The following is a 71,310-nucleotide window of genomic DNA, read 5'->3' as shown; positions in this document are numbered from 1 at the left end:
ACACCCCTTTCCTTTCGGATCTTCACTTCTGACTATACCCAACTGTTCCACCTGGATTCTCCTCTCCTTGATGCCCCTGTCTCAACAGTACTGAAACGTAAGTTCTTATTTTTCTTCTTTCACCTGCTTCATCTTATCCTGCCAGGAGGCCCACATCAGTGCAGGGACTGTCAGGGGTAGGGGTGGAGGGGGGATGCGTTACTCTCATCTTCCAAAGGGCGGCTGGAGGAACAGCAAGGGGGCTCAGAAGTTAAAAAGAGCTTGCACCAAAGCCTGAGTTTGATCTCAGTACCCACGTGGTGTTAGGAGAGAATCGGTTCCTATCAGCGTCCTCTACACGTGCTCTCTCTCTCTCTCTCTCTCTCTCTCTCTCTCTCTCTCTCACACACACACACACACACACACACACACACACGCACACTATTGGGGGCTGGAAAGGTGGCTCAGTTGTGAGAGCACTTCCAGAACACTTGGGCTCCATTCCTGGCACCCACATGCCAACTCACAGCTGTCTGTAACTCCAGTTCTAGGGGACCCGACTCTTCTTGTTCCCTGTGCACCAGGTATACATATGGTGCATAGACAAATGCAGGCAAACACTCATACACATGAAATGAAATCCATAACTAAGATGTAAGGATACTTATACTTTAAAATGCCCTGACTATCCCTTCAGTCCTTCACCACCATCATCAGATTCTGCGTTGACCTCCAGGTCTCTTAGGCTAGTCCTCCTCAGCTCTGCTCTAAGACCCTGGGCTCTGCTCTGTCCTGGGCTCTGAGCTCATTTGGTCCCCATCTCCCACCATCTAATGTTGTGATTTATTTCTCCCTCCTGTGGTCTCCTCTCTCATGGACCCTGGACTCACCAATACCTCCCATCTCCTGGATGGACCACAGGGATCCTTGGTAAGCACCTCATTCTTTGTGGACCCTGGACTTGGGTAACAAGCTTCTTTCTATCACCAGAGTGTGTGGGAAGATGGGAACCTGAGATGTGTCGCCAGTGGGCTCAGGACTCCCTGGAAATTTAGGACCTGACTTAAGTCACCAAAACATACACTGGGAGTAGCTGTGCACACCTATAATCCTAGTGTTAGGGAAGCACCTACTGGTGGATGTCTGGGGCTCAGTGACCTGGCAACATAGTCTACTTTGTGAGCTCAAGAGCAATGAGAGGTGCTCTGTCTCTAAAAACAAGATAGCTAGTCCCTGAAAAATGACAACTGGGGTTGACCTCCGGCCTGCCCACGTGGCAGAAATACACCACACGTACACACACACACACACACACACACACACACACACACACACACACACACACACTCTAGCAGGATGCTTCATTGGAAAAAAGGGTCTTGTTGCTAAGCCTGGTGACCTAAGTTTGATCCCCAGGTCCTACATGGTGGAAAGAGAGAACTGACTCCTGCCAGTTGTCCTCTGACCTCTAAATGCTTGCTGTAATATGCTTGTGCCCATAGTCACATGGGTAAACACATATACATACACATGATGATGATGATGGTGGTGGTAATGATACAAGATGGGGCAGTACTGGGCAGAATGATACACACCTTTGACTGCAGAGGCCAAGGAAGGGGGAGCTTTGTAAGTCTGAGGACAGCCTGGGCTACATAGCAAGTTCTAGGTCAGCCAGAACCTCAATGAGACCCAAATAGAATGTGTTAAAGAATGTAGGCTTGACATACCTTCCCTGTGAGAAACTGCTATACCTCTTAGAATTTAATAAGGAATTTAATAATCTAACGGGCCTGAGTAGTTCTGGCTAATGCTGAGAAGGGAACCAGCTCTGAACAGAACATCCATCCTGTCTTCTATAGTTCCAGGTTACATTTTGGGCAATTAAACATGTTTTACAGAGACAGAAAAGCCAAGTGTTGACTGATTGGACAGATGCGGGGAGTTACAGAATAAACTGTTGTCATTTTTGCCCTGAGATGGACTAGAGCTGCTTTGCCATGCACCCAAGATCTGTCACCCAAGGCCATCCTGTCTCAGCCTGGCAAAATCACCTCTGCATAAGAGAATCAGAGAGCTCCTTTAGCTAATTTCTTCTTTGTGTGCTTAATGTTTCATTAGAAAGTTTAGTAGATCCTTTGTAACATCAATTTACTATTCCCAGTTTCTCCTATATCAAAGGAAGGGAAGAGGGAGGAAGGGAGGGGAAGGGGAAGGAGGGAGGGAGGGAGGGAGGGAGGGAGGGAGGGAGGGAGGAGACAGGCATGCAGGCAAGTGGGCCAGAATTCTGCAGGGCTCGTTAGGAGACAGGGGTTTGGGGTGAGCCTGTGAGCCCTATTGACCTGGGTTCTGTCTGGCTACCTTGGTGATTCTGTTTGCATTTCTTTATTACCTTAGGTCTGCTGAGCCTCCAAGTCCTGAATGGTGAGTTGGTGGCTTCATCATTTTTGGTTTTCGATATACATAGCTTTTTGGGTTGGAAGAGATGTCACCGAACCCCACATGCCTGAACTCCACCATCGTTGGCAGCACGACCACATGACATCACATACTCGAGCAACAGACACTACTTCAGGTTCCATTTGCTGTGCTGAGTCATCTTCTGGGCGTTGAGATAGAAGGGGGAATGGGACCAAATGTGTCCCAGGGGCAGCTGGCAAGCTGAGTGAGGTGGTAGAGACCTGCAGTGCCAGCACTCTGGAGGTGGACACAGAAGGATCAGAAGTTATGAATTCAAGGCCAGCCTGAACTACTTGAGATCATGTCACAAACAAACAAACAGCTGGAGAAAAGGCTCAGTGAGAAAATACACTTCTTGCCAAGGCAGATGATCTGAGTTCAATCCCTGGGCTGCAGGAGATAATGGACTGTTATTAGTTGTGTTCTGACCTCCACATGTGTACTCTGGCACACAAATTCATACCACACACACACACACACACACACACACACACACACCACATACACCACACACACCACATACACCACACACACACCCCCCCACACACACACCACGCACACACCACACACACACATATACACACCACACATACACACACCACACACACATACACACCACACACACACACACCACACACACCACACATACACACACCACACACACATACACACCACACACACACCACACACACACACACCACACACACACACCACACACACACACACCACACACACATACACACACACCATACACACATACACACCACACACACACATGCACACACCACACACACATACACACCATACACACACACATATATACACACCATACACACACACATACACACCACACATACACACACCACACACACACACCACACACACACATACACCATACACACACATTCCTAATATCACACACATATACATATATATACACAAATATATATAACCACCATCACTACACATACACAAACATACCGCACACCACACACAGACCCCACATTCCACACCCCCACACATGCATTCCACACACATATACCAAAGAGATAAATGCCATTTTAAAAACAAAACAAGACAAACACACAGCTGGTATTCTGATGAGAGGAGAATGAAGTGGTCAAGAGGCAGGATCAGAGTCTGAAGAACACTGTTTGGTGTCCGATGGAGCGAGGAGAGCAGAGGACACAAGAGCCCAATGTGGAGGAGGCTGATGCATTTTTAGAGGATGCTGGAGGGAATTGGGCTATTACAGTCCATGGGAACTGACATCTAAGCAAAGGCTAGAAGGAACAGAGGAGATCAGCACACGTGCATACTGTATGCATATGCGTGCATGTTCGTTTATCTGTGGGTAGGGCACTTCACACAGAGGAATAGCCGAGTGGCACTAGAGAACCTAAGTCAAGTGACCAAGTGACATTAAGGAGGTGAAAGTTCCCCCTTCACCAAAGGGAACAGAAGCACCATTTGCAGTTGGATTTCCATCCAGTCCCTAATTTTCCTTTATTTGTCTTCCCTTTCCCTCTCTCTCCTTCTTTCTCCTGTTCTTCCCCTCCTCTACTGTCTCCATGTTCTTCCTCCTTAGAAGAAACAAGTAACTGCCAAGAAGAAGGTGGGTGGGGCTGTGTGCTTGATCCCTCCTGTGGTGCGGGCAGGCGGTTAGCACCTCCCCTTTGAGTGAGGTACAATTTAGTATCAGAGAAAAGGTCACACAGATGTGTCAGCGCACCTGAGGCTTCTGGGAGCATCCATGGCCCCCAGCGACCCTCTCCCTTCTGCTCAGCTCCTCTGAGTCAAGGTGCCTGGTGCACTAAGGTAAGAAGTGGCACCCTGCTTCCGCCGACCTCCAGACCCCATCCTCTCCCCTGGAAATGCAGAAAACCACAGAAACCAGCCTCCCGGTGATGGTGGATCAATTGTGTTAAAGGATCTTGGATTCGGCAGAGCACTTACCTAGTAAGAACCTTGTGACGTGCTTCACCAGTACCCTAGGGCCACACCCAATGGGAGCGGTGGCTTACACCTGTAGCCCTAGCACTCAGGAAGATCAGAAGTTCAAGGGCGAGATAGGCAGCTTTTGAAGGTCCAAGGCCTGTTTTGATTTTGTGAGACCCCTTTTCAAAACACAAAACAGAAAAATAACATCAGAAAATGTAGGTAAGACTTGTCAGATGTCGTTATCAGAGGCCAGCATGGACAGAGGCAGGGGAATCTCAGGTTACAGCTGGATTGGACGGAGTAGCCAGTTTAGGAAAGTGAGACTCTGTCTCAAAAACAAGACAAGACAAAACAAAAACGAACAACAATAACAATAAACCAGTGGGAACGGAGCACTTAGAGCAGTGGTTCTTGACCTTCCTAATGCTGGGACCCTTTAATCAGTTCCTCGTGTTGTGAAGACCCCCAGCCATAAAATTGGTTTTTTTTAAGATTTATTCATTTATTATATATAAGTACACTGTAGCTGTCTTCAGACACACCAGAAGAGGGCATCAGATCTCTTTACAGATGGTTGTGAGCCACCATGTGGTTGCTGGGAATTGAACTCAGGACCTCTGGAAGAGCAGTCGGGGCTCTTAACCACTGAGCCATCTCTCCAGCCCCATAAAATTGTTTTCATTGCTACTTCATAGCTGTAATTTTGCTACTGTGATGAATTGTAATGTAAATATCTGTGTTTTCCAAGGGTCAGTCGACCCTGATGTCATGACTCACAGGTTGAAAGCTGCTGATTTAGGAGGAAAGGAAAAAAGATCAAGGCTAGCCTAGGCTACATAGGCAGTTGGAGGCCATTGGGCTCCAAAAGACCCTGTCTCAAAAACAAAAACAAACAACCCTAGAGCTATTAGTAATGACCCTGCGAGCTATAGTTTATAACAAGCATTACAATTCTAGAACTAACAATATGCAGCTGCCATTAAGAGTTGAGTTCCTGGGTTGACCAGAAGGCTGAGAAGGTGAAGGTGCTTGCCTCCAAGCCCAAAGGCCTGAATTTGATCCCCAGTGAAGGAGGAGAACCAACTCGGGATTTGTATGTTTAAAAGAACCACCAAGCAACATGCTTAAGGAGGTTTTGAGAATCCCACAGACACCCAATATAAAGGAAACTGGGACCCACAAGATGGTTCTGTGGTTAAAAGCGTTTTTGGAATGGCCCATTCACAACCCACGTAAAGGTTGGGGGACAAACCTGACTCCACAACGTTGCCTTGTGACCACCACAGGTGTGGCATGCACACGCCTGTGCAGACACTGTGCACACCCACACAATGATAATAAAATACATTGTGTTAGTCACTTTCCTTTTTTTTTTTTTTTCCGGAGCTGGGGACCGAACCCGGGGCCTTGCGCTTCCTAGGCAAGCGCTCTACCACTGAGCTAAATCCCCAACCCCATTAGTCACTTTCCTATTGGTGTGATGAGACGTCATGACCAAGGCAACTTATAAAAGAAAGTGTGTAATTGGTTGGTTTCCTTACAGCTTCAGAGGATGAATCCATGACCATTATGGTGGGGAGCACAGTGGCAGGCAGGCATGACACAAGATATAGCAGAGATTTACATCTGGTCTACAGGCACATGGCAGAGAGACAGACAGAGACACAGAGAGACAGACACACAGAGAGAGACAGAGCATGGAGAGCTCACTGGGAATGCTGTGGGCTTTTTAAACCTTAAAGCCCACCCCCAGTGACATATCTTCTCCAACAAGGCCACACCTCCCACCCTTTCCAAACATCCTAGGAACTGCTTCGAACATATGAGCCTATAGAGGCCGTTCTCATTCAAACCACCACATATGTCTTTAGAAAAGGAAGAATATTAAAATTGGGGGTGCAGGCAAGATGCTTTAGCAGGTAAAAGCAAGATGCCTTGCCCGTGTGGAATTCACGTTAGCTAGCCTAGCCAAATTGGTGAGCTCCAGGTTCAGTGAGAGACCCTGTCTGAGAAAAAAAAAAAAGGAAAAAAAAAAGAAAAGAATAAATGAAGTGTAATGAAAGAATAAGATGGGATGGACTGATGAAGGAACTGCCACGCATGTGTGTGTGTGTGTGTACATGCGTGCACACAACACATACGTGTGTGTACAATGCACACAGAGAGCAGTAGAACGATTAGTAAGATGGGCTTGAAGGTGCATGCCTGTGATCCCAGGCCTTGGGAACTGAGGCAGGAGGATCAAGAGGTCATCCCTAGCAACATTAAGTTTGAAGCCAGCCTGAGGTACATGGGATCTCGTTTCAAAAACCCAAACCAAGTCAGTCAAAAGGACAAAAAGAAAGGAAAATTAGTGTGGTTCCCTCAGAACTACCGGTGGTTTGCTGAGAGGGTTGTCATCTACCCCCACCCACACCTCCCACTCCCCCATCTCACCACCCCCATCCCCGAAACCCCCACCCCCGCAAACCAGGTTAGACTTGGTGCAAAAGAGCAGCAAACGGTCTGCCTGGAAGTTGAGAGATTACCAAGATGGGAGAGAATGGCCATGACCTCGAATATAAACAAAGCTTCCAACCCAGGAGACAACTAGGGGCACAAGTTTGGAGTGGCAAAGGGGGAGGGGGTTTCTGGGTATTATTAATCATTGTCAGCATTTGCCTTTAGTGAAGCCTCCTCCCGCCACCACCACTGCCAGGACACTTGTGAGGAGCAGTGGATGGAACTTTCTGAGGTGTGCCTACATGGTGATGACGTTCTTGTTCGTGTCCTACAATAAAGGAGACTGGGTGAGGAGGCAGCCTTTCTATCTAGGGAGGGTGAAAGATTGATGAGAGGGAGGGACGGGGTAGGAAGGGAGAAATGGAGGAAGCATCATGGGAGAAGGGAGTCTGCACAGAGCTGTCAGAAGGGGGAGGTAGGACGGGAGAGCGAGCGTGTGTGTGTGTGTGTGTGTGTGTGTGTGTGTGTGTGTTTCGGTGTGCAGTTATGTCGGTGTCATCTGACAGCTTTCGGAAGTCAGGCTTCTCCTAGTGTTCTAGAATCAATATGCCTTCCCAGTGAAAAACTACCCCTGCACACTTGGAGATTAAAGTGGAAATTTGAATAATTGCACATATATGGTTCTAGCTAATGCCCAAAGAGGAGCTGGCCATGGATAAGAGATTTTAGCAATTTATATACACCCTGGGTGTATGCATTTTACATTGTACCAGCCCCAGAGTATGCTTTGAACAATTTAAACGGAGAGTGGAGGAGAGGCCCCGAGGAGAGGCCACTTGGGCAGATAAGAGCTGTACACGGGGCAAGATATTGCCAGAATTATGTCTTATGTATACTAGTGTTGATTTCTTCAAATGGTGGTTACCCAGGGTGATTCTACCTGTCTGGCAGAATTATGGTTTTACTGACAGGAGCACAGAGGCCTTAAGGCAGACCAGGATTCAATAATGTCTGTAACCTTGTGCTGTCCCCTGAGCTGGCTCTTAGAACCATAGTCTTTGATGTGGGGCTGCTGTTTCTAAAGTCTGAGTTGTCTCCTTTTGTCATGGGAAAGAAGCCTAAAGGACAGACAGTCCTGGCGAATAAACATCAGCAGGAACTTTCTCAACAGCCCTAAACTTTAATACCTTCCTCAGGAGCCCAGTGAGAATCACACAACTTACCTCAGCCATAAAGGAAGCAGCGCTCCTTCGGCTAAATTCTCTGTGTAACTTAAAAGTTCCTAAGCAAGCTTGTGAGTACATCCGATATAGCATTAGTTTCACTGCTCCAATTTACTGCCGTTGGAATTCAATCTCAGAGACTGAGTTCTTACTGGGCTTGGCCAGTAAGTAACAGAAACACCTCCACAGCCTGGAGGAGAGCCAGGCCATTCCCCACGGAGAGCTCTGTTTCCTGTTTCCTGTGAAGGACACTTTGTATCCTTCCTCACCCTGCCCCCTCCATAGTCAGGAAAGTCTTAAGGACCAAGTCTTCACCTCTTTGCCTGCTGAGCCGCCTCTTCGGCTCATGTTGGGTTTTTGAGACAAGAGTCTCTAACGTAGGCTAGGATGACCTTGGATGACCAGGATGAAGCTCCTTCAGCTTCGTCTCCTAAGTGCTGGCGTTATGGGGGTGAACTGCCACATCTAGCTTAGGGGGTGCTTTGGATCAACCCAGGGCTTCATGCATGCTGAACAAGCACTGTACCCACTCAGCCACATGCCCATCCCATCTGGCTGGGAAATCAGGCCTCTTGTGGAGGGCACCAAGTGTGGAATGAATTTGGAGCAGGACACAAGAAGAAGAAGAGAGACGGTCAGGCCAGGGGCTGTAGACACAAGGGAAATCCTGCTAGATCTGCTAGACCTGTGGTGGTTCTCACCCTTCCTAATGCTGTGACCCTCTAATGTAGTTCTTCATGCTGTGGTAACACCCCACCACCACCACCACCACCACCACAAAATTATCTTTTTTTTTTCTTTTTCTTTTTTTAATTAACTTGAGTATTTCTTATATACATTTCGAATGTTATTCCCTTTCCCGGTTTCCGGGCAAACATCCCCCTCCCCCCTCCCCTTCCTTATGGGTGTTCCCCTCCCAACCCTCCCCCCATTGCCGCCCTCCCCCCATAGACTAGTTCACTGGGGGTTCAGTCTTAGCAGGACCCAGGGCTTCCCCTTCCACTGGTGCTCTTACTAGGATATTCATTGCTACATATGGGGTCAGAGTCCAGGGTCAGTTCATGTATAGTCTTTAGGTAGTGGCTTAGTCCCTGGAAGCTCTGGTTGTTTGGCATTGTTGTACTTTTGGGGTCTCGAGCCCCTTCAAGCTCTTCCAGTTCTTTCTCTGATTCCTTCAACAGGGGACCTATTCTCAGTTCAGTGGTTTGCTGCTGGCATTCGCCTCTGTATTTGCTGTATTCTGGCTGTGTCTCTCAGGAGCGATCTACATCCGGCTCCTGTCGGTCTGCACTTCTTTCAAAATTATCTTCCTTGCTACTTCATAACTAATTTTGCTACTGTTAGGAATTATAATATAAACATCTGTGTTTTCTGACAGTCTTAGGTGGCCCCTGTGAAAGGGATCCTCAGCAACCAAAGGGGTCTGACCCACAGGTTGAGAAATGCTAACTCTTAGCTGCTCATGGATTGGAGTTGAGGGCTGAGGGAGACAGGGACACTCGGGAGGTAAATCCCAGATGTTGTTTGATTTTTATGTTTTATTTTTCTCTGTTTCACACCCATGCCTTCACCGTTCTCTTCTCCAGTGTTACTGCCACTATTGTAACCCGGACCTGGATTTGAGGTATGGCCGGGAAGGGCATTTTCACCTTTTGCCAGTGAGTCGGGGAGATTAGTTTTAAACCTCTTGTTTGCTTGCTTGCTTGTTTTTGTTTTTTTGAGACAGGGTTCCTCTAGCTCTTACATTTTGTTATTATTATTTGGGTGTGTGTGCTATGTGTCTGTGTGCTTGTGCCACGGCATACAAACGATTAGGGGTCAGCTTACTGGAATCAGTTTTTTCTTCTACCATACATGTTCCAAGAACAGAACTTAGTCTTCAGTCTTGGCAGCAAAGTAGCTTTACCTGTTGTCACTGGATTCAGGAGCTTGGTTTTTAAATAACTGATTTAAGTTAGGCCCTGGTTCTTCCTCCCAGTCCCATGCTCCCAGAAATAAGACCCAGACCCAAAATACATTTACACACACCTTGGCCATGTAACCTCTTCTCTGACCGGATATAACTTAAAATATCCCACTTATTCTAGCCTACATCCTGCCATGTGCCTGGCTACCTGTGCTAATCTCCTCACATCTTCCCGGCAAACCTTTTGCTTGGTTCTATCCGAGAATCCTTTCTCTCTCCCGGATGTCCCACCTTCTAATTCCTGCCTAAGCCATAGGCCATAACTGACAGGTGATGCATCCATACAATACACAAGATATTCTCTCTACAACCTAATGTCCAAGGCAGGGTTTGTAGGCTCAAAGTCAGAGTCACAGAATTGCATAGGAAATCCCTGTTCATTCTCCTTTACTGTGGGAGACGTGTGTTCCCTTCCCCAGCACAATATATAAAATAAAATATAATTCTAAGTGGGCTCATATCATCATCATCATCATCATCATCATCATCATCATCATCATCATCATCAGCTAGGGAGGTAGTTCAGAAGTCAAAAACGTACTACTTTTGCAGAGGACCCAAATTAAATTATCAACACCCATATTATAGGACTTGCACAATTTGTAACTCTAGCTACAGGAGACCAGGTACCCTTTTCTGGCCTGTAAGGGCACCTTCCAAAAGCACCTGCATTCACATGAACATACCTACACACAGACACACACATGTACACACACACACATACATGCACACACACATGAATAATTAAAAATAAATCAGGGGCCGGAGAGATGGCCCAGGAGGTGCAACAAGCACTTGCTGCTCTTGCAGGGGACTCAGGTTTGGTCCCAAGCCCCAGGCACTCACAGCATTGCTCACCACCCTCAGTTCCAGGAGATCTGACCTCCCTTCTGGCCTCCAAGGACACTGCATGCATGTGGTGTATAAACACACATGTGGACAAATACATACGTAAGATAAAAGTAAACATTTAAAAATGTCTTTAAAACTATGGGTGGTGGTGGTGGTGGTGCATGCCTGAGGCCAGCCTGGGCACCAACCCCTGCTGTACCCATCAGGGTATCCAGGCTCATTGCCGATGGAGCTGGACTGGAGGAAGGGAATCTTAGCTGGGGCGGGAGGTGGGTACAATACAGAATCTCAACTGGCGGTGAGTGCATGAGAAACAGCCTTAGGGAGGCAGCTTCAGTGAGAGAGCTCATTTAATGGGGGTGGTGGTGTATCTAAACCTTTGGGGAGTGGGTAGACGTTTTGGGTGAGTGTCCATCACTGGCTGGGGACAAGGTGCTGGGAATGCCTTATTTGCATAAAAAGGAATTTCAGGTGCTTGCTGGACTTACCTTAAGGGTGGAGGAAGTTTAACCTCTAACCTGGCTGCCAGGTTACATGACCACTTCAAGGGTGGCAGAGGTAGGGTCCGCACAGGCTATGTGAGCTAGGACGTGCAGGCTACTCCTGAGACTGGCTACTGCTGCATCTCAAGACGAGATTTCTTGGGTCTGGACACACCTTGACCTCATTCTTGCTCCAGGCCTGCTCCCCTGGTTGCAAGGCTCCCCATCCCCATGAATCCTCGTGAGGTCTGAGGCAAGCAACAGCAGCAGCTGGAATGGTCTGGGGGAGGAAGAACAAAGTGGGTGGACCATGGTTCTGAGGAGCCAAGTCCCAGCTGGAGGTGAGAAGTACGATCTCGGAAGCCTCGAGTAGAGTCCTGTGGGGTTGTTGGGGGGCTATGAGGCAAGGAGTCTGAGAATATATGAATATGTAAGTAAGTGTCCAACTGTGACTTCCCCCCTTTCTCCTCTTCCATAGAGACGACCCCTGCTGTTCTTTCCAGTGAAGCCACTGTGTTTCACGCAACCCACACAAGCCCTCTGTTCTCCCGAGCACTTCACATCCCGAGGAAGCTCTTCTTCATACCCTGGCCTGTCAACTGGCAGAGTGACGAGTGTGTCGAGAGGCCCAGCAGGAAGCCTGTCTGAGGACTGTGCAGTGTGACAGTAGCCAGCAGAAGAGCTGAGTGAGCCTTCCCAGGGGTTTCCCCAACGCCTTCCCTTCTGGGCCATTTTCAACCTTTCTTTATTGTACACTACTTAATAGCTAAATGTTTGTTTCTTACATTCACAAAACAGCCAATAACACAGGGTGGAGGGGTGCTGAGAATCATCTCTAATTTTCAAATAAAACTTGTTATATTTTGATTCAGTGTGTATTCAATGAGTACCATGTGATTCTCTGTGTGTTGAGGGCATCATCGGTTTAGCAGTGAGTATCTTTAACAACTAAGCCCTCTTGCTGGTCCTCCAATAAAAACCCAAGAGCAGAAAGCCCTGTCTGTCTCCGTTTGCTTTCAGATGTTGGCCAAATCTGAGTGTGCTTTAAAACTCCCTGACACGGTGGGCTTCCTTACTCTCTTTCTGAAGCCTCTTTCTCCTCTACTGCAGCAGGGTAGCTCTTGTCTTTCCCTTCTTCGCCCTCTGACCTCACCTGTCCTGGTGTTTTCTTTTTGAACTGAAATAAATGGTCCCAAAGCTTCTGCCGGTGTCACTTCTTTGCTCTTGAGCGTCCATTTGTGACCCTCCTTAACTTATGTTATTAATGAGAATAAGGGCTCCAAGATGAACCCTGAGTTCTCCAGTATCACATGATGGCTCTGCTGAGACTCCCCATGATGTCTGGTAACACCTTTTCCTGCTCCCCCTCCTCTTTTTGTTTTTTCAAGACAGGGTTTCTCTGTGTATCCTTGGCTGTCCTGGACTCACTGTGTAGAACAGGCTAGCCTTGAACTCACAGCGATCTATCTGCCTCTGCCTCCTTAGTGGTGTGATAGGAGGCAAGCAACACCACTGCTCTGCCTATTCCCTGTCTTTTAATATTTTCATTGGCAGAGAAAATGGACCCATATTCCTGCACCCCTAAACAGTGGATACGCAGAATCAGGAGTTGAGAGCCATTTTTGACTGCATAGTGAGTTTCAAGCCAACATGGAATACATGAAAATTTGTCTCGAAAACAAGAGGATGGCTCAGCAGTTAAGACCACCGGCTCCTCTTGCAAAAGACCCAAGTTCAGTTTCCATCATCCACATGACAGCTCCCAACTGTCAGTAACTCTAGTTACAGGGGGTCTGCCGCCCTCTTCTGGTCTCTGTTGGTACTGCATACATATGGCATACTTAAAATCTGGAAGGCAAATCACACATATAAAATAAAAACATCTTAAAAAAATAAAGTAAGGTTCAAGGCTACATACAGGTTCTATGCACTATTGTATCCTTGGCAACCACACTAATTTGGCTCCTAATAAGTTATAATTCAGACCAGAGGAGCAAGGATGCTCATTAGAGCGGGTAGTGACCCAATTTGCCTCAAGAGTCTGATTTCCCGTCAAATTTGAAGGGGAAAAAAACCCTGAGTGCTCCACATTGCTGCACTCTGCTCACCTGCCGTAAAGCGGGCAGCCAGACACAACATGAGGGGTTGCACATTCATATCGTTGCACAAATGCTCCCCGGTCCTACAACCCCCACCCCATACCTCCTCTTCTCCAATCCATGTTACACCTTGCCGGTGCTCTTATGAAGGTCATGAGAATCCTGGTGGGAATCAGCCTTTTTAGTTGACCTTGAAACCCTGGCTTGGGAAAAACAGCAGGTTAAATGCAGAGCCTGATGTCCTCATATCTGCCACTAGGCGGCAGTCTCATGATTTCCGTCTCCAGACCGCCACAGAACACAAAACTACAATTCCCATAAACTTTCACGCCCTACCTTGTCTTCTCCCTCTTTTCTAACAAGATCCTAACACCCCAAGAATATCTGCAAAGCGTTTTCAGTCTCTCAAACCATTCCTTGGTTCAGGCGTTTCTGCTAACAAACTCCGTTTTACTGACAAGAGCACCTCCTGCCTCTCTGCTTCTTTGACATTACAGCACCCAGAAGTGGCTGCGCCACCTCCAGACTGCCAAGCTGGGTTGCCTTGGAGACAGAGAAACGCTAGACTGCTGGTTGGGTGTTAGGGTTAGGGGAGAAAGACTGTGCGTCTTGAGAAAGCAGGATTCCGATTGGTGGAGAGGCCTATTTAGTCGCTTCTTTTTTTTCTTTTTCTTTTCTTCTCTCTCTCTCTCTCTCTCTCTCTCTCTCTCTCTCTCTCTCTCTCTCTCTCTCTGTCTCCTCTCTCCCCCTCTCCCTCCGTCCCTTCGTCCCTTCACTTCTTCATTTTAATTCTTTTTAAAATATTAATATACAAATTCTAAGTTTCTTTATGGCCTTTTTCATACAATTTCTTTTTATGGTTTGCTCCTTGCTCCGCGGCTGGTCTTCTCCCTAAACCCCTTCCCCGGTCTTGTATCCTTCCATCTCCAGTAGACAAAAGGACACATTTCAGGGTGGCATAAGTGTATTGAGGCATGCCCTCTCCTCATTTCCTCTGGATCGGCTGGACAGTTGCGAGTATGACAGGAGAGGCTAGTCTGAGCATGCAAGCTGTGTTAGGCACATTCCTGAGGTCTCAAGAGGTCTCCTGGGTGTTAAGTTTCAAACCCTGGACAAAGGTGCCTACTTAAGATATTAAAGGGGACCTGGCCACCAGGTTCTCCCATCATCTCTCAATCTGTACCTATCTCAGAGCAGGCATACTCTGCTGTCTGCCCTAAACTTCTCCAGCCCATGGGTTGGACTACCCTTTCCCCAGCTCTTCTTCCCTATCCAATCATTTTTGTTACCTAGTCCTTTCACCTACTCTCTTTAGCCTCCAGCTCTTGGGTGAGCCCTCTTCTCTCCCCTCCTCCCTCTCCTCATATGGCTTAGGGTGGTACTCACTTTGGACTCTCTCAGACATCCTTGCCTCTGACTATGTCTCCCTTTTATCTACAATAAACCTTCCCCTATATCATACCTAGGAACAGTCATGTTCTTTCCTTTTATTTATTTATTTTTTCGTTCACTGGAAAGTGAATGCAACATTTAGTCTCCTCCTTTCTGGTCTCCAAGATAATGAATGCTCCACCTCTTTTGCTGGTAACATCGTAGTTTCTCCTGGATGGAAACTTTGAAAGGGTTGTGAGAATTTGAGCCGCACTTCTTTTTTGGGGATTCCCACCCTATTCTTGGGTTGGGGCCCTTTTACTCTCTCTTGGTTTCCCCTTTAAAGAAATGATGTGTAGAATTTAAATTTTGTGCTTCCTATTTCTGGGGCCTCAGGTAAGGCCCACATGCTTGAAACCTCAGTTTTACCATTGGTGGGATGAAATTGCAGTATTTGCTCAGTAGTGCTGTTGGGAGAGCTATGGAATCTTAAGAACGGTGTTTCCTCACACAATGACCATTCAGATGCCACGGTTGACATTCATCACTGTCTTGACTAAATAAGTCATTTCCCTTTCTCTAGGCACTTGTTATGTTCTGGTTGGATATACTGAATTATGCTGCTGGCAGCATTTCACTGTGGATACACCAATGACTTCTTGCTAAGGGATGCCACAACAGGGTCTGGTGTCGAAATTATCCTGATTGCCGTGTGACCCGAGTCATTCCTTGTCTTTCACTGAGCCTAGAGTTCCCTCAAGTATCACCCCCAGCCCTTTTCTCCTTGGTGAGATGTGAGTTGGTTCTGGAAGTGGCTTGAATGGAGTTATAATCTGATATAGTAGAACCAGAAAACATTAGGGTTGCTCAAGAGGTTTAGGGCTGGCCTTACCCCTTTAAGTGGGATTTCTCCTGAGATTCCTAGAAAATTTCAGGTTTACAGCTTGGTAGGAAGTAAAGCATTATTAATAAGCAGTGATGAATGTGCTCTGGAGTCTTCAATCAGACTCCAAGGTAGAACGCTCCTCTTCTTTCTCACGTGGCCATCATTTCTCCATGGACTTCTGAACAGCCACTGAAGAAAATCTGTCCTCTTTCAGGGTCAAAAGGTTTCCAGACAGGCAACCAGAGGGAAAACGCCCTTCCTTCAGGTTCTGGGCGTGGACATCCATAGTCCCTGACCAAAGCCGGAAAGGTTGGCGGTACAAGCTCGCGGTTGCGCACGGCGTGAGGCGCGTGGAAGCCAAGTGAGCCCAAGGTGTGGAGCGCTAGAAGAAGCACCCGGGAATAGAGGAATGCTGTGTGGATGTTGACGAGCTTGTTGGTACCCCTTAGAAAATCGCTTAGCGTAGGAGCGCACACACGCGTCCGCAGAAGAGCCCGCCCCTCTGCGCCCTCTATGCAAATTATTAAGGGCGTGGCTTCGCGCTGTCTCTGGGGCCCGGCGAGAGCAGCGTCCAGTTGTGCGTCGGGAGGCGTGGCTCCACGCTCCCGGGGAAGCCCTGGGGGCGGGGCCGTACTGGCCTACGTCTTGATCGAGGGGCGGGGCGAGGGGGGAGAGGCCCTGAAGGGATCCCTGCGGGTCGGGCAGGCGAGTGCGCAGGCGCGGGGGCTCTGTTGCTGGCAGTTCTGTGGCAGCTGTGAGACGGAGGACGCTGTAGGGAGATAGGTGAGAGGTCTGGTGACCGCGAGCCTTCGGTGGAAATACTGAATGGCGTGTGTGTCTGTGTGCGTGTTTGTGCGTGTGTTTGTGTGTGAGAGAGAGAGAGAGAAAGAGAGACCTGTTTGCTTGGGTCGTTCTGGTGATCTGAGTTGATTTGTGTGCACGCCTGAAGCTTCGTGTACGCTCAGCGTGTCTTGTCCGGTGGACACAGTATGAGAATCCTTCAGGCGACTCCACGTGTGTGTATGTGGCAGAGAGAAATGGAGGGAGAGACAGACACACACACACGGAGACTGACTAGGCCTGTCAAGAAACAGGTGCGAATACTACCAACTGCGTGATATGACCTGTATAAAGGAAGGCACCACAGGAAGGGGCCGCTAGTGGTTGTAGGAACAGAGTTCTGAGCATCTCGGTTGTACTTGTGTGTGAGTGTGACAGAATGATGGAGGTGGAGGGGGGCACTCGGCCCGTGGGGCCCAGGAACAGGTGACTGTACAGGAACTGATTAGTGGCGTAGTGGGAAAAGGAAGCCACCGCATGCTGGAGGGGGCCGAGGGTGTGGGCAAACAATTCTGAGCATCTCTTTTGTTCCTAGCTGTGCGGGTGTGAGAGTGTTTGCGTGTGTGTTTGTGTGTGTGTGTGTGTGTGTGTGTGTGTGTGTGTGTGTGTGAGAGAGAGAGAGAGAGAGAGAGAGAGAGAGAGAGGCTGAAGTCTAGAGATACTGTGAGCCACCAGATGACAGTGGCTTTGTGAGTGTGTGCCAGTGTGTGATTGATTGTGCCTCATCTCATTTGTTACCATGGCAACGGGCTCCTCTAGCAGAGGAGATGTGATGGCCTACTCTGGGAAACTGAACCTGTTAAGGATGAGACTTTTCCTTTTGTACAAAGGGATAAATGGTGCCCATCAGAGTGTTGATGGAAAGGCTAAATGGAATATGAAATTACACAGATGAAATGCCTTGTATAATGCCTGAGACATACTGAGTGCAGTGTAGAGTCTGGCCTTTGTTGTAGTGCTGAGAGTGGAGGTTTTGTGTTGTGCTGTTGTCCTGTGTACAGGTAGGATTGTAGTGGTGAATTCTGCATTTGGAATTTGGCTGTCTTTCACCTCTACCAGAGGTTCTGGTTTGAGCAGTGGTGCACCCCCCCCCCCACATACTCCTTTTACCCTTAGGCAAGCATCTGGCTTCTTGGTGTCTGCCCAAGTATGGTCCTGAGGGAAAGGTGCACCCTGTGGAACCTGTTGGGTGTCTTCCTTATCAGGATAGCTTGAGAGCTTCAATGGAGGGGCATTGGGGATTGGGCACAAAGGGCCCTTTAATGCTAACACACAATAGCACTTGGGAGACAGAGGAAGGTGGACTGATTGGTGGATCTCTGTGAATTCAAGTCTAGCCTGGTCTACAAATAGATTTCCAAGACAGGGCTACACAGTCAGACTGTCTCAAAAAAAAAAAAAATGTCAGGTACTACTTCTTAAATTCGGGATGGAGACTCTTGTAGCAAATGGGTAAAGAGGTTTCCTTAGTCTATACTGGCCACATTTTGCCCACAGTTTTGATATAGCTGCCTAATGACTGACACTGCTTGCTTTCTCCACAGTCACCAAAGCCGTTTTTATGCCAAGTAGCCACCTCCAAGTTTTGTTAAGTAGAAAAGTCTGATTAGTCTCTCTCCTGCTCAGTTCCTCTCACCTTTCCCCCAGTAATCTTATCACAGAAACTGCTCACCGCCTCCTTCCTGACCTGATTCCACCAACCTTCCTCACCTTACTGTCTTAGCACATAGCCTTTTTTTTTTGCCAGAGGGTGGGGGTGGGAGGGGAGATAGGGGTGGGTTGGGGTAGTAGGTAGGACATCCAGGTGGGAGGGAGGTTTCTCTGTATAGCCCTGGCTGGGATTAAGGACCTGTGCCACCCCCACCTCAAGCCCTCCCACCCCTGGCCGCACATAGCCTTGTTAGATCTCTCTACACCTCAAGCCCATGCTTAGCACAGGGCCTTGGCTGTACTTAGACAGTTGTCTTCCCTGTACCTTGTGGCTCACGTGCTTACTACATTCAGACTTCAGCTCACTGCTACCCTCCTGAGAGAGGCCTTTCTCAGCTCCTGCATCTCTTTCTCTGGTCCCCTGTGCCTTGTTTTACCCCTTAGGGTAGGCATGTGCCACCATGCCTAGTTTATGTTATGTTGGATGTGGAACCCGGGGCTGAGTGCATGCTAGGCCACCTCACTCTACCAGCTGAGCTCCATGCCCAGCTCCAGCGCCTGCTTCTTGTTATGCAGCTTCTCTGGGTATGGTAGCTCTGGGAGTGTCGAACGAAATAGTAAGGATTCCTGCTTTTGACCCTAAATCACTATGCCCTGAATGAATGGTACATGGGATCAGGAACTTTGACTCTCAGTACGGCGCCCAGCACCTGCAGTCACCCGCCGTCAGGTGGCTGCCAGGTGTCTGTACTTTCTTTATCGGTGTCTGGCCATGAGCCTACTGTGATCGTCCGAACAGACAGTGTTGTGTGATATTCTCTCCTTGCCCCTTCCTGACTTTAGTGGGGGTGGGGGTGGGACTTATTTCGGGTGACTTGGCCTGGGACAGGTGATTGGCGACCGGAGACTTCAGGACCACGCTCGAAGGCCATTGAGCTTCATGATCTCTCTTTTCTGCTAGCTCTCGGTCTCAGTCTCTGAATGTGGACCGTCAAAGCTGGGAGGAAAGAATGCCTGCAGCCCGAGGGAAATCAAAATCCAAGGCAAGTGGTGACTGTAACCCTGGGTCTTTATGGTCCCACACAGTTTATTTTCACATTGTGTACCTGCGCCCCTTCCCCCCCAGCTCCCCATACCCATTTTCATGGAAGAAATACCAATAGCCAACCCAGAGTGGGACCTAGTTACTCTATATAAGTTTTCCTGGAGCTGGGGAAGATGGCAGTAAAGTGCTTGCCATTCAAGCAGGGGAATCAAGTTAGGATCCCTATTTTTTTTTTTTTTTTTTTGGTTCTTTTTTTTCGGAGCTGGGGACCGAACCCAGGGCCTTGCGCTTCCTAGGTAAGCGCTCTACCACTGAGCTAAATCCCCAGCCCCCAGATCCCTATTTTTAAAAGCTACGCGCTGACCAGTGAGATGGCTCAGTAGATAAGGGCACCATCCACCAAGCCTGGTCACCGAGGTTGATTCCCAAGACATATTGTGGTCGGAGAGAACTGACTTCTCCTCCAGATTGTCCTCTGACATCCACCTTGCACCATACACCCATAAATAAGGAAATAAATGTAAAACAAAAAGGTCAGAAAAAAAAAGAAATAAAGGTCAGGTCTATAATATCCAGCTATAATCCCACTGCTGGGAGGTAGAGAGAGGTAGCTCTCTGAAGCTCCAGATTCATCGGGAAATCCTGTCTCAAAAAACAAGGTAGAGAACAGTTGATCGACCCCGGTCCTCCATCTGCTTGGCATGTGTGCACCCTTACACATGCTCACACTCAAATGAACGTGTACTGCTATCCCCCACCCCATACACACACACACCATCTACACACACACACACACCATCATCTTGTTATCATGTTCCATTCATAACCAGATTAAAGAATGGATTTTAATTTGGAAGGAGCCAGACTGTACGATTGAATGCCAGCTCCATTACTTAGTAATTATGTGAGACTGCAATAATTTACCTCACTTTTCTAGGTCTTAGTTCCCTCATTCGTAGTATTACTACGATCCTCTTGGCAATGTCTTACCACTACTAAGGGTGATTACTGAGTGAACCAGTAAAGTTAGGTACTTAGAGAAAAAAAATGCCTCCACTATAAAAACCAGTAAGTCCAAATCACTGTTTTTTTTTTTAAGCAGCATGGTCTTTAATAACAGTTTCATTATCTTATTACATTATTCTGTTACATGCTATTAAAATTATTAAATACCTCTGGTTTTTATTGGTCTCAGAACCCCTGTCATGACATGCCTCCTATAGTCATCGTTTTTCTCCAGTCATGCAGAAAGCACTTTTGAAGTTCATGGTTGAAGAGACTTGTAATTTTCTTTCATTTCAGGCACCAGTGACTTTTGGGGACTTAGCCATCTACTTCTCACAGGAGGAATGGGAATGGCTGAGTCCCAATCAGAAGGATTTGTACGAAGATGTCATGTTGGAGAACTATCACAATCTGGTCTCAGTTGGTAAGGTGTCATGGCCCACACTCCCTAATCCCAGCCCCAGTCAGTAATCCAGAACCAACCTGTGAAGGGCATGTATGAGTTAGGGTCTTTTCAGGAAAATGGAAGTTGTGCACACTTTTTAAAAAGTGTGTGTGTGTGTGTGTGTGTGTGTGTGTGTGTGTGTGTGTGTGTGTGTTGTCTGTGTCTGTTTCTGAATTACACAGTCGGTTGGGTTTTTACTGTAGTCACAGAGTTAGACACAAGTTACCACGATCAGTTTTGGAACCTTTTTCATTATTCCCCAGTGAAACCTGGCAGTCAAGAGCACTTCGTTGCCGGTGTCTGTATATCGTATGGGAGTGGGAAATCCCTAGCCAACATCCCGTCTCTTTGTATTTGTTCATCTGAGCCTCGTATACAGACGGAGTCATGACTGTATGACCTGTTCTCATTTAGTATAGCATTTTGAGGTTTTGCAACTGTTGCTGCACATATCTGTTCTTTATTCTGGGGTTTTAGTGAACAGTTACATCGTATGGCTAGAGTTCATCTTTTGTTAACCAATGGGTGTTTATGTTGCTCTACTTTTAATGAATTACCGCGGTGAGCATTCACAAATAGGTTTTGCAGCATATGCTTTTATTTCCCTTGGTTATATATTTATAAATAAGGTGGGTCATATGGAGACCGCACTTTTTTATGATGTATGTATTTTATGTGTATGAGTATTTTGCCTGCATGTATGTATGCACACTGTGTGCATGCCTGATACCTATGGAGGCCAGAAGAGAGCATCAGATCCCCTGGAACCACAGTCACAGGCAGTTGTAAGTCACCATGTAGGTGCTAGGGCTCAAACCCAGGTCCTCTGCAAAACAGCCATTGCTTTTAACCTCAGAGCCGTCTCTCCAGTCCCCCTCGCCATGGTATTCTTTTCATTGTTGTTTAGAAAGAATGTGCTATAGGGAGTCGACAGGTGTGAAGAAGCGAACTTGAATGTGGATTTAACACAGAGGTGGGGACAGGGACGCAGCTACCATGCAGCTTGAAGGCTGTGGCAAGAAAGGGAAGAACCGATGGCCTTTTAGGGCTGAAAGGAAGAGACTTGCAAAGCTAGAATTCAGATTTCTGAAAGAGAATGGTGGTGTGCTGTCTGGTCTGCTTATATGAGATGAGTTCTGTGAACGGGGGAGTCATACTGGAAATTGAAATAGAACCTCAACTGGCCAAGGGCACCTTTAGATTGCAGAACTTGAGGCCATGTAAAGTCAAACTCTTTAACTTTGTAAATCCTCAATGGACCCAAGTTCCTGTGTGTGTGCGTGCGTGTATGTGTGTGTGTGTGTGTGTGTGTGTGTGTGTGTGTGTGTGTGTGTGACAATTAAAACTCTTTTAATGTATAATGTCAGTAATGTATGTACTACTTGCTTTTTAAATACATATATGTTTCGGCCTCAGAACCATGAATGGAGTTCTGACATACCAATGGATCATAGAATGAGTGTTTTAGACCTGAACGATGATAGTGGAAGACCTTGTGCCAGAAGCACCTGACCCTATGTTCAGAAAAATAATTTATTTTATAGAGTTAGATTAAGTAACTCTACTGTATATAAAACTTAGCTTTCACCTTCTCTATATGAAAAGTTAAAGCCACTTAACCGTTCAAGCCCAGAACACTCTGATACCAGAGCAGGAGGTTACCCCAAACCAAACAGTTCTTACTTGACTGTCATGCTGGCATTGTCATGCTGGCACTCCCTACCTGGGTCAGTATCAGAGCCACAGATTAAGGACTCATTGTCACAAGGCTATCCCTACCTCAGATTGTGCCTTAGTTTTGGTTTTACTGCTATGAACAGACACCATGACCAAGGCAACTCTTATAAAGGCATTTAATTGGAGCTGGCTTACAGGTTCAGAGGTTCAGTTCATTATCATCAAGGCAAGAGCATGGCAGCATCCAGGCAGGCATCAGCACAGGAGGAGCTGAGAGTTCTATACCTTGATCTAAGGGTCGTTAGAAGACTGTCCTCGGGCAGTTAAGAGGTCACCCACTCCCACAGTGACACACTTCCTCCAACAAGATCACACGTCCTAATAGTGCCACTCCCTAGGCCAAGCATATTCAAACTACCACAGACACCATTTACAAGTCCAGGCCTCTGAAGGTCCCAACTAACTGTAGGTTGAAGGTTCCCACAAACTGCCCTCTCCCAGGTTTGATAGGACTCGAGGTGTATGCTTCAAGTTTGCTAACTCAGCATACAAGATGCTGTAGAGGCTGCAGATGAAGAGACGAATCAGGAGAGATTGGGAGAAAAGAGTGCCAGTCTCCGTGCCCTCCCTAGTCCCCATGTGTTCAGCAACCTTGATGCTCCCTGAACCCTTCCTTTAGGCTCATAAATATACTGGTTTGATTGATGGGCCAGGAATTGATTTGATTTGCTAGCCCTCTTGTGAAGTTAGGAGACAGGATGGAGGGCAAAGTTATAATCACTGTTGATTTCTCTGGCTGATTTTGAGGAGCTCACGTGCACCTGCTATCTCGTTAATATATGAAAATCACCACTTGGGAGGGCCCAAGTTTTTAGGAGGTGAGTGCCAGGAATCATGAATCTACTTCTCTTAGAAATAACTATGTTCTCAGGGCACATGTCTTTGATCACAGTACTCAGAAGGCAGAGGCAGGCAGATCTCTGTGAGTTCAAGGCCAGCCTAGTCTACAGAGCAAGTTCCAAGGCAGCCAGGGTTACACAGTGAAACCCTGTTTCGAAACCTTACCCCCCCATCCCATCACACACACAAATAGAAAAGGACATCACCATATCTACCCTTACTCCTGCCATCCCCCATTTCTGCAGTTGCCTCTCACATTGTATCCCTACATCACAGTGTATTCCCACTGTGAGGAGGAACCCACGTTTTATTAACACAGGACTTGGCTCAGATTTCAGTGGTGTCCACTTAATGATGGGTATTTGTCCCATGTGTAGGACTTGCCTGCCGGAGGCCAAATATCATCGCCTTGTTGGAGAAAGGGAAAGCACCATGGATGGTGGAGCCATCAAGAAAGCGCCGGGGTCCTGGTGAGTGACTGAGAACCAAGGCCTAAGTTTTGTCATTCAAGCTGCGGAAGGTGCCACAGCAGTACAAACTACTGGTAAACAGTAAAAATTTACCATACACGGTCCCAAGTGTTGGGAAGTCTAAGAGGAAGACTCTAGCAGATACAGTATCTAATGATGAGCCAGGCTTAGCTAGGCTCATAGATGTGGCCTTTATACTGTGTTGTCACAGGGTAGAAAGGACGAAGGAACACTGTAAGGACACTAATCCCAGCCAAAGGATTCAACCCCAAAACCTGATTGAATCCCAAGGCCCCTCACCATGTATCCTAGTACTCCTTGAAATATTTATAAGAAGTCAGCCATTTCCTGTGGTTGACAGTGTTCTTTAATGGCTATTCTGGGGATTTTGAGGAAGAGGTTCCTGTGGTGTCCCAGCCATCCAGCTCATGGCTCAGAGGCAGTCACCATGGAGTGTTCCCTCTCCTTCCTCTTCCCTCCTCCAATCTTCTCTTCTTATCTCTCTTACTCTCACTTTAAAGCTCCCTCCTTCCCTTTAATACCCCAGATCACATTGAATCTTGCATGCATTGAACCTTGCTCAAAAGTCACAGGCCCTGAGGAACAGAGTGTCAGTGTCTAGTGCGTTGGGGGCCCTGGGTATGGTCGCACACCACCAGGACACAGGGGATGCAGAGCCAAGGCAGAAGCAACTGCATGCAGTTACAAGCTAGATATGAATATGCATTACTTCCATTTCCATTTTGGCAATGTACCATAAGATCATTATTCCCAGGATACCAGGAACAACTGAGGCAAGACTAAACAAAGGCTTCTTCTCAAAATATTCACATAACAAATCACCCCTCTTCCTATTAGCATGAGAACCGCTTCCACAGAAACAGGACACAGTAGAACACAGTTTAAGGCCAAATGAGAAAAACATTTTCTTCTCAAGGGCGGCATTCCAGCCCCTACGTGCACCTGTCACCAGTCCTTACTGACCCTGTCTGGAAGCTGCATCTCTATGCCTCAACATGGGAGCAGTTACTACTATTATTTATTTTCTTCTAAAAAGAGAAGATGTTGCCCCGATGGTGTGGCACACGCTTTTAATCCCAGCACAAGGAGGCAGAGGCAGGTGGATCTCTGTGAGTTTAAGATCAGCCTGGTGAGTTCAGGCCAACCAGAGTTACATGGTGAAACTCTGTCTCAAGAAATCAAAACAGGGGGTTGGGGATTCAGCTCAGCGGTAGAGCGCTTGCCTAGCAAGCGCAAGGCCCTGGGTTCGGTCCCCAGCTCCGAAAAAAAGAACCAAAAAAAAAAAAGAAAAAAGAAAAGAAACCAAAACGGACAAACAACAACAACAACAGCAAAACTAAGAAAACTAAAAACAAAGCAAAAACATTTTCCCATTCTATCCTGAAGTATATTTTTCCTTGTTTTCTGTTTGGTTATAGGTTATACTTTAAACTTTTTTTCTTTTTCCATTCTCTTGCTCTGTCTCTCTGTCTCTGTCTCTTTATCTCTGTCTCTGTCTCTCTCTCTCTGTATGTGCATGTATGTATGTGTCACATGTACATGTGCACGAATTGAGCATGTGTATGTATGCATGTTTGCACATGGGCACAGGTGTGCGGGTGCATTTGGGGACCTGAGGTTGGTGTCAGGAATCATCCTTCATCAGTCTTCCATCTTTCTCACTGAGGCAGACTCTATCAATCAAACCTGGAGCTCCACAGCGTTGTAGCTAGTTTTGCTAGCCAGCGTGCTCTGGGTCTCTTGAGGCTGGAACTGCACACAGGCCACAGGGACAACCTATCATTTACCTGGGTTCTGGGAATCCAGATTCTGGCTCTTACGGTTATTCAGCAAGTGTTTTAATCACTGAGCCATATCTCCAACCCAGGGATTTTGTTTTTGTTTTATCTCTTCCCTTTTTGTGTGTGGATACCTAAGGGTCAGTTGGTGGATAGGTATGTGGATGTTCTGTGAACATCACATGACAACGTACGGGATTTGGTTTTCTCCTTCAGCCATGAGGGTCTCAGAAATCAAGCTAAGGCCACCAGACTTAGAAGCAAGTACCTTTACTGGCTGAGGCACCTCAAAGGCCTTTTTCATATCATCAAACGCATTGCATTGACCTGTCGTTTCTCTTGCTATGTGTAGACTCGCATCTGCCTTCTAGAAGTTGGAATATGTCCCATTTTATTTTAATTTGCTTTTAAATGTTTTTGATATGTGTGTGTTGTCTGTTCTCTGGGTGGGCATGGGCATGCCACAGTGTATGTGTGGAGGTCAGAGGATAGCTTTGAGGACATGATTCTTTCCTTCCACCTTTATGTAGGTTCCAGGGATGTAACTCAGGTCCCCAGGCTTGTACGATTATCACTGGGCTTAACGTTAACATCTGCTCTGGTTCAGACTCTCTTCTTAGAAACAGGGAGATGAACTGAAGGGGTGCACTAATATTCGTTAGAGGAAAAGGAGAAGTCCTCAGTCCATAAAGATGCAAAGAAGGAGCCATTAGGCAGTGTCTGGAGAGATGGTCTCGTGACTGAGAGAGCTCACTGCTTTTCCAGAGGAGCTGGGCTTGAGTCTTAGCACTGCTGGTGGGTGGGTACCTGGAACTCCAGTTCCAGGAGATTCAACACCATTATCCAGCTTCTCCATGTACCTACCCTTACATGAACACTCACGTAAAAGACAAGAACTTGACAAAATAGATAAAGGAAAGCCAGTGAGATTGGAACCAGGAAGGATTCTACGATAAATTCCAAAATTCTATTTGTTTATTTATTTATTATTTATTATGTGTATATGTTTGTATGAGTGCAGGTGCCAGCAGATGGGAGAGACATCAGATTCACCCAGAGCTAGAGTTAGGTGGTTGTAAACTACCCGGCTCGTGTGCTTAGATCCTCTACAGCACTGTACACTCCTGTCAACTGAGCCACCTTTCCTTTCTCCAGTGTATATATGTATATGTGTATATATGTATATATATATGTATATATATTTTTTGAGGGTTTTATACGTGTATACAGTATCTGAAGGGACTCTAGCCAGCCTGAGCATGGCAAACAAGACAGACTTTGTACTTCTCCCCCATTCCCTCTGCCTTGCTAAAAACAATTAGATTACAAGATCCATTTCCTTATTTGACCACTTCCTCCTCCTGTGTCTGACTACCAAGGTCGAGCTATCAAAAGCCCTCTTTGGCTCACCTAATTAACATAGCCAATTAAATTTAAACACCTCATCCTAACACGGGGTTTTTTCCCTTTTACCTTTATAAACGGCCTTTTGCCTATGGGCCACATCTGTCTCCTCTCTATCCAGATGCAGGCCTTTGTCCTTCTGGGACAAATACCTGTTCCCCATCCCTTGTTTTCTTCCCCTCTTCCCTAGTCCTCTGTCTCCTGTCTTCGTCTCTTATTTCCTGCTTTTTTGTCCCTCTGGGCAAATAAGTCTCTTTTGTGCTGAGAATTTGCTCTTGCGCTGTCTTGTGCCGAGTACAGGTCCCTTCAATGTCTACCCCAGCTCAACCGTCCCAGTGCCCTGGCACTCCCTTGTATGCCCCCTTCCACTTTCTGTTTGTTTTGTTTGTTGCAAACCACCCGGTTCTTTTTAGTGTTGCCTGCTAGAATATTTACTGATCTTGCTGGCTTCAACTTGGGCAGGTGACCACAGTTGCAGTGAATTCATGAGTGCGATGGCCACGGCTCCTCTCTGTCCTGATTTTAACATTCTTTCTACCCACTTCTCCACCGTGTTCTGTGAGCCTTGGGGAGCCAGACTTCTTGTTTGATCTGATCTTGTGGCTTCACTGTGAAATGATGTTACTTTAATTCCTCACTTTACCAGAATGTTCTGTATCTCCTAATAATAATTTTGATAGTTATCACCAGATATTGGACAGTTGCGGGAATTTTCTTTACGTAGCACTCATGGAGCAGCATGTGCTTCCCAATTCAGAACTGTACAGACTTGAGAAAGGTGAGGAAGTCCTAGACTGTACATTGACTGCGTCCAGCAAGGGCTGGATTGGAACTTCAAAGTCACAACACTGATATTTTGATAAATCATGTAGGGCTAGTCTTCTCTCTCTCTCTCTCTCTCTCTCTCTCTCTCTCTCTCTCTCTCTCTCTCTTTTTTGGTTCTTTTTTTTCAGAGCTGGGGACCAAACCCAGGGCCTTGCGCTTCCTAGGTAAGCGCTCTACCACTGAGCCAAATCCCCAACCCCTAGTCTTCTCTCACCTTTCTGTCAATTGTGGTAAAATACTCTGATGAAAGCAACTTAAGGGAGAGGGGTGTCTTAGTCACTGTTCTGTTGCTGTGAAGACAGCAAGGCAGCTTTGTAAAAGAAAGCATTTCATTGGAGGCTTGCTTACAGTTTTAGAGGGTTAGTTCATGGTCTTCCTGGCAGAAAGCAAACAGGCGTGTCACTGGAGCAGTAGCTGAGAGAGCTTTACCATCCTGATCTGTAGGTAGCAGTGAGGAGGGTGTTGGGGGGAGGAAGAGACAGAGACAGAGAGACCGACAGAGAGACAGATACACACACATATACACACATACAGAGAGGAAGAGAGAGAGAGACAGAGAGAGACTAGGCCTGGTGTGTGCTTTGGGAATCTCAGAGCTGGCCCCCAGTAGCATACTTCCTCCAACAAGGCCACGCCCACCCCAACAAGGCCACACCTCCTCTTCCCCATTAACTAACTGTTATTTAATCATTAAAATATATGAAACTCCGGTGGGGCCATTTTCATTCACACAGCCACAAAAGGGCAGTGTGACTGTCAAGAAGTTATGGATGTTTGTGTTCATTCAACATTCTTTTTATATAGCCCAGGACCTCTGGTGTCACCCCGTTATCCAACACTATTCTGGCGAGAGATGTGTAAGAGATTGGTAATGGCTCATGACCCCCAAGACCAAGTTCTCAGCACAAAGATTTATTTGCCCAGAGAAACATAGGGCAGGGAATAAGGGACAAAGACAGGAGATAGAGTATAAGGGAGAAGGTGAAGGGAGCAAGGAATAGGGGTGGAAGTGGAGGGGGCAGGGATCTTTGTCTCAGAGGAACAAAGAACTGCCTTGGAATAGAGAGGGGACAGACGTGACACATAGGGAAATGGTGGTTTATAAAGGTACAAGAGAAAAAACATATGTTAGGATGAGGTGTTTAATTTTAATTGGGAACGTTAATTAGGTGAGCCAAAGAGGGCTTGTGATTGCTGGACTTCAATAGTTGATAGCTGGACCTCGGTAGTCAGCCTCAGGAGGAGGAAGTGGCCAAATAAGGGAATAGACCTTGGGGGCTAGCTTTAGGAATGTAGTCTAAGGGTTTTTTAGCAAGACAGAGGAAATACGGGAGAAGGGCAAGGCCTATCAGAGTCATGTTCGCAAACTAACTAGAGTCCCTTCAAGGTAGACAAGCATCTGCTCACCCCAGACAGGAAACCAGTGGCAGACCAACTTAAGGATACCACCAGAATCCAACTTGATAAATCAATGAGTTTTATTGGAGTTACTTAACAGGAGTGTGTTAAGGGATTACTTACAGGAGCAGAAACAACTGAAAGACAACTGCATCACCCAGGACCACCCCAGCATGAGTGATAGCCCACAGAAACTGGGAAACCTGTACCATACCACATAGCCTACAGGCAAGTCAACAGATTGGAGAGCATCCTTTCCCAGTGACTCTGATCTTCCAGGCAGCTTAGCTGGTTTCTGTTTCTTTCAGGCAGCTGGTTTGGTTTCAAAGCAGTTTAGCTTCCTTTGTTTGAAAGGGACTCTCAGCTTTTATTATTTACTCTGGCAGGGAGGGGACCTAGTGAATCTGATCAGTTTCAGGGACTTCCTGATGGTATCTTGAGGTATTTATCATCCTGCCCAAAGAGCTTCCAAATAGAATGGCATGTTTCAATCTTGGAGGACACTGTTACACAACAACACAAGAAACAGCTCACAAAGGCTATAAAACTGGAGCATACTGTACAACTTGCCTTGTCTACCTAAGAGGTTGGGGAGTATCTCTTGCAGGTAGCTCAGGTAGTCTGAGCCTCTTTTGTTTGAGAATGTCTTTCAGGAACCTTTACTGCTTGGATATATATGTTCAGGAGGGAGAAGCCTAATGTATTTTTCAGTTTCAGGAACTTCCTAAAACCTTTGATGTTTACTTTCTGAACTTAACAAGCTTCTCTGCAAGATAATGTGATTTTATCTCTCCTTAGAACATCCTGTATCTTAATGAGTTTTTTTGCAGGATGGAATGTTTCACATCCATTTTAACATCCTATGTCTTAATGAGCTCCTCCTTTACAACATACTGTTTTATCCTCCTGCTTTCCTACGTCCTGTGTCTTAATGAATTTCTTTCCCAGATCAATGGTTGTAATAGAGGAAAATGCTATGCAACACCCAACAATGGGAGGGTCTTCCTTCATTTATCCCAATCAAAATAATCCTTCTCAAGCCCAGAGGCTTGTCTCTCTGGTATACAGTTGGCAGTTGAGAGACTCACATCTTCTAAAATACAATAATTGAAGACCCTTTGAATAGTCTTGTTCTTTTTGTTCTTAATTACTCAACATCAATAATAAACTAAAAAAGCTTCAGTTCTCAGGTGTTTGAACACTAGAATTAACAGATGGAGGAGATAGTATGGACCAGAAAATTTATATTTATTATTTATAGTTCTCAGAGAAATCCTGTCAGGTAGCAATTGTATTCATTTCATTTAAATTTTTTAAAAAAATTACAGATCATTAAAATCATTGCAGATGGTTATGAGCCACTATGTGGGAATTGAACTCAGGACCTTTGGAAGAGTAGTCAGTGCTCTTAACCACTGAACCATCTCTCTAGCCCTCATTTAAATTTTTTAAAAAATCACATGGTAGGGCTGGAGAGATGGCTCAGCGGTTAAGAGCTCTAGCTGCTCTTTCAGAGGTTCTGAGTTCAATCCCCAGCATCCACATGGCGACTCACAACCATCTGTAAAGGAATCCGATGCCCTCTTCTGGTGTGTCTGAAGACAGCTACAGTGTACTCATATACATAAAATAAATCTTTTTTAAAAAAATTACATTGCACACACACATGCACATGCACCACAGTGCAGATTTGGAGATTAAAGGACAACTTGAAGGTTGTCCTGTACCTTGGTCCAGGAGGTCAAATACAGGCCAAGCTTGGTGGCAGATGCTTTAACCCGCTGAGCTATTTGGTGAGCCCAATGCTATCCAATTTAAAGAACACAACGGGGCATAGAAAGATAGTCAGCAATCAAGATTCTTGCAGAGTGGGCTGGAGAGATGGCTCAGCGGTTAAGAGCATTGACTGCTCTTCCAGAGGTCCTGAGTTCAATTCTCAGCAACCACATGTTGGCTCACAACAATCTGTAAAGGGATCTGATGCCCTCTTCTGAAGATAGGGACAGTGTACTTATATACATAAAATTAATAAATCTTTTAAAAAAAGATTCTTGCAGAGTGCTTATGGTGTTACCATCACCCACGCAGGGCTTCTCTTTAATAATTTTATTAATCTGGTATGACCCCAATGCTGTAGTATATGAGATGTTCTGCATGCCTTTTTAATGGAATATCTTCACTAGAAGGTTTGGTGTTGGCACAGGATACACCAAGACCAACTACTCAGCACAAAGGAGATTTGTTTGCCCCAGAGGAAGAGAGGGCAGGAAATAAGAGACAACAAACAGGAGACAGAGGATGAGGGAGAAGGGGAAGGGAACAAAGAATCAGGAGAAAGGGTATTTGTCCCAGAGAGACAAAGGACTGCCTCTGGATAGAGAGGAGACAGATGTGGTCCACAGGCAACTGACAGTTTATAAAGGTAAAGGGGGAAACCCCTGTATTAGGATGAGGTGTTTAATTGGGCAGGTTAATCAGGTGAGCCAGTGTCAGCTTGTGATTGCTGCACTTTAATACTTTGATACCTGGACCTCAGTAGTCAGCCTCAGGAGGAGGAAGTGGCCAGTTAAGGGAATAGACCTTGGGGACTAGCTTCAGGAATGTAGTCTAAGGGTTTACACCATGGGAGATGGAGTTGGGGAAGGGCTCCTATTCGAGCCATGTTTGTCATGCTCAGGCTGGCTATAGCCCTTCTTCATTCACAATTTGCTGTATATCTATTTTATACTCACATAATAGACCCATATCATACCAGCTACATTTTAGGTACCCGTTGGTACTTGTAACTAGTGGCTACTGTATTGAATAGTACAGTTCTAAAGCCTGTGCTCTGTTTATTGTGCCCCAATGTAAGTTAAGGTCCATAATCAATATGCTATATAAGTACCTTATTATTTGAAAAATAACTCTTTTTTTTTTCCTTTTTCTTTTTTTCGGAGCTGGGGACCGAACCCAGGGCATTGCGTTTGCTAGGCAAGCGCTCTACCACTGAGCTAAATCCCCAACCCCCAAAAATAACTCTTTTAAAGGTACTTTTTTCTTTTAATTTTGAGACAGTTTCTTATTACACTGCATTGCATATATGCATATGTGCTAAGCTAACTTTGAATTCAGGATCTTCCTGACTCGGCCTCCTGATTGCTTGGAATTCAGGCATGACAGCACTGTTATCAGCACAAGTAATTATTCTGAACCTTTCAGACTAATGCATCATACTCTAATTTGATCACTTAAATAATAGATTCATTCTTTTTAGCTTAATATGTTACTCTGTTTCCTTGGAGTTTTTTTTCTGTTTCTCTTAAGTTTAAAGTTTTTATTGTTTTAAATGTCCACTCAATACTAATTGTTAGTATATTCTTGGTTTTCAGGATTTGCTATTCAAGAATATGCTTTTAGTATTTGTAACTTTGAAAGTATTGTCCAGCTGGGCAGTGGTGGTGCCTGCCTTTAAATCCTAGCGTTTGTGAGGCAGAGGCAGGCAAGTCTCTGTGAATCTGAGGTCAGCCTGGTCTACAGAGTAAGTTCTAGGATGGCCAAGGCTATGCAGAGAAACCCTGTCTTGAAAAACAAAAACAGAACAAACAAACAAACAAAAGAAGAAAGAAAGAAATATAGTGAACTCATTCTTCAAAACCAAAAGAGTATAATCCATTTCCCATTTATTTACAAAGTTTGATGTCTCCATAATCCAGTTTTAGATGATTTTTATCACACAGGTAATATTTCTCTTACCCATTTACAGTTAATTTCTGTTTCACCATTATTCCCAAGTAACCACATAACATTTCTGTGTAAATATTCCCTTTTGTAAACATTTCATATAGTAAGTTACATTTAACTGATGAACAGTCTAGAGCTAAATGTGGCATATGGTATAAACTACATCATATACATAAAAATTGTTTTATTCATTTTCAAATTTCAAATATCCCTGAATTCCTGTGGCTATGATTAAACACCCAGAAAAAAGCAACTTAAGGGAGAAAGGATGTATTGGTTCATAATTCCAGATTACACTCCATCATTGAGAGAAAGATAAAACAGCAAGAACTTGAAGCAGCCACTTTAGCCACGGTAAGAGCTGAGGAAATAATTCATGTGTGCATTACTCAGCTAGCTTTCTGCTTTTTATTCCCTCAAGCCTAGGGAATGGTGCCGCCCACAGTTTTAATATAATTACATTCTTTTTATTCACTCTGGAACCCCAAGCCCAGGGATTGGTGCCTCCTATAGTGAATTAACATAATTAAGATATCCTCAGAGGCTCTCCTTCTAGGTGATCCTGGATTTTGTCACACCAATGATTAAAAGTAATCACCACAAGACCTCAGTATAGTAATGGGGACTATGATAAGACACATTGTTCTTGTTAACATTGGGTCATTATAATCACTAATTACAATGACCCCTTTTTTATTATACGAACTTCATTTCTTCACTACAGAAAAACTAATCCTAACTTTTTGGTGTCTTTCAGAATTAGGGTCTAAGGATGAGACCAAGAAGTTACCACCAAGTCAATGTAACAAATCTGGGCCAAGCATCTGTAAGAAACCAGATTCTTCACAACAAAAGGTTCCCACAGAGAAGGCAAAACATAACAAGAATGCAGTCCCAAGAAAAAACAAGAAAGGGCATTCAGGCAAGAAATCTTTAAAGTGTAATAGCTGTGGGAAAACCTTTTTTCGAAGCTTATCTCTTAAACTCCATCAAGGCTTTCACACTGGAGAGAGGTCTTATGAGTGCAGTACTTGTGGACAAGTTTTCAGGCAGATCTTATCTCTCATTCTTCACCAGAGAGTTCACACTCAGAATAAAAGCTATGAATGTGATAAGTGTGGGGACATTTTTAATAAAAAGTTAACTCTGATGATTCATAGAAGAAGTCATAATGGAAAGGAAAATTTTCACCATGAGAAGACTTCAGATTCATGCCCATCCCTCAGTCCACACCATAATAATCACGCTATTGACAGCATTCACCAGTGCAGAAAATGTGGGAAAGTCTTCAGCCGGATGTCATCCCTTTTACTTCATAAGAAGATTCACAACAGAAAGAGAATACAAAAATACAGTGCATGTGGGAGAGGCTTCAAAAAGAAGCCAGTCCTTGTACATAAAAGAATTTGTATTGGGAAGAAAACTCATGAAAATAAGGCCTTAATTCAAAGTCTCAGGCAGAGAACTTACCAGTCAGAAAACCCTTTTACGTGTAGGAAATGCAGGAAGTCCTTTAGTAGGATCTCAGCCTTAATGCTTCATCAGAGAGCTCACACTTCAGGGAACCCCTACAAATGTGATAAGTGTCAGAAAGACTTCGGACGACTTTCAACCCTTATTCTGCACCTCAGAATTCATAGTGGGGAGAAGCAGTTTAAGTGCAACAAGTGTGAGAAGGTATGCAATCGCCTTTCATCCTTTATTCAGCACAAGAAAATCCATAAAAGGAAAAAGAAACTCATCGAGTGCAAGGAATGTGGAAAGATGTTTGGTGGAATGAAAAACCTTAAAGTACATCTCAACATCCATTCGGAGGAGAAACCTTTCAAGTGCAATAAGTGTAGTAAAGTTTTTGGCCGTCAGTCATTTCTTAGTGAACATCAAAGAATTCATACTGGAGAGAAGCCCTATCAGTGTGAAGAATGTGGGAAAGCCTTCAGTCACCGGATCTCTCTTACCCGACATAAGAGAATTCACAGCGAGGACAGACCTTACGAATGTGACCTGTGTGGGAAAGCCTTCAGCCAGAGTGCTCATCTTGCTCAGCATGAAAGAATTCACACTGGAGAGAAGCCTTACGCGTGCAAAATATGTAAGAAGTCCTTCACTCAGCGCATATCCCTCATTCTACATGAAAGAAGTCACACTGGGGAGAAGCCTTACGAGTGTAATGAATGTGGGAAGGCATTCAGTAGTGGCTCAGACCTTATCCGACATCAGCGAAGTCATTCTTCAGAGAAACCATATGAATGTAGCAAATGTGGTAAGGCATATAGCCGGAGCTCATCTCTGATTCGACATCAGAGTATACATTCGGAGGAAATGTCCTAAGGCTGTCGCTATATCTGCAAAAGCTAAAAAGGACATCAAAGAAGTGTTCAGAGACATGGAGGATGTGTGTAAGTGTTCTTGACTTATGATGACGTATGTCCCAATAAACCCATCGTAAGTTGAAGCGTCTGAGACAAACAGATATTTAATATACCTGACCTACCAAATGTGATCATTTAGCAGCACAGTGTAATGTGGAGTCCCAGTTGTTCATTCTCCTGACTGTATGGCTTTCTGGAAGCCATGGCCTGATCCCGCTGCCCAGCATTGTGAGAGTTAGTATCCTGCGTACCATCCGCCTAGGTCACTTTTACCCAATTCCTAGTTGAATGGATATTGCTTCTGTACTATCGTAATGCTAAAAAAATCATAAATTGGGAACTATCTGCCTATAACATATTTTGTGTATGTGGGGCCGTTATAATATTCTCCCTTTGAAAGCCAAAGAACAAAAGTAGTTGGTGGATTTTGAAGTGAAGATCTGAAATCAGCTGAGGTATGCTCAGAATTTTGGATCAGGGTTTGTGAATGAAGGTGTTTTTCAATTGGCATTTCTAGTGTAGTGGAGCTTTGAGCCTGAGTTGAGGTCCCAGGAAAATAGAGTATTAAGTCTAACAGGCAAACCAGGCAAAGTAGGGTGCCTCTTTCTCCTGACAGATCTGTGTTGGGGTGAGAACAAAAAGAGTGAGTCTTTAGGTTGCTAGAAATAGTAGCTACAGTGGATGTGGAAAAGTAGTCAATACCACAAAAGATACCCTGAGAAAATTTTTTAAGACAAGCTGGGGGCTTGGGCAGGAGATACTGAAAAATGAGGAACTTCAGAGCAGGGAGAAGCTATTTTTTACTTTTTTACTTGAAAATAAACTGTCTATATTTATATAAGTAAACAGTGTTTTCATGCAATATTTCCAGTTGCTGTACAAAAAATTACTCTTGAGATACATGTTTGGGTTTTCATGGTCTGGATATTTGTGCCACCCCAAAACTCATATGTTGAAGCCCTAACCCTTCAATATGGTGATATTTTGAAATGAGATTAATGAAGTCATGATGTGGATGGGCCTTTTTGATACGCTTTGATCAGACACACAAGAAGGCTTTGTCTTCTTCTGTCCCATGCAAGAACACAGGCAGGCCATCTGCAAACCAAGGAAAAACCCTCACCAGAACCTGACCAGTTTGGTACTCTCACCTTGGACTTCAGCTTATAGCGGAACTACGAGGACCTAGTTTCTCTGAAGTCAGCCTGTCTGTGATACTGTGTTATAGAGCACCTCAAACTGATTAGTTCGTGGAAGAACTCCTAGGTTAAGGTACTGGCTGTTTTCCTTTGTCCTGTCCAACACGTTCAATGTATTTTTTTTGGTCTCCTTTTCCAGCCTCTGTAAGCTATTTAAAATAAAGTCTGAATTCTTTTGTGTGATTAGGTCATACACAATCAGGCTCTTTTGCATGTTTTCCTTCTGCAAAAGCTGTTTAAGAGAACATCTGTTTCTTGTAAGAAAAGCTTAGAGTGTTTGTTTATATTGTTAAGAAAAGCTTATAGGTGTTCTGATTTTGACCACAAGCACTGGGGTTTGAACAGGAAGTGTCCAGCACAGGTTCATCATTCCCGCTGGTAGGAGGCTCTGAGAATTTCAGGGGAGGCCTTCCTGGAGGAACTATGTCATGGGGGTGTGGCAGGTCCTTGGGTGCTGTCTTGTCCCACCCTCTCCTTTAAAACCTTCCTTTAAATTATTAAATTTAAAAATGTTTATTTGTGTGAGTATATTGAGCAGAGGCAGGGACACATAGCCAAACATTAGGCAGAGCTCAGGGGAACCCCACAGAAAAGGGAGAGGATGGATTGTAGAAGCCAAAGGGGTGGACACCAGGAGAACATGGCCCAAAGATATCAACTAAGCAGGAGTCATGGGGGCTCACAGAGACTGGCACAGCAGTCAGAGTCTGCATGGGCCCAGTCTTCCTGCTTCTTGTTATGCTGTGTTTGGCTGATATCCCTGAGAGGCCTGTTCTTTTCTGAAGGGAAATGGAGTAGGGATGGGTCTGGGGAGGTGGATGTGTGGGAGGGTGATGAGTACAGGACTGGGAGGAGCAGAGGGAGTAGAGGCTGCTGTCAGCATGCACGGGAGAAAAGTAAAAAGAAAAATGTTTACAATATTTTATACGTATACATGTTTTGCCTGTATGTGTATGTGCACCACACAGAAGCCTGTGCTCCGATGCCAGAAGAGGCCATCAGAATCCCTGGAACTGGAGTTATGGTCGTGAGTCACCATGTGGGTGCTGGGAATTGAACCTCTGCAATAAAGACAAGGGTTCTAACTACTGAGCCATTTCTCTACCCCCTGCCCCTTTAAGCCAACCAGGCTATAGTATCTTATGATGGCAGCTCAAGCTAACGAGGACAATTGAGAGCTTTCGCTAGAACCTTCTCTATCCCTCCTTTCCCCCATCTCTTTTCTGATTATCCCAAGAGAGCTGCCTGCCCTGCTATGATGAACTAAACCCAAAATAAATACTTGTTTTACTCAGGTATATTGTCTCAGCAATAAAAATTCTAATACAAGAAAGAAAGCAACCGAAAGATACAGAAGTTAAACTTGCAAGCAGGGTAAACGCAGCTGAAATGTTAAATTTTCAGATACGTAAACAAAAATAAAATCACTGTAGCAAGTATGAGGAACGGCATAGAGAAGATTCGAGGAGAGGGACATTTTTCTCTTCTTCTACACCCCTCACCTCTGTCCAAATCTTTATGCTTTGCCAAGTCCTCTCTCTTGGTTCCAGATCAATAGTATCCCTAAGAGGATGCGATCTGCGATATGTCTCAGTCATAGTGGAGCACGTGTATTCTGATTTCCACTCTGTCTGCTGTGGTCAAATATTAACTAAAAACAACTCCGGAGTAGAGTTTGTTTGGCTTACACGTCCAGGGAACAGATCGTTGTTGAGAAGTCAGGGTAGGAACTCAGAAGGCAGAACCTGGAGGTGTTTTCTGACTGGTTCTCAAGCTCCTGCTTAGCTGCAGCACATACCTCAGGACAACTGGCCCAGAGAATGATGGTACCCACAGACCTCATTTTATAGTCGAAGACCATTCTCCACAGAAGACATGCCTGTAGTCTGATCTGGGCAGTTCTCAATTGAGACGCCTCAAATGACAAAGCTACAAGTCTGGTGGACCTGAGTTCAAATCCTGGAACTCACATGGTGAAAGGAGATAAGCAATTCCTGCCGGTTGTACACACACACACACACACACACACACACACACACACACACACACACCGATGTAATCTTTAAAAAGAATATATAAGACTGAACTACCTGAAATGTACCTTAAATACATACATTCAGTATAGAATGGTGTTTTGTGTGTAGTGATGGTGGGGATAGTAGTATAAACACTCAAAAAGCTGAAACATGGGAAAGGGGATAAAGGGGTTCTAGAGTAATTGCCGAGCATGTGGTGAGACCCTGGGTTCAATTCCAACAGGAAAAAAAAAAAAAGAGAGGTTATAGTAAAGGGGCCGGTTTCCAAGAACACATAATCTCAGTGGACATAAGTTGACTTATAGAGGTGCAAATTAAATGATAATGAGCCAATAGAAGCAACCAGATCCCTGCTCGGCTTGAGCTACCCATGTATGTTTTCATAAATAAATAAATTAATAATAAATAAATAAATAAATAAATAAATAAATAAATCGTGTTTAGCTACCTCCCCGGTTGTCAAGCTACATGGCATGGTACACCCCTCTCCAAACACAAGCATGAGGACCTAAATTCAGATTTCCAGCACCTATTTAAAAGCCAGGCATAGCTGCAAATGTCTGTAACTCCAATTCTGCAAGGTGGAGACAGCTGGGTTGGGGGAGCTTGCTGTTTAGATAGAATAGCTGAAAGGGCGAATGCCAGATTCACTGAGAGACCATCTCAAAAAGTAAAATACAGCCAGGAATGGTGCATGCCTTTAATCCCAGAACTCAGGCGGCAGGAGTAGGGGGACCTTTATGAGTTCAAAATCAGCCTGGACTGCTACATAGATAGTTCCTAGTCGACAAAACAAAACCAACGAAAGGTAGGAGCCTGGAGAGATGGCTCAGTGATTGAGAGCACTTGGTGCTCTTCCAGAATACACAGCTTCAGTTCTAGAGGGGATCTGATGCCCTCTTCTGGCCTCCAAGATACAAGGCACATGTGGTGCACAAACATGCAGGCCAAACCACCCATACACTTCTAAATAAAATCACCAAGGCTGGGGAGATAACACGGGTAAAGCACTTTCCACAAAAGCCTGGCCACCTCAAGAACCTATGTTAAAATCAGAAATGGTAGCACCCATGTCTGTAATCCCTACTCTTGTAAGTAACCCCTCATGTGTACTCCTGTTAGGAACCCCAGTAAGAAACTCCCAGCACCCTCATGATGGCTCACAACCATCTATAAATTTAGTTCCAGGGGATCTGACACCTTCTGGCTTCCTCAGGCACTAGACATCCACGTAGACATAACACCCATAAACATAAAGTACAAATTAAAAAAAAAAAACAACTCATTGGCTGACCAAGTTGGACTTTGACGTGATCATTACTTTGATCTGTAGTAGGTTCCCTTTCTGGGATGAGTAGGTGTGTGTGAGCATGTGCGTGTGTGTTGCTTCTCACCAGGAAAATCCATCATACAACACGGCTCTACAGAGTGGTTCCAGGAAGTTATTATCATTACTTGGGGGAAGCAGTGCTGTCCCCGTAATACTAGGTTGCTAGTGAGGTGTTAGCAGGCTTAAAGTTGTTGAGGGTGGACACAACCCTCTGTAGCAGCAACTTGTAAAACCAGAAAACAGAATGTAGGACTCTGATTTTTGATCATGTGGTGGGACTGGAGTCATATCTCTGTCCTTAAGTAAAGGTATGACATTCTGAATTTGGCCCCCATAGATTCATGTGTCTGAATGCTTGACCCATAAGGAATCTATTATGAGATATGGTCTTGTTGGAGTTGTGGCCTTGTTGGAGGAAATGTGTCATTATGGAGGTGAGCTTTCAGGTCTCATATATGAACTCAAGCTATGCCTAGTGTAATAGTCTTTTGCCTGCCAACAGAATACAGTCCCCTTCTGCTGCCTGTGGCTCAAGATGTCGAACTCTCCCTTCCTCTGGCACCATATCTGCCTGCACTCTGCCATGCTTCCTGCCATGATGATAATGGCCTAAATTTCTGAAACTGTAAGCCGGCCCCAATTAAATATTGTCCTTTAAATGAGTTGCTTTGATCATGCTGTCTGTGCACAGCAATTAAACCCGAAGACAGCTGGTACAGAACAAGGGTTAATATACCATTATTTCTTTCCTTAGGAGTTAACCCAATGAGCCTGTCAATCACCCAGGTTGAAAAATGACTTGGGAAAACTTTCTGTTCTAGAGACAATAGAAATAATATAAACACTGCTTAGATTTCTGTGGCTACTGTCTACTCTCACCCACAATGTCCCTTTTGGAAATGCTGTAATTTGCCCGTTAACAGACACCTGTTACCCACACTTTGCTGTTTGTGTCTTGTTTGAATTCTTTCAGTCAAGATCATGTAGACTAGGATGCAAAGGGGAAGCCAGAGCTAGTGCTTGGAAACATCTAAGATGATTATTCTTGGACCAGGGTACAACCTCACCATCATATGGGGTTAATTTTCACCCTTTGTCAGAAAAAAAATGTGTGCATGTGCATGTGTGTGTAGGGAGTATGTGTACACCAGAAGGAGCATGTTTTTGGAGGTTGGTATCAGGTGATCTCAGTATATATGTATTCGTCATGTGAGGGAGATGTGTGTCATGATGCTAATATGGAGGTTAGAGGACAACTGTGGGAAGTAGATTTCCTGCTCCCACCTTTCCATAGGTTCTGAAGCTTGAATTCAGGTCACCAGGCTAGTGTAGCAAAGGCTTTATGGGCTGAGCCATAGTGATGGTCCGTTATCTTTGAGAAAGATTCTCTCACTGAGCTTGGAGCTCATCAATTTAGATAGGCCGATGAGTCAATAGGATCTATCTGCCTCTGCATTTGCAGTGCTGTGGTTATGGGCTGACACGGTGCTACACCAAGCTTGCACATGGGCGCTGGGAGTCTAAACTCAGGTCCTCACACTTGCATGGAAGGCACATGACTGAGCCATTTCCCAAACGCCATAAAAATATCAATCACACTGTTGTTCCTGGAATCCAAGGTGAGTGCAGGTTTAAGATAATGGAGAGGCCTCTAGGCTCCTTTACAGGGACTTGTGGGACTAGGCATGGAGCCAATGCTTTTTAAAGGGAGTTGTTATAATCCTGGACATTAGCGATATGTATTTTAACAAAATGAATTGTTATAATCCCAGGCACTGGCAATATATATTCTTTCCATTTTGAATATGCATAAATGGCTTATTAGTTTTATGGACATTCTCAAAGAATCAGTTTTTGGTTTGAATTTCTATTTGATTTCCATCCACACGCGTGCACATGTGTGTGTTTGTGTGTGTGTGTGTGTGTGTGTGTGTGTGCGCACGCATGCGCGCGCCCTCACAGGTGACAGGGAGTGACAGGGCCTCCCTCATATATACTAGCTGATACTCTGCCATCAAGACACACTCCTAGCCTTCTTTCTTTCTGTAGTTCCTGTTCTTTTTATAGAAAAAATGTTTTAGTATGTTATGCACATGAGCGTCTGCATGTCTATACGTACACTACTTGCACGCATGTTCAAGGAGGCCAGATGAGGGCATCAGAAGCCCTGGGACTGGAGTTACAGGTGGTAGTGAGCCACCATGTGGATACTGAGAACTGAACTCAGGCCCACTGCAAAGCAAGTGCTCTTAACCACTGAGCCATCTCGGCAAACCGTAGTGTCTGCTCTTAGGCCATGGGTGTCATCGCTCTTCCTTTTCTAAGTTGTTCAGGTGCAAACTAAAGTTGACTCGAGATCTTTTAGAGCAGCCGTGAGATGTTGTATTCTAAGTACCACGTGAGCCGCATCCAGCAAATTCCGACTTGCTATATTTACAGATGACTCAGTTCAAAGTATTTCCTGTTTCCCCTGATTTCTTCTTTGAACTGAGTTCCTGAAAAGTGTGCTAGTTTGGTTTAAATTTTGGGCACATTTGGGTTATCTGTCTGTTATTTGGTCCCAAGTTCATTCCATTCTGGACAGAAAACATTTCACAAGTCTTGAGCCCTTTCAATGAACAGATGTAGGGTACAGAGATGACTCAGTGGTTAAGAATACAGCTTTCCCATCTAGTGGCTCATCCACAGGTAGAACTCCAGCTCCAGGAGATCTAATACCTTCCTCTGGCTTTCCATGTACACACGTGTACACACGTGTAAACACACACACACACACACTTAAAAACGTAACTGGAGAATGTGGGGTTTGTTTTTGTTATTTTGAAACAGGGTTTCTCTGTGTAGCCTTGAGTGCCTTGAACATACCTCAAACTCACAGAGATCTACCTGCCTGTGTCTAGAGTGCCAAGATTAAAGGTGTGTACCACCATGCCTGCCTGAAGATGTGTTTTTAGGCCTAAATTATGGTACATCTTAGTTAGTGCTCTAGTTCACTGGTTACTGATTAGATTTTCTGCTTTATTAAGTATCTGGTTTGCATATATATATATGTATATATATATTACATACATACACATATATATGTATAAACACACATATATATATGTATATATGTGTATATATGTAATATATATATGTATATATATATATATGAATGAATATCTCTCAGTAAATTCTACCTCAGAAGATTTGTTTTTTTTCTTTTTTAAAGGTTTATTTACTTTATGTGAGTACACTGTACACTAGAAGAGGGCATCAGATCTCATTACAGATGGTTGTGAGCCACCATGGGGATGCTGGGAATTGAACTCAGAACCTCTGGAAGAGCAGTCAGTTGTCCTAACCGCTGAGGCATATCTCCAGCCCAAGTGATTTGTTTTAAAAAGTAAAGCAAATGTGGATTTATAGAACTTGAATAATCATTTTTCTTATCCAGTGATATATTTACATATTAATCCTAATATAGAAGCTAACATGTTTCCCTCTATCACCAGTCCAATGTAAGTCCAATTGCATTAGATGTCACCCAGATAGTATATATATTTTCAGATAGGGTCTCATGTAGCCCAGGCTGGCCTTGAACTTACTATATAGCCAAGGATAACCTTGAACCCAGATTATGTGGTGCTGGGGACCGAACCCAGGGTTTTGTGTACTCTAAGTAAGCACTTTATAAACTGAGCTACACTGTAGAGGGCCGCAATAACATTCGCCACCACAAGAAGGCGCTGGCTTCCACTGCGCCCCACGTGGAAGGCCGGAATAGCTTTGCCATTACAAGATGGCACTGGCCTCCGCCGCGCCAGCTGACTTCCTTTCAGGAAGTTAACTGTGTGCACATGTGCAAGAGTGCCTTCGTGCCAGGTCTTTGCCCACTCTGGGGCGTGCCTAATGAGATCATGGGTAAGCGACCAATCAGGTGTGGATGCGCCGTGCTAGGGTGTATATAAGCCGTGCCATGCCGGCGCCCCGGGCCTCTCTTTAAGATTCAATAAACGTTTAGCTGCAGTAAGGATCCGTGTGTCCCCGTGTATTCTTGCTGGCGAGGTCGTGCGGGACACTACACCCTCAGTCTCCAACTTTATTATTTCTAATTATAAAAATGTTATAATGCCCCAGGTCTATTTTTTGCTTCTTTATAATTAAAATAATCAGCTCTTCTTGTTATATCATATTTTTATTTTAGATTAATATTATTTTATGCTAGGCACTCTGCTAAGAAATCTACATGCATTATTTATTTCTCCCAGTTGCTTCTGAGGTAGAACCATTATTAGTCCCATAGTGTAAATAAGACTGAAGGTTACAAAGGACCAGATACTCTCCTGAAATTAAGGATAGAAGATGGAAAAGCAATGATAAAACCTAGATCTGTTTTAATTCTGTATGAAGAGAGGAAGGGAGGGAGGGAGGGAAGGAGGGAGGGAGAGAGGGAGGGAGGGAGGGAGGGAGAGAGAGAGAGACAGAGAGGGAGAGAGAGAGATATGAATAGTGACATAAAGGCTTTAACTGGTAGTTTAAAGCAAGGTTCTGAGGACAAGGTAGCCTGCTAGGTGCTACACCTTAAGGACTGTGTACTTTTTCCCTACAAACTTTTAGATGTTGGAAAGGAATTTCAATTAATGAGGGATAAATAATATGACCAATTTTTTTTTTTTAAAGTTTGGCTGGTGTGGAAACTGACAAGAGGCCTGGGTGAATTCTCCAGAAAGCCGTTGCACTTTCCCACACACAACAGATAATACATAGAAGACAAGGATGAGGTAATATAAATGGTTCCAATGGGTCAGATTTGGGTCAGATTTAGGAGATAAAACTGAGAGTCCTTGGCAACTGACTGGATATAGAGGGTGATGGAGAAGAAAGGGACAAGAGTGACTCCATAGTATGGACTTTCTCGTGGTGAGCAAGGTGCGCACGCTGCCTGAAAGATTTCCTGCAGTCTTTACATTCATAAGGTCTCTCTCCGGTATGAATTCTCTGATGTAGGGTAAGAGATCCACTATAACTAAAGGCTTTCCCACAAATATTACATTCGTAAGGTTTCTCTCCAGTATGGATTCTTTGATGTTGAGCAAGGCCTGCATTTTGGCTAAATGTTTTCCTACATTCCTTACATATGTAGGGTTTCTCTCCGGTGTGGCTTCTCTGATGCTGTGCGAGCGATGAACTGTTGCTGAAGGCTTTTCTACATTCGGCACATTCGTAGGGTTTCTCTCCAGTGTGAACCCTCTGATGTTGATCAAGGTAAGCAATCTGGCTGAACGCCTTCCTACACACTTTACATTCGTAAGGCTTTTCTCCAGTATGCACTCGCTGATGTTGAGAAAGGTGTGCGTACTGGCTGAAGGACTTCCTACATTCTTTACATTCATACGGTCTCTCCCCAGTATGGATTCTCTGATGTACAATTAGGTATCCACGGTGACTAAAAGCTTTCCCACACACATGGCACACATACGGTTTCTCGCCCGTATGAATTCTCTGATGCTGAGCAAGAAATGAACCGTTACTAAACGCTTTTCCGCACTCGATACATTCAAAAGGTCGCTCTCCCGTATGAATCCGTTGATGCTGAGTCAGGTGGGCGATCTGGCTGAAGGCTTTTTTACACTCTTTACACTGGTAAGGCTTCTCTCCAGTGTGAACTCTCTGATGCTGAGCAAGATGTGCGTTCTGGCTGAAGGCTTTCCTACACTCTTTACATTCATAAGGCTTCTCCCCGGTGTGTATTCTCTTGTGTTGCGCTAGGTTGGCGCTTTGGCTGAAGGCTTTCCCGCATTCGACGCATGCGTAGGGTTTCTCTCCGGTATGAATTCTCTGATGGAGAGTAAGGGACGAGCTCTGATTAAAGACTTTTTCACATTCAGTACACTTCAGGATTTTCTTTTCGACGTGGACCTTCTTGTGTTTCATTTCAATGGGCTTTTTCCGGTAACTTCTCTTTTGTGGTTCACTCTGATCTATTCTTTCTTTGGTAGAGAAACTTTGGGGTGTATCTAGTATTGCATCCTGATGGAAGGCTTGACAAGATGGATTGCACACACTACTTTGATTTTCAGGGACTTCTTTATGAGTGATAAGTGATTGACTGGAACACACCTCCTGACCTCCCAACCTGTTCTTAAACCAGTCTTTACTTTCATGGTTTTCTTTCAAATTGGAACAGTCAAATCTGGAACTAAAATGGCTTCTCCCCATTGTCAGGACTTTGGCAGATGCTTTATAGATATCTTGCTTTGATATAAATTCAGTGCTTTTGAAAACATACTCCCAATCTGAAAGATACCAAGAAAATAGATGTTGTAAGATTCATTCATAAGAAGAAAAGAAAGTGCTCAGAGAAGGTAAAATACAAAAGAAATGAAAAGATTTAACATCTCTTAATGCACCTTAAAAATTAAATTAGGGGGTTGGGGATTTAGCTCAGTGGTAGAGCGCTTGCCTAGCAAGCGCAAGGCCCTGGTTTCGGTCCCCAGCTCTGAAAAAAAGAAAAAAAAATTAAATTAGGAAAGGCACTCGGTCCAGGTGCAGGGGCACACACTTTTAATCCCAGTACTTGAAAGGCAAAGGCAGGCCCTTCCCTGTGAGTTTGAGGCCAGCCTGGTCTACATAGTGAGTTCCAGGATAGCCAGAGCTATATAGTGAGACTACTTCTTCAAAAAGAAAGAAAGAAAGGAAGAAAAGAAGAAAGAAAGGAAGGAAGGAAGGAAGGAAGGTAGTCAATTAAATTAATCATACATAACCATGAAATATAATTTAGAAAATAAAAATATTAGAGGTCATCTAAAATCACAATTGTCTTTTTAAAAATTAATTAATTAAAATCTAGAGACAATTAAGATCTTACATCTGAGTTAATAATATAATCTTCAAACATCTTCTCTTCCTCTCTCAAGTTAAAAGTCAATTTTAGAATGTCACGCGTGTAGCTGAAGTGCCCCCACTGGATACCCAGACCTCAATGCATGCTGGCTGACTGGTGGGTCATTAAACTTTATGGTTAATCTTTACATTCTAGGAAAGGTGTTTCTGAAAACAATTTTCTTTGTAATAAGTCCTAACTAAATATAAAATCTCAGTTGGTTCCTGAAACCAACATGCCTTCCTGAAAACATACTTTTCTATCAAATCGCTTGCTTTTATTTAGTACAAGTTACTTTGTCTTACCCTTATCCATCCCCAATTAGGTTACTTCTTTTTAAAGCTACATTTATTTAATGTGTGCACATAAGTGAATGTTATGACATTTGTGTCGAGGTCAGAAGACAACTTGTGGGAGCTGGTTCTCTCTCTCCTTTTACCATGTCAGACCTGAGTACAGAATTCAGGTCATCAGGCTTGGTGGTAAATGCCTTTCCCTGATGAGCTAGCTCAGTGGCCCAACATTACCTTTTTGTGTGTTTTGAGAACAGGGTCTTCGAAATTGATAAATCTTGGCCAAGATTAGTAAATGCAGAGTCTCATCCGAATTGACTACCATATCCTACTCTCTATCAATATAAATACATCTAACAACTGTCCAATAGGTATTTATGGTGTGTTCAATAAGTCAGGGTTTTTCATGGGTCATAAGAAAAATGTGTCGCGATAAATTTCAAGGACTGACTGAAATCAGAGAGGGTTGTTCTCTAACCTCAGAAGAATTATTTTTAAGAGGCATTATGATAGCTGGCATGTACTAACTATCAGAGTATTAAGACCAGTTGTAATTTAAATGCTTACAATTAACAACAACAACAACAAGAACAACAACAAGAACAACCAAACACAAAATCCTTGAGGGGCTACCTCAGAAGAAAAGGCCAACATAAGCCCACAGGAAGTAGAGAAGCATCTTAATAGACGTAGTAGAAAAGTGTCTTAGTTAGGGTTTTACTGCTGTGAACAGACATCATGACCAAGGCAACTCTTATAAGGACAACATTTAATTGGGGCTGGCTTACAGGTTTAGAGGTTCAGTCCATTATCAAGGCAGGAACATGACAGCATCCAGGCAGGAGGCACATTGCTGAAGCTGAGACTTCTATATCTTCATCCCAAGGAAGCCAGGAGCAGACTGATCTCCAGGCAACTAGGAGGAGGGTCTTAAAGCCCATGCCCACAATGACAGACTTCCTCCAATAAGGCCACACCTACTTCAACAAGACCACACCTACTCCAGCAAGGGCACACCTCCTTATAGTGCCACGCCCTGGACCAAAGAGATTAAAACCACCACACTAAGTGAGGAAATAACAAAGTAGCCACAATGAACAGAGACAGTAAAGCCAAAATTAGTTAATAAAGACCACTAATTATGAAAACAGGAGGGTTTGTAAGATGGCTCAGGGCATAAAGGGATTGCCATTAAACCTGATGACCCAAAGCTGATCTCCAGAACCCACACTGTAAAAGGAAAGAACCAACTCCTGAGATTTGTCTTTGGCCTCCATACACATTCTGTATCATGTGTGTGCCTACACACATGCCCATGAAGTAAATAAAATGTTAAAAAAACATTATATTAAAAAAGAGAAAAATTGGGCTGGAGAAATAGCTCAGTGGTTAAGAGCACTGATTACCCTTCCAGAGGTCTCCTGAGTTCAATTCCCAGCAACCACATGGTGGCTCACAACCATCTGTAATGGGATCTGATGCCCTCTTCTGGTGTGTCTGAAGATAGCAACAGTGTACTCATATGAATAACATAAATAAAATCTAAAAAAAGAGAGAAAAATTGGCAACATAAGAGCGAAATAAGTTAATTATAATCTATAAAACTAAGAAGATAATTTTATAAACATAAGTTGATAAAGTAGATAACTCATACTGAAATGCACAATCTCTTGGAAGAAAAACCCTTACCAAAGCTGAAGCAAGAAAAATTGGATCAAAAAATAATCCTATAGTCATTGACTCTGCTTCCTACATATGTTTTCATTAGTGGATTCCACCAAAGATTTAAGGGGGAAAGAATATAATAGCATGAAGCTTTTTCTGAAGGAGAAGATGATAGGACTCTGAATTGTTTTCACAAGCCCAGCATTATCGTTATAAGAAAGCCAGACGAAGGGGGTTGGGGATTTGGCTCAGTGGTAGAGCGCTTGTCTAGGAAGCGCAAGGTCCTGGGTTCGGTCCCCAGCCCCCCCCAAAGCCCCCCCCCCAAAAAAAAAGAAAAAAAAAGAAAGCCAGACGAAGAGATCACGAGTGAGCCCAGAGACCAACGCAGTGCCTAAACATAAATGCAAACTGTTTAACAAAACATAGCAAAGTAAACTCAACGAAACACGGGAAGCATAATTTTTATCCAAAAAAATTAATCCAAGAATGGAAGGTTGATTTAACATTGGAAAATCATTCACTATGTTTTATGTTAACAGTTAAAAAACCAAAAAAACAAGCCAAAAAAAAATATGATCATCTCAACAAATGTAGAATGAGTATTTGAACTGTTAAATTTTTTAGCAAAGCAAGGGATCTGTTTCTAAATAGCTTGACAAAAGTCCCACAGTTGGAATCCACTTAACAGTGAAAAACAGAATACAGAATACATATCCTCATTAGACTGGAGCCCTGTAACGACATATGCTTTTACCACCTCCATTCAACATTATAGAGCAATTGCAAGATAGCAGGAAACACAAGGTGAAGTGCAGAAAGGGAGAATAAAACAGCCCATGTCCGCAGATGGCATGACTACATAGAAAGTCCTCAGTGCTTCAGGAAAAAAGTGCAAAAGGCAGTAAGAACACCACACTGAGGCCGCATGGTGGTGAGGCACACCTTTCATCCCAGTGCTCAGGAGGCAGAGGTGAGGTGGGAGGGGAGAGAAGGTGGGGGCGCAGGCAAAGGCAAGCATTTCTCTGAGTTTGAGACCAGCCAGGGCTACACAGAGAAACCCTATCTCAAAAAAGAAAAAAAGATAGTAAGAAAAAGAAAGGAAGGAAAAAAGGAGGGAAAGAAGGAAGGCAGGAAAGAAGGAAGAACGGACTATTATTCTGGGCATTATAAAATATTCCTATGACCAACTAGAGAAAATTAAAACATGTTGTTGGAATTTAACAGGGCTAAATGTCATTTCTTTCTCAACTGATATATAAACATAGTCCCAAACAAAGCTCTTTGAGTAAATATTCTCATTTTCATTCTAAAATTTATATGAAATGCAAATGTTCTGAAATAATCGAAGCAATTTTACAAATGGTACTACATGATGTCTAAACTTAGTATAACGTAACCGGTGTCAAAACGCCTCAGACTGTATGAGTTATATGAATGCGGTTTACTGTCTACAATGTTAGCACCATCTGATCAAATACAATAAAATAATCTGACCAAAATGTAATGAAACAAGAAAATTATTGAGAGGACTGAGTTAGCCAGAACCCAGTTGATGCCAGGTTGTAAACTGGCAGTTTGGGAGACGAGGCCTCTAAGTTTCTGTTTCCTAGAAGTGAGAACCCAGATCCAGGAACCTGTGGTCAGCCAACCACAGCTGTGGGCAGCCGATCCGAGAATGCTTTGCCACCCTGGAAAGTGCCCAGAGCCCTAACCAATCATAAAGGCACCGATGGCCCTGGAGATAGAGCCAACCAATCAAGGGAAAGAAGGGTAAAAGTCACCCACTCCTCCCCTAACAGGCTTTAAATTGACACAGTAGATCACACTCCTTGGTCACTATATTGCAAAATGGTTGACCCATGCATGCTGGTCATTTCTGCAGAATAAACACTCTTCACCTTTGCATACTATTTGAGTTTGGGGTCTTCCTTCAGGGATTCTTGAACCCTAACATTATCTTTTAAACAACTCGAGTGAGCTGGGCAGTGGTGGCGCCCAGGAAGAAGAGGCAGGGAGATATCTGTGAGTTCTAGGACAGCTCCGTCTACATAGCCCTAGGGCAGCCAGGGCTACACAGAGGAAACCCCAAATTGAAAGAACAAAAACAAACAACTCAAGTGAAAGAGAAACTTAAAACTATAGGAAAGAATAGTAACAAAATCCACGATCTACAGAGCCTACAGGAGACAGCTGATGAGACAGAGGAAATCTCACAGGCCTGGACAATTTCATCACCAAACAAGAGAGCGTGAGCTCAGCACGCTAAACTGAAAGAGAGAATAGAAACACAAAATAAACCATGTGCTGGATCTCGAAAAATAAAACGAATTTATGAATTAGCCACCTAATACATCATTTCTAAATGTTAAGTATATCCAACAAAAAATTAAAACCACAAACTATCATCGATATAAAAAAGTTATGAGATTATTTTGCTCAGGTTCATGGACACAAACCTGATGACTTATATGAAAAGAGACTATTTACTAAAGAGGATGCCGAGAAAATTCTCAGACATCTGCTTCCCCACAAAGCCTCAATATTGGAGGTTACCTCTCAGCCCCTAAGGATAGATGTACCATTCAGTTAGTGTCTCTAAATCCGACTTTCTAAGTCTGCCTTTCAGCTCAGCTGCAGTCTGCTTTCTGTACCCATAATCTCTCTCTCTCATCTGTCCCTTCTTCGCCTCTCTCCTTGTCTAAGACAGAATCTCCTAGAGCCAGGCTGGTCTGGAGCTCACTATGTATCTGAGGGTGAACTCTAACTCCTGATCCCCCTGTCTCTGTCTTCCCAATGCTGGGACTACAGGTGTGCACCACCATGGCAGGCTTAGGCAGTGCTGGTGATCGACCCAGGATTTCACCAAGCGGGGCAATCACTGTACAGATTGAGCTACACGCTCTGGGGGTCTTCATACCTCTAGCCCAGCTCATCTCTCCTCCTACCAACCCAGGTTCTTCTGACTATCTCTATTTCATGTCATCACCCAAACCTGGAGAGTGCTGTCTTTTTTTCTGTGATGGTTTATACTTATTTCTTTGGTATTTCGAGTCAGGGTTTCTCTGTGTAGCCTTGGCTGTCTCCGATGGTTTATAAGCTTGGGAAGAACCCAAAGGATTCCGGTTGTGACAATGGATGCAGGAAAGAGGGAAATGGGTTGTCAGGATCTTTTGAGATAGGGGAGCGAGAGAGTAGCTCAGGGGCTTATGCTCAGCATCTCTTCCCAGGCCTTGATGTTACAATGTATCCTACATTCAGTCTTTAAATTGACATGGCGTAGTAGTTAACAGCACTTGCTGTTGTTCCAGAGGACTGAGTTTGACCTCAAGCAACTATGAGGTACGTAACAACCAGGTGTAACTAGTTTTGATGCCTTCTGTGGGCAGTGCACACATGTGTTACACAGACATTCATTCAGGCAAAATACCCACACACACATAATAATAAGAATGAATGAATTTTTTAGAAACTTGTCACATGCTGTGTAAACCCACCAAGAAGCTAATTCCAGACTTAAGCACGCATGACTTAAGAGTATCCCCTAAGACCCCTTGGCTGGGGATAGGCTAGGCTGTCCAATTTAAACCTGAATAGCCTCCAAGAGAAACACCATATTCACGGTGCTGGAGAGATGGCTCCACAGGTGACTGTGCTTTCAGCTCTTGCAAAGGCCCTAGGTTCAGTTCCCAGCACCCAGAAAGTGATTTTTTTTTCTATTTTTCGGAGCTGGGGACCGAACCCAGGGCCTTGCGCTTGCTAGGCAAGCGCTCTACCACTGAGCTAAGTACCAACACCCAGAAAGTGATTTTTAACTGGCAGTAAATCCAGATCCAGGCATGGCTCCCTCTTCTGGCCTCTGCACGTATTGCATGGTGTACTTACATACTATGCAGACAAAACACTCATCCACACAAAATAAAACTAAATCCTATAAAAGAACACCATGAGAAGAGAAGGAGAGAGAACTGCTAGAGAGAAAGCACTGTGTCCTTGAACACAGCTAGGAGGTAAACACTCCCAAGCACCTTCCCAAAGCAGCTACTGTCTACCCTATGTTATAAAACTGCTTGTGGTGGGAGCGGCCGACCAGAACTCTCCATGCAGGAGGCGCTCTGCTTGGACCCTCCATGTCAATCAGGAGGTCCCGCTGATTTTGGCTTCTGACCTGATGCTCCAATGTCTTTCTGAAGATTGCTGTTTTCTTCTTTTACTGCCCCAGGCTGCGTACCTAATAACTCACTCACTCTAAACCAGAAACTCAGTACAACAGAGTACCAGCTACACCAGTGGTTCTCAACCTGGGGGGGGGTCCAACTCCTACTTTCCACAGGGGCTTAAGACTGTTGGAAAACGAGGTTGGAGATTTAGCTCAGTGGTAGAGCGCTTGCCTAGCAAGTGCAAGGCCCTGGGTTCGGTCCCCAGCTCTGGAAATTAAAAAAAAAAAAAAAAAAAAAAAAAAAAAGACTGTTGGAAAACACAGATATTTACCTTAAGATTCATAATAGTAGCAAAATCACAGTTATGGAGTAGCAACAAAAATAATTTTATGTTTGGAGTAACTACAACTTGAGGACTGCAGCATTGGGAAGGTTGAGAACCACTGATCTAAATGGACCAGATGCTTTAACAAAACCTACTGCAAAGGCACCCACCTCCCTGGCTCATCCCCACTCACCAGGGCATGTGTCTCTGGCCCCCTTCTTCTGCACCATCCAGGGGTCTTTTCCTTGTTCCAGTAATGAGATCACGACTGGTTTGTAAATAGGAATTCCTGTTTCCAAGAAACAGAAGAGGAATTAGCCACTCTCAGAGATCAAGTCAAGTTTGCTGCTCATCAGGAAGGAGAGGCACTATAGGTGGGAGCTGAGGAAGATAGGAAATATTCTTTAGAATAAATGACAAGAAGGAGTAGTCTAAGAAAAGCTGTAATTCTGTAAAATGTAACGTATTTGGAGAGCAGAAACTAGGAGGTGAGGGGAAGGATTCTCTTTGAACTTCTGGAACTAGGTTTGCTAGGTTGACCAGGCTATTTCCTCAGAGTAGTTCCCCTACTCCTGACTGTGTTGGTTATTCATGGTGGACAACTTGACCACATGTGGAATTAACTAAAACCCACATGGCTGGGTACATCTGTGAAGAATTGTTTTTGTTAAAGCATTTGAAGTGGGAAGACCTGCGTTTTTTTGTTTGTTTGTTTTTTTGTTTTTTAAAGACAGGGTTTCCCTGTGTAGCCCTGGCTGTCCTGGAACTTGCTCTGTAGACTACCCTGGCCTCGATGAACAAACTCACAGAGACCTGCCTGCCTTTGCCTCCTGAGTGCTGGGATTAAAGGCATGTGGCACCACCGCCCTGTGGAAAGACCCACTTTTAATTTGGATCTTCCTTTCTGGCATGTTCATTTCTTCATTGGCGTTAGAGCTTCTTTGGAATTCTGGTATATACTAAAGAGCAGCTGCAATATCCAGCCTCACGGACTGAACAACTATGGGATCCTTGGACCTTTGGTTGGTAGACAACTATTGCTGGATTAGCCAATCTAATAAATCCCTATATATAATCCCTATATCTAATAAATGCACATATATATGTGCAAGTATATATGAGTATGGATACATATATGCATATACATATATATTCACTATTCCTATCAGTTGTGTACCCCTAGAGCAATGGTGCTCAACCTAAGGGTCATGACCTCTCTAGGATTTAGGGGTCACCTAAAGCCATCAGAAAACAGATACTTACATTACAATTAATAATAGTAGCAAAGTTACAGTTAAGAAGTAGCAACAAAAATAATTTTATGATGGGGGGGGGTCTCCACAACATGAGGAACTGTATTAAAGAACTAACTGCAGCATTAGGAAGGTTGAGAAGCACTACAGAGAAATTGGGCAAATAAAATGGCATGTGCACACAACTCCCTAACACACACACACACACACACACACACACACTCACACACTCACACACTCACATATACACATACACACACACTCACATATACACACACATATACACATACACACACATACAAACACACATACACATACATAGACACATATACATACGCACATATAAAACACACACACATACAAGCGCATGTATATATACACAGATATACACACATAGACACACATTCACACATACACATATACACATACACACATAGACATAGACATAGACTCACACACATATACACACATACACTCAAATACACACACACACAAAAACAAACACACACACAAAGAAAAAGGGAGAGATAGAGTTAAATATCATTTTTAAAATTTTTAATAAAAGGGGGACATTTAGTAAAACAACCCAGAGGCATCTCAGAGACACTTCACAGAACACAGACTTGGGATTCTGTAGAGACTGCCTTACCCAGCGACACCAGGCTCCTATAGTTCTCCAATGTCACCTTCCTGTACAAGTCTCTCTGTGTGTCACTCAGCTGTTGCCATTCCTCTTGAGTGAAATCTACAGACACATCCTCAAATGTCAGCAAGTCCTGAAATGATATAAATGCACTCTGGTTCACACAGGTTAAACAGTTAAAACTGGAGACAGCACACACACCCGTAATCCCAGCACTCAGGAGGCAGAGATCAGATGCCCCGAGTTCCAGGACGACCTGGGCTGTAGTGAGTTCAAAACTCCATTGTGACCCTGCCCAGTCTCAAACGAATAAGCAAACAACACAACACAACACAACACAGCAGGGAGGAGTCAGCACTAACTAAATTGGCCATACTTTGTAGAGGCAAAAACCCCAACTTTTTAAAAAGACAGCTCAGTGTGAGGTTCAGGGCTGACTTGAAATCACAACCCTTCTGTCTCAGCTTTCCAAGATTCTGTACGTCTGTCTGTCTGCCTGCCTGCCTGCCTGCCTGTCTGTCTGTCTCTTTTTCTCTCAAGCTGGCCTTTTGGTCTTTCTGCCTCAGCCTCCCAAGTGCTGGACTTACAGGTATGGCCACTCTATGTCCCTTAAGGTGCAAGTACCCGTTCCACCACCACCACTATTCTAGCTGCTATAACGGCCATTTCCAGTACCTGGTAACACAAGCCCAAGATCAAAAGCACCAATCCCTGAGCTTGACCCAAAACCAGATCACAAAAATCCCACCAATCCTAGGCCGCCCTGGAAAGCTCCACCCCCAACCACCAAGAAACCCTACATAAATCTGGTCTTCTGTTCAGGTCTTTGCTGTTTCTCACTGGAGCAGGGGTTCTCTCTCTCTCTCTCTCTCTCTCTCTCTCTCTCTCTCTCTCTCTCTCTCTCTCTCTGTGGTGTGACTTTCTGGTGTTTCTTGGATACCTTTCCCTTCAGAGCTGCGGCTCTTTCAGCCACCATCGGCCTGTACCTTATATTCTAAAAAATGCACGTCAAGTAATGCCATACTTGCTTTGGTGCTTCCTTACGAGGGGTATATGACTTCTGATAAACTGTCAACCACTGCTGATTCACCATATGTACACTGATAAGTAACACTGCAATCCATACTGTACAGTAACAGGGGATTCATACTAAATGACAAAGAACTCCTCTTGAGGAAAACAGGATATACTGGGGCAGGAAAAAAAAAGTGTTATATAGGAAGTAATGGATACATATTATCATAGAGACTTAAGAAGTTATGGAGATTATGTGTAATTAATTAGATGTATCCAGACAAGGCAACAGACAGGAGAATGTTAGGTTTAAATGTACACCTATAAGTAATAACAGTAAGTGAAAATGTACTAATTAAAGACTATCAGGCTTGACTTCCTTTTTTTTTTTCTTTTTCTTTTTTATTAACTTGAGTATTTCTTATTTACATTTCGATTGTTATTCCCTTTCCCGGTTTCCAGGCCAACATCCCCCTAGCCCCTCCCCCTCCCCTTCTACATGGGTGTTCCCCTCCCCATCCTCCCCCCATTACCGCCCTCCCCCCAACAATCACGTTCACTGGGGGTTCAGTCTTAGCAGGACCAAGGGCTTCCCCTTCCGCTGGTGCTCTTACTAGGCTATTCATTGCTACCTATGAGGTTGGAGCCCAGGGTCAGTCCATGTATAGTCTTTGGGTAGTGGCTTAGTCCCTGGAAGCTCTGGTTGATTGGCATTGTTGTTCATATGGGGTCTCGAGCCCCTTCAAGCTCTTTTAGTCCTTTCTAAGATTCCTTCAACGAGGGTCCCGTTTTCAGTTCAGTGGTTTGCTGCTGGCATTCCAGGCTTGACTTTCTTTTTTTTTTTTTTTTTTTTTTTTTTTTTTTTTTTTTTTTTTGGTTCTTTTTTTCGGAGCTGGGGACCGAACCCAGGGCCTTGCGCTTCCTAGGCAAGCGCTCTACCACTGAGCTAAATCCCCAACCCCCAGGCTTGACTTTCAAAACCCAATCAATTACAGTCTCTTTATAACAAGAATACTTTAAGATACAATCTTTATTGACGATAACTATTTTTTAAATTTATGTATCTTATTTATGTGTATGAGTGTTTTGTCTGCATGTATGTCTGTTTGTTATGTGTATGCCTGTTGCCCATTGAGACCAGAAAAGGGCATCAGATCCCCTAGAATTGGTGTCGCAGATGTTTGTGGGTGCTGGGAATCAAACTCTTCTACTTCTTTTGGAAGAAGAGACTTAGTGTGCATGTGTGTGTGTGTGTGTGTGTGTGTGTGTGTGTGTGTGTGTGTGGTGTGGCCAACTTGACAGACTCTAGAATCATTTGGTGTCATAACAGTCTTTTGTTATTATTTTAAAAAATACCCTGACAAGGGCCTGGAGAGATGGCTCAGTTCAGTTCAGTTTCCAGCATGGGAAACTCACAACATGGTGGCTTACGACTATCTGTAAGTCCAGTTCCAGGAAACTTGACCCCCTCTTCTGATTGCTTTGGGTACCAGGTACATATGTGGTACACAGACATAGATGAAGGGAAAACATTCATATACACAAAAATAAATAAACCATAAAGGAAAAAGATAAGTACCCTGACAAAAACAACTTAAGGGGAAAGGATTTAATTCAGCTCATGGTTCAAGGTTACAGTCCACCACTGTGGAAGAAGCAACAGTGGTAGGAGCTTGAGATACCTGGTCACTTGCATCCACATTAAAGAAATGGTCATAGCCAGGTGATAGCTTTAATTCCAGCACTGGAAGGCAGAGGCAGGCAGATCTCTGAGCTCAAGGCCAGCATGGTCTACAGAGTGAGTTCCAGGACAGCTACGGCTACACAGAGAAACCCTGTCTCAAAACAAACAGAATGACCCCCATAGGTTCATATATTTTAATGCTTAGTCCCAGGAGAGTAGCGCCACTTGAGTAGTGCTTTGTCAGAGGAAGTGTGTCAATGGGGAGAGTTTTGAGGTTTCAAAAGCCCAAACAGGCCCAGTGGCTCTCTTCTCTCCCTGCCTTCAGATCAGGATGTAGAACTCTCAGCAACTTCTCCAGCGCCATATCTGCCTGTGGGCCACCATGCTCCCCGCCATGATGATGATGAACTAAACTTCTGAAACTATAAGCAAGCCCACAATTAAACGCTTTCTTTTATAAAAATTGCTTTGGTCATGGTGTCTCTTCACAGCAATAGAACAGTAGCTAAGATGTTGTGGTAAAAAAACAAAAAACAAAAAATAAAACCGTTCTTGCATTTACCCTGGTGGTAACACTCTCGATAATTCCAGCTCCACTGGGCCATTGGAACTAGCACTAATTTATCTCAGCAGCTCCACCCTGTCCCCAAGAACCCTCTGACCCAGGCAGCAATCTCTCTACCCATCTAGTTCCCAGGGCACATTGTTACTACACCAGACATACATGTCCCAGTTCCATGGCACCCTGGTGTGTCCCATTACCATATACTTTCTTGAACTTAATTAAGTCACCACATGAAAGAACACATCACACGCTATCCTCTGATCCAATTGATAAAATATAATTTGCCCATCTAGACAACACAAAATCCTGTATACACCCATTCCTTAAGAATAGTCATAACAACGTGTAACTATGAAGAATCTTAACATCTGCCGCCATGTTCTCTCAGCTCCTCGCTCCTCGCTCCAGCCTCTCTCTCTCTCTCGTCTTCTCCCTCCCTTCTCTGTTTCTGCCTCCCTTCCTTCTTGTCCCATCGCAGGCCTCATTTCATCTTGTCTGCCTTCACATCTGCCTTCACCTGCGTAATGACATCATCCTACACTAAGAAACTTATGGATGCTCAGACTAATTTAGATAGTCTAGGATCCCTTTCAGAGAATACTGCTGCCTGTAGTGGATGTCTTCCTGCATCAACAAACATCAGATAAGTACATTTCCCAGATGATTCCTATCGTACATTAACCATCAGTGGTGGTTTGAATGAAAGTTGCCTCTATAGATCCTGTCTCCAGTTACAGAAACTGTTTGGAAAGGATTAAAAGAGGTGTGGCCTTGTTGGAAGAGGTGTGTCATTAGGGGTGGGCTTTGAGGTTTCCAAAGTCCACACCAGGCCCTGTCTCTGTTGCCCATGGATCAGAATATAAAACTCTTAGCTATTGCACCAGTACACGCTGCAATGTATAGTCTATAACCATGATAGTCTAACCCTCTGAAACTATAAGCAACGTCCCAGTTAAGTGTGTAGCCTTGGTCATGGTGTCTCTTCACAGCAATAGAACACTCACAAAGGTGATCATGGCTTCTCTTTACGGCAACACACTAGTAACTAAGACACCATCACAGCTAGAAATGGACCTCTGAGCAACATGCCTGTGGCAGATTACTTCGACTGTGTTACTTGAGGTGAGAAGATCACCCGGTGTAGGTGACACCGCTCCCTGGTTGGGATCCGAGAGTCTCCGTAAGCCAAGCAAACATGAACAGAATGCCTTCCTTGTTTTCTGTGTCCTGATTGTGTACACGATGTGATGGGGGGGGGGTTTCAAGCTCCCCACCCTTCATTTCCCCACCATGATGGACTAGACCATGAACCAGAATAAGCTCTCCTTTGAAATTTGCTTTGTCAGAGTATTTTACCATAGCACCAGGAAAAGAAACTAAGGCACCATTTAAGGTGCTGACTTGTTTCACTGAAAACAAACAAACAAACAAATAAACAGAAAACATGAAATGGGAGCTGGAGCGATGGCGTAGCGGCTAAGGGCACTTGCTGTTTTTATATTCAGTTTCCAGCACCCACGACTTTTTCTAGTTGTGCAGCTACTCTTCTAGGGAATTAGATGCCCCTCTTCTGGTCTCTACCTGCACCAGGTACACACATGTTGCACATAAACACATGGAGACACAGCACACAGACACAGACAATATACATTTTTTAAATCATTAAATGAATTTTGCCTTGGGGTTACAACAGAACTTCCAACAATTTATAAGAAGGCCCTAAACATACTTCTGCCATTTTGTACTGTATATTTAAACAAAGCAGAATTCTCAGCATTGTCAATTATAAAATAAAGATACTGATTAACTCTGTTTAATGTCCTGCAGAATCAAGCCAAGATTTAACTGTTTTTGTAAAAATAAACAGGTACATTAATCTCATTACTATGTGTGCCTTTAATAAATGGTAAAAATCACATGTATCCCAGTTTTAAAATAATTCTTAATGATTTAATATTAATGGAGGTTTGATTTGTCTAACCATTTTATATGCCTGTATGCTAGGGTTGTTTAAAAATCTCTCAGGCTTTTCAGGTGGGCACCCAAAAGCCCTCCTATTTCCTTTCAAACCCGGGACTGTAGAGAAAAGCTCCTTGCTACTAGTCACAAACGAACACCTCTAATATCCACAATTTGAGCTTACATAATCCCAAGAATGTATTTTTGCCTCATTAGAGTTCCTAAGAGCACTGAACCCACAGGCGAGGCTGAACGAGTCCCTGAATCAGGAAGCAAATGCTGGCTGGAGGATAAGTGTGCTCTTAGACTTTGAGGGACTTTCTTTTGTTTTGCAACAGAGAACAAGAGCAAGTCAATGGAGAGATGAGATTTTTGCCGGGCTCCTGAATTTCAGAAATCAATATGTTGCTTTAGCCTGACTGAAAAATGAGGTGGCATTCCAGGGGATAAGAAACACTTCTTACCTTGGACATGGCGTTAAAGCTTCAAGAATATATGACTGTGTTTCTGGGAGCCAGTCGATGTCCTGAGAAAGTAGAGCTGGACAGAAAAAAGAAACTGTAAGTTCCAGGTGTACCCTGCAGCCCCAGCACCACGCCTCTGTCCTTCTCCTCCCTCCACAGACATGCATTTGAGGTATGCTTACACTTAACCATGCTTTTCCTACGTACTTCATAGCTCCGGGACCTAACATGTATTTTATGTCTAAGTTATCTCTTTCACTTATGGCTGAGCAATTAAACACTGGCATTATCAGATATCACACACGAATGTGTATCATCATTAAAGATACACAAGGCAACAGTTGGGAAAATAACCGAGCCAAACTGGAAACTAGAGTGCAATCTATAGTGTACAGGTGATGATGGTTTTTTTTTATTTTTAAAATTTATTATATATATGAGTACACTGTAGCTGTCTTCATGCATACCAGAAGAAGGCATCAGATCTCATTACAGATGGTTGTGAGCCACCATGTGGGTGCTGGGATTTGAACTCAGGATCTCTGGAAGAGCAATCAGTGCTCTTAACTGCTGAGCCATCTCTCCAGCCCGGTGATGATGTTTTTAATGTCCCCACCCTTTTTATAAGGATGCAATATAGGCTATCGAGTGAAGCTACTTTGCACAGAGTGGGCAGCAGAGGGACTGTGGGATCTGGAAGACACTGGATCGGGCCCATACATTGTCACAGGCTCCATCCCGGCCGGTAGCAAAAGCCTCATTGTAATAGTATCACATAGTCCCAAATGCAGCCTCATGCTGACATACACAGTGGCACAGTCAAATGTGACTCTTACAGTGTACCATGGTCTCCCATGCCACAGGACACCCACACAAGGTGCTATCGCACAACAGTCCCATACAAAGCCTCTCCTGGCCTCGATATTCACACATTCACACACTGTCACAGGCCTCCTTGAACCCGGTGGCATCGTCTTGTACAGTCACACACATTGTTATGGCCTCTCACAGTCTCATACCCTGTCACAGGCCCTTCAACACTGTGACAAGGTCTCGTAGTACCACACCCTGTCCTAGCCCCTCTCTCTCTGGGTCATAGTATTTAGTCTCACAAACTGCCACAGTCCCTGACAGCGCTATTGGCACAGTCTCAAAAAGCACTCAGCCCCAGGCCTCCATAACAAAGTGGCTTGGTCTCTAAACACATTCTCCCACATGATTCCTTATATCGTCACATACTGTCACACACGATGTCACAGCCTCAGTCTCACGCAGTTTTTAGTCTCACAGTCAGAAGCCCTTAATATACAGTGATCTGATCTAACACCATCACTCAGTCGACTCCTCCCCAGTATAATCACACACATCGTCACAGTATTTCAGTCTTACAGAGTATTCAATCACAGGTCCCCTCATGCAAGTGGGTGGTCTCATACTGTCACACACATTATAACCACCTCAGTCTCACACAGTGCGCGCAGGCTCAGCCACATTCACTCAGGTCCCCAAACACATCCCCCAGCGCTATCACACACTGGCACAAGCCTCTCTCAGTTTCACGATATATCCAGTCTCACAGTCACAGGACCCCCCCACCCCACATGGGGTGCTGTCACATAATGTCACATATGTTGCCGCTGTCACAGCCTCAGTCTCATACAGTTGCAACCTTACATCATAGGCCCCTCATACACGGTGGTGTGGTCTCTCAGGGTCACTCTGGTCCCGCTACACATTCTCTCTCACGGTACCTTGCTCCTCACCGAGCGTCTCCTCAGTCCTAGTCACACCTCGCGCAGCGCCGAGGCAGGTCTGGCCGGGGCCGGGGCTCGATCTCGCGGAGCAGGTAGAGCTCACAAAGGCGCGGCTGAGGAGCGGCTCCGCGCACGGACCTCTGGGAGGTGGAGTCCTGCGCTTGACTGGAGCGGCGTAGGGCATGCTGGGAACGCCTTTCAGGGCGCGGCTTTCGGGGGGTCCTAGAGTCTCTGCTGAATTCGTTTCCTTTCCTTCCGGTCTTAAGAACCAGAACTCAGGCTGCGCAGGAGCTGCTTGCTCTGCCGGGTCCCTTAGCCCGGGGGTGGGGGGCAGTGCTCGAGCACGCATGCGCAGTGCTGGCCTGGCAGATGCCCTGTCTAGAGCAGTGAATGAAACTGGTCGTTTTGTGGTTCAGAGCCCATGTTGCTGGGTTTCTTTCTCATTTGTTTGTTTACCTTCTATCTGCCTTACCTTTTTACGCATCATTCATCACGTGCCTTCTGTATATCAGACTCTAGTGTGGACACCATGGACATAACAGTGAACTCCGTCTGACTAAAATCCTTGTCCTTATGGAACCAACATAGACTGGGAAGGAAGTGGGCTAGGGCTATAACCCAATGGTAGAGCCCCTGCCTAGTTAGCACGCTTGAAGCCCTAGGTTAAATCAGCCACGAAAAAAAAGTACTACTAGAAAAAAGAAGGGGGAAGGGTTTAAATATTTTTTATAATATTCTTTTTAAAAATTAATTTATTCTCTTTACAACTCAGTATCAGCCCTTCCTCTCCTCCCAGTACCCCGTCACGCAAATCCTACCTTCCCCATTTTTTGAGAAGGCGAGACCACTCGTCTGGGTATGATCATCTCCCCCACCCCCATCAAGTCACTGCTGGACTAGGCACATCCTCTCTCACTGAAGCCACATAAGGCTGTCCATTTAGGGACAGGGATCCACAGACAGACAGCAGGCTCGGGGGCAGCCCCTGCTCAAATTGTTGGAGGACCTGCATGAAGACCAAGCCGCTCATCTACCTATGAGCAGGGGGCCTAGGTCGAGCTGGAAGCTCTCTGGTTGGTGATTCAGTCTCTGGCAGATCCCAAGGGTCTTGTGTTGGTCTTCCTTTGGAGTCCATGTGCTTTTCGGGTCCCTCAATCTTTTTTCCAACTCTTCCTTAAGACTCTTGAGAGCTCCATCTAATGTTTGGATGTGAGTCTCTCCGCATCGTTTTCAACTGGCTGCTGGTTGGAGCCTCTCAGAGGACAGTTATGCTAGGCTCCTGTCTGCAAGCAAAATGGAGTATCTTAATAGTATCAGAGATCGGTTCTTGCCCATGGAATGGGTCTCAATTTGGAATAGTCATTGATTGGCCATTCCCTCCACTTCTGCTCGATCTTTGTCCCTGCACACCTTGTAGGCAGAACACATTTTGGATCGAAAGCTTTGGGGGTGGGTTGTTACCCTTATCCTTCCCTTGGGAGTCCTGCCTGGCTACAGCAAGTGGCCACTTCAGGATCCATATCCACCACTGCTAGGAATCTCAGCTAGAGTTTCCTCACGAGGCCCTCTGGAGCCTCTCCCCATCCCAGATCTCTGGCATGTCCTAGAGATTGCTCCCACCCCCACACCCAGCTGATCTCCCTTCTCTGCCCCCTGCTCTCCCTACATCTGATCTCCTTCTCCCCATCCATCCCCTCTTCCTTCTAGTTTCCTCCTTCCATCAACCTCTGATACCTATTTTGTTCCCCCTTCTGAGAAGGAGTCTACCATCCTCCCTTGGGCCTCCTTGTTATTTGGCTTTATTGGGTCTGTTGATTATAGCATGGTTATCTTGTACTTTATGGCTAATATCCTCTTATAAGTGAGTGTGCACCATGCATGTCCTTTGGCTCTGGGTCACCTCACTCGGGATGATATTTTCTAGTTCCACCCATTTGCCTGTGAAGTTCATGATGTCCTTGTTTAATAGCTGAGTAGTATTCCATTGTGTAGACATACCACGTTTTCTGCATCCATTCTTCGGTTGAGAGAAGTCTAGGTTGTTTCCAGTTTCTGGCTATTATGAATAAAAATGGTATGAACAAAGTTGAGCAAGTGCCCTTGTGGGATGGTGGAGCATCTTTTGGGTATATGCCTAGGAGTGGTACAGGTGAGTCTTAAGGTAGAATACTCCAAATCTTCTGAGAAACCACCAAATTGATCTCCAGAGTGGTTCTACAAGTTTGCACTCCCACTAGCAATAGAGGAGTGTCCCTCTCGCTCCACATCCTCACCGGTATTTGAGTTTTTAATCTTAGCTATTCTGATGGGTATAAGGTGGAATCGCAGAGTTGTTTTGACTTGCATTGCCCCGATGACTGAGGACATTGGACATTTCTTTGGGTGCTTCTCGGTCATTTGAGATACCTCTGTTGAGAATTCTGTTTAGCTCTGTACCCCATATTTTTTTTTAATGTTTTGTGTGTGTGCTGACAATTTATTAAAGCTTACCTGATCAGAGCTTGCATGATGAATGGACACACAACATCAAGGCTTTTGTAATAAAAGACAATTTGAAATAAATATGTGTTTAAAAAAAACCTATGTCACACACTAATGAATAATCGACATTTACAAATTTTAAGAAAATCATTTAGGTTAATAATTTTTATTTCCCCCACAGTTAAATAGCTCTCTTTAAGCAGGAGGGAGAGAGTCAGACAGAAATGAAGTCATCCCTACAGTCATGATGTTATTCTTAGTGAGGGACTCTTTACCAAGATTAAGACCTAGAGAAGTCTCTGAGGAGAATGGTTACCGAGTCGTCTGGAACCTGGGAGAGCATTAGGAGAGAGAAAACAAGTTGTACCCCATATTTTAATTGAGGTTTTTGGATTGTTGATGTCTAACTTCTTGAGTTCTTTGTATATTTTGGATATTAGCCCTCCACCCAATGTGGGGTTAGTGAAGGTCTTTTCCCAATCTCTAGGCTATTGTTTCCTAATGATGGTGTCCTTTGACTTACAGAAGCTTTTCAGTTTCACGAGGTCCCATGTATTAATTCATGACCTTAGTGCCTGAGCCATTGGTGTGCTGTTCAGGAAGTTGTCTCTTGTGCCAACAAGTTCAAAGCTATTTCCCCTTTCTATTCTATTAGATTAAATGTGTCTGGTTTTATGTTGAGTTCTCTAATTCATTTGGCCTTGAGTTTTATGCAGGGTGCTAGATGTGCCTCTGTTTGAGTTCTTCTAGTTGCAGACATCCAGTTGTTGAAGATTCAATATTTGTTGAAGATGCTTTTTTTCCCATTGTATGGTTTTAGCTTCTTTGTCAAAAATCGATTGTCGGGGCTGGAGAGATGGCTCAGTGGTTAGGAGCACTGACTGCTCTTCCAGAGGTCCTGAGTTCAAACCCCAGCAACCACATGGTGGCTCACAACCATCTGTAATGGGATCCGATGCCTTCTTCTGACAGGCAGGTGTAGATAGACCACTCGTATACATAAAATAAATAAAACATCTTAAAAAAAATCGATTGTCTGTAGGTTTGTGGGTTTTGATTTCTGGGTCTTTGATTTGATTCCATTGATCCATCTGTCTATTTCTATAATAATTAATACCATGCAATGTTTTATTACTATTGCTCTGTAATACAGCTTCAAGTGAGGGATAGTGATCCCTCCAGAAGATCTTTTATTGTTCAAGATCGTTTTAGCTATTCTGGGTTTTTGTTTTTCCATACGAAGTTCAGAATTGTTCTTTCAAGATCTGTGAGTTGGGTTGGGATTATGAAGGGGATTGCACTGAATCTGTAGGTTGCTTTTAGTAAGACAGCCATTTTCACTATGTTAATTCTACCAATCCATGAGCAAGGGGGATCTTTCTATCTTCTGGTATCTTCCTCAATATCTTTCTTCAGAGACTTGAAGTTCTCCTCATACAGGTCTTTTGCTTGGTTAGAGTTACACCAAGGTATTTTATGTTATCTGTGACTATTGTGAAGGGTGTTGTTTTCATAACTTCTTTCTCAGTCTATTTATTGCTTGTGTAAAGGAGGTCTACTGATTTCTTTGAGTAATTTTCTATCCAGCCACTTTGCGGAAGCTGTTTGTCAGCTGTAGAAGTTCTTTGGTATAATTTTTGGGGTCACTTATGTATAAATGTCGTATCATCTGTGAATAGTGATACTTTGATCTCTATTATTGTAAAAATATAAAAAATAAAAAAAGTATAGTTGTCTTTTATCCCGTTAGGTCCAGCACTGCAGTGCCCCAAGATATCTGCTAGATATCTTGGCGGAAACACATCTCAACTCCGTGGTGGCCCAATGTCTTCTGCCACCTCACACTTTCCTACACTCAAACCATCACATAAAAGAACACCCAACACAATTATCTTTGACCCACTTGGTAAGATATAATTGCCCACCTAATCATACAAAGCCCAGTACCATCCATCCCTTAAGAACATTAATAACAACCTGTAAATACACAGAGTGGAATCTTAACGTCACTTGCCATGGCTTCTCGCCCTCTCCCTCCTGTCTCTTCTCCTTTCTGTTCCAGTCTCCTCCTCTTCCTTCAAACTTCTCTCCTGCCCATCCTTTCTTCTCCTCCAATGACAGGCCTCCTTCTATCCTGTACCTGCCCCTCACCTGTATTTTACAAATTGAATGGGGAGAAGGTTCTGGTGAAGTCACCTGAGTCCTGAGTATGTGACTAGGCAGCTGTCCTTGGGGCAGTGGAATTAGAATCAAAATACAGATAACTTCAGGGAAACCACAACAGACTTCTTCCTTTATGATTGTATCCCCTTGATTTCCTTTAGTTTTCTTATTGCTTTAGCTAGAACTTCAAGTATTATATAGAAGACATATGGCAAGAGTGGACAGCTTTGTCTTGTCCCTGGTTTTAGTGGAAATGCTTTAAGTTTCTCTCCATTTAATTTGATGTTGGTTATTGACTTGCTGTATACTGCCTTTACTATGTTTAGGTTTATCTCTTGTATCCCTGTCTTCTCCAATTCTTTTATCATGAAGGAGTGTTGAATTTTCTCAAATGCTTTTTCTGTACCTAGTAAGTGTGTGTGTGTGTGTGTGTGTGTGTGTGTGTGTGTGTGTGTGTGTGTTTCATTCTGTTTGTTTATATGGTAGTTATGTTGATATGTTGATGGATTTTCTTTTTTTTTCTTATTACATATATTACTTTTATTGGATTTTTTAAATTTACATTTCAAATGTTATTACCTTTCCCGGTTTCCTGGACATAAGCCCCCTATCTCTTCCCCCTCCCCTTCTTCTATAAGGGTGTTCCCCTCCTCATCCATCCCCCTTCCCACCCCTGACATTCCCCTACACTGGGGGTCCAAACTTGGCAGGTTCAAGTGCTTCTCCTTCCATTGGTACCCAACAAGGCCATCCTCTGCTACCTATGCAGTTGGAGCCATGGGTCAATCCATGTATAGTCTTTGGGTAGTGGTTTAGTCCCTGGGAGCTTTGGTTGGTTGGCATTGTTGTTCTTAGATTTTCATATATCGAACAACCCCTGCATCCCTGGGATGAAGCCTACTTTGATGTGTTCTTGGATTTGTTTGGGAGTATTTTATTGAGTGTTTTTGCATCAATGATCATAAGAGAAATAGGTTTGAAATTCTGTTTCTTTGTTGAGTCTTTGTGTGGTTTAGGTATCAGGGTGACTGTGGCCTTATAGAATGAGTTTGACAGTGTTCCTTCTGTTTATATTTTGTGGAATAGTTTGAGAAGTATTGGCATTAGCTTTTCTTTGAAAGTCTGGTAGAATTCTGCACTAAAACCATCTGGTCCTTGGCTTTTTTGGATGAGAGACTTAAATACTGTTTCTACTCCCTTAGGGATTATAGAGCTGTTCAGATAGTTTACCTGATCTTAGCTTTGGTGGTAATTGCTATCCATCTGGAAAATCATCCATTTCATTTAGACTTTCTAATTTTTGTGGAGTACAGGCTTTTGAAGTAAGACCTAATGATTCTTCGAGTTTCCTCAGTGTCCATTGTTACGTCTCCCTTTTCATTTCTGGTTTTGTTTATTGGGATACTGTCTCTCTACCTTTTGGTTAGTTTGGCTAAGGGTTTGTTCATCTTGTTGATTTTCTCAAAAAAACCAGTTCTTGGTTTATTGATTCTTTGTATTGTTCTTTTTGTTTCTAATTGATTGACTTCAGTCCTGATTTCCTACCATCTTATCCTCCTGGGTGTGTTTGCTTCTTTTTTTTTTCTAGAACCTTCAGATGTACTTTTAATTTACTAGTATGAAAACTCTCCAGTTTCTTTATGAGGGCACTTAGTGCTATGAACTTTCCTCTTCACACTTCTTTCATAGTGTCCCATAAATTTGGTTATGTTGTGCTTTCATTATTATTGAATTCTAAAAAGTCTTTAATTTCTTTCTTTCCTTCTTCCCTGACCCACTGATCATTGAGTAGAGAGTTATTCAGTTTCCATGAGTATATAGGCATTCTGTCGTTTCTGTTGTTGAAGTCCAGCCTTAATTCATAGTGATCTGATAAGGGGTTATTTCAATCTTCTTGTATCGGTTGAGGCTTGCTTTGTGACTGATTGGTTAGTTGTGGAGAAGGTTCTGTGAGATGTTGAAAAGAGGATATATTCTTCTATGTTTGGGTGAAATGTTCTATTAATCTATTAAGTCCATTTGAATAATAACCTTTGTTAGTTTCATTATTTCTGTTTAGTTTTTGTCTCAATGACCTGTCCATTGGTGAGAGTAGGGTGTTGAGGTCTCCTACTATTAATGTGTAGTGTTTGGTGTGTGATTTAAGTTTTCGTAATGTTTCTTTTAGGAGTGTGGGTCCCCTTGCATTTGGGTCATAGACGTTCAGAATGATATGTCCTTGTGGTGGTTTGAGTATGCCTAGTTCAGGGAGTGTCACTCTTTGGAGATATTGCCTTGTTGGAGTAGGTGTGGTCTTGTAGGAGAAGGTGTGTCACTGTGTGTTTGGGCTTTAAAACTCTCATCCTAGCTGCCTGGAAGCCAGTCTCCTAGAAGCCTTCAGATGAAGATGTAGAACTCTCAGCTCCTCCTGCACCATTCCTGTAAGGAGAGGTTCTGTCGCTAAGGTCTAGTTCCCTAATTGGTTCTTGATTTGTCAATAAAGAAGTTCGAGAGCCCATTGCTGGATAGAAGGTACAGGTGAGACTTCTGAATCACAGGAGGAAAAGGCAGACACAAGGGAAGAGAGAGGGCTTTTCTGCCATGCTTTGGAGGAAATATGACACTTCAATCACGTAAGGCCTTGGAGCAGCTAGCACCTGTGCTCTCCTCCTTCAAGCTGAAGTTTGGCGGGGGCTAGCTGATACAAGCTACTAAGTTTAGGGTAAGAGGAGAAACAAGTGACGTCATACAAGTCATTCCACTCACTATGGAAGACTACACACTGTCAGGAGAACACCATCGCCGTGATCTTTCTGAACTACCTAAATCAGCTTTACCCCATGTGCAGTCATCAAGAAGTATTTATTAAATTGTAAAGGAAAATAAAACACTGCCCAATTTTTTTTAAAAAAGATGAGAAACAGAGATAATTGATAAGAGCATGCCTTTCCAAGCAGGAGATAGCGAGCCCAGAAATTGTGCTAGCTAGCAAGTTTAAAGATAATAACGCTGTCTGTGTGTCCTTTATCCTCAGATTCTAGGGTCTCAGGAGTGGGTGGGCAATGTGACCTCTCCCAGAGCAAAGGCAGGTAGTGAGAGAGGCAGGGTTGGGGCTGGAGGCAGCTGATCCTGGAGCCAAGCCAGAGCAAAGGCAGTTAGAAAAGGAAGCCCGCTTGGGGCCAGAGCAGGGAAGCAACTCCTGAGCAAAGGTGGAAGCCATGTTTTTAAAACTACAAGCAACACACACCTGCCTGGATGCTGCACTGCTCTCCCACCTTGATGATGGACTGAACCTGTAAGCCAGCCACAAGTAAGTGTTGTTCTTATAAGCATTGCCTTGGTCATGACGTCTGTTCACAGCAGTATGTCTGTCCTCTTATTGGATTTTTCCTTTGTTGATTTATGAAGTATCCTTCAATATTTCTTTTGATTACTTTTGGTTGAAAGCTTTTTATTTGATATTAGAATGGCTGATCCAGCTTAGTTTTTAGGTTCATTTGCTTGCAAAACCTTTTTCCAGCCCTTTATACTGAGATAATGACTATCTTTTTTTTTTTTTTTTGGTTCTTTTTTTTTTTCAGAGCTGGGGACCGAACCCAGGGCCTTGCGCTTCCTAGGCAAGCGCTCTACCACTGAGCTAAATCCCCAACCCCCAATGACTATCTTTTGTTGAGATGAGTTTCTGTATTCAGTAGAATGATGGATTCTGTTTACGCATCCATTCTGTAAGCCTGCACCTTTTTACTGGGGAATTGAGGGCATTGCTGCTGAAAGATTAATGACCAATGATTGTTAATTCCTGTTATTTTGATGTTGTTGGTGGTTGAATGGTATGTTTGTGAGTGTTTCTCTTCTATTGGTTTTAATGGTGTGTAATTAATTATTTTTTGCATTTTATTGAGTACAGTTAGCCTCGTTGTGTTAGAGTTTTCCTTCTAATATCCTCTGTAGGGCTAGGTTAGTGGAAACATAGTTAGAATTTGGTTTTGTCATGGAATATCTTGGTTTCTCCATCTATGGTGATTGAAAGTTTTGCTGGGTATAGTAGTCTGGGCTGACATTTGTGGTCTCTTAGGGTTTTCAAGAACTGTGCAGTGGTAGAGCGCTTACCTAGGAAGCGCAAGGCCCTGGGTTCGGTCCCCAGCTCCGGAAAAAAAAAAAAAAAAGAACCAAAAAAAAAAAAAAATAAACAAGCAGAAAAGTGGACGTTTCAAAGATTAAAACAGA

General features: G+C 44.1%; 2 protein-coding genes and 1 long non-coding RNA gene across 9 annotated transcripts in view; 1 reads left to right on the top strand and 2 right to left on the bottom strand.

The window, feature by feature from the left end:
* LOC134482883 (uncharacterized) overlaps positions 1–14,103 on the bottom strand; it is a 21,050-nt gene extending 6,947 nt beyond the window's left edge. The window contains exons 1-5 of one of the 3 annotated variants that reach the window (XR_010059557.1): positions 13,781–14,103; positions 13,548–13,647; positions 11,352–13,193; positions 4,396–4,556; positions 2,372–2,676 (exon numbers count right to left, since the gene is read on the bottom strand). This is a non-coding gene — a long non-coding RNA (uncharacterized LOC134482883). Of the gene's footprint in view, positions 1–2,371; positions 2,677–4,395; positions 4,557–11,351; positions 13,194–13,547 lie in introns of all 3 variants that reach the window. The other 2 variants (XR_010059556.1, XR_010059555.1) reach the window with 2 other exon arrangements.
* A 2,311-nt stretch (positions 14,104–16,414) lies between these two features.
* Positions 16,415–36,651, top strand: Zfp667 (zinc finger protein 667). 2 transcript variants are annotated; one of them, NM_001008557.1, is made up of 5 exons: positions 16,415–16,484; positions 19,153–19,234; positions 20,539–20,665; positions 23,641–23,733; positions 33,640–36,651. In NM_001008557.1, exons 2-5 carry the CDS (start codon positions 19,202–19,204, stop codon positions 35,211–35,213), a joined length of 1,827 nt encoding a protein of 608 aa, NP_001008557.1. In that variant the 5' UTR covers positions 16,415–16,484; positions 19,153–19,201; the 3' UTR covers positions 35,214–36,651. The 2 variants fall into 2 exon arrangements, with proteins under 2 accessions (NP_001008557.1, XP_006228251.1); XM_006228189.4 differs by having other exon boundaries at positions 16,449–16,795.
* Positions 36,652–43,977: 7,326 nt separating this feature from the next.
* On the bottom strand, positions 43,978–62,818 carry Zfp583 (zinc finger protein 583). 4 transcript variants are annotated; one of them, XM_006228199.5, is made up of 5 exons: positions 62,458–62,818; positions 60,707–60,782; positions 55,027–55,153; positions 53,318–53,413; positions 43,978–46,097 (listed from the first exon to the last, which is right to left on the bottom strand). In XM_006228199.5, the coding sequence occupies exons 2-5, from the start codon at positions 60,713–60,715 to the stop codon at positions 44,623–44,625; spliced, it is 1,707 nt and encodes a 568-aa protein (XP_006228261.1). In that variant the 5' UTR covers positions 60,716–60,782; positions 62,458–62,818; the 3' UTR covers positions 43,978–44,622. The 4 variants fall into 4 exon arrangements, with proteins under 4 accessions (XP_006228261.1, XP_038942896.1, NP_001128081.2 ...); XM_039086968.2 differs by having other exon boundaries at positions 62,470–62,797; NM_001134609.2 differs by having other exon boundaries at positions 60,707–60,768; positions 62,458–62,602.
* Positions 62,819–71,310: the final 8,492 nt, after the last annotated feature.

Source organism: Rattus norvegicus, chromosome 1 (genome assembly GCF_036323735.1).
Source record: "Rattus norvegicus strain BN/NHsdMcwi chromosome 1, GRCr8, whole genome shotgun sequence".
NCBI lineage: Eukaryota > Metazoa > Chordata > Mammalia > Rodentia > Muridae > Rattus > Rattus norvegicus.
Note: the sequence above shows the minus strand (reverse complement) of the source record. Positions and strands in the feature narration are given on the sequence as shown.

Bases quoted from the DNA above. Each gene is read 5' to 3' on its own strand.
- Zfp667 (NM_001008557.1), top strand. From the start codon at position 19,202: ATGCCTGCAGCCCGAGGGAAATCAAAATCCAAG. The intron at 19,235-20,538 runs GCAAGTGGTGAC...CTTTCATTTCAG, and splicing joins GAGGGAAATCAAAATCCAAG to GCACCAGTGACTTTTGGGGA. The intron at 20,666-23,640 runs GTAAGGTGTCAT...TCCCATGTGTAG, and splicing joins TCACAATCTGGTCTCAGTTG to GACTTGCCTGCCGGAGGCCA.
- Zfp583 (XM_006228199.5), bottom strand. The intron at 53,414-55,026 runs GTAAGGCAGTCT...TCTTGGAAACAG, and splicing joins TAGGAGCCTGGTGTCGCTGG to GAATTCCTATTTACAAACCA. The intron at 46,098-53,317 runs GTGAGTGGGGAT...GGTATCTTTCAG, and splicing joins GGCCAGAGACACATGCCCTG to ATTGGGAGTATGTTTTCAAA.